We start from the raw sequence: 72,089 nt of genomic DNA on the forward strand, positions 1-72,089 counted from the left end.
GAAGCTATGATCCCCCCACAAGTCCTTTATGGTGCAGAAGTGTTCTATCTGAGTGGCAAAAGATAGTGGGACCGGGAAGAAGGAAAGATACTTAAAATGCTGCTGTCTTTACCTAACGGTTCCATGGTTCAAGCAATTAGATTAGAGGTAGGACTAACGGCATGGGATGTAAAGTCACAAATGTCCTTGCAAAGATTCTGGAACCGTCAGACGCCTGGTGGGGAACAGAAGGTCTCAATTTGGTGCAGAGAGGAAATTCAAGTAAGCAGCACGGTATGTGAGGAAAACCCTCCAGTCAGTAGCTGTGCACTTAAAATTGAGTCTCGAACAACCTTCGCTGGACTTAGCCTTTACTAAGAAAATGCTTAGAGACCTAGAGCTCCAATACTCTAGATCACAAGATCTGGATTACCTGACGTTAAAAAAAACGGTTAACTGGGTAAGGGACGAATGGAAAAAGGAGGCCCGGTTTCCATATTTGGATTTGTTGCCCAATAAATGGCTAAGATATAAAATCATGAAGGTTCGGGTGGGCTTAAATCCATGGAAGATTGATGGTAAAATAAAAGCGGCCCTAATCCAACCAGATGGTATTTTTTAATGTGGCCTAGGAGTAAGAAATTATATTTTACATATATTGCTTGACTGTACATGGATTTTAGCTGTCCGAAAAGTGTTTTTACGTCCAATATTTTTAAAGTACAAGGTGAATACACGTGCGGATGCTGTTGATCTTCTTACAGAAATGTCTTTCTAGGATATTACAATTGCGTTGGGGACGTTTTTGAAAGCAACAAGAGAATCGGTAATGGAGGCAATGAAGGAGGATGGGAGAGATTAAGATTTAAAAAAAAAAAAATACTGAGAATCCCAATATATTGTTTCTATGGTTTTAAATTTGTATAGAATGTCTAAAATGAATTGTGGTTTAATTATCTTATCGCTATGTGGATCCATTGTTTTATGTATGGTTTATAGACTATTGTCTAAATAAAATTTGTTTATCAATCAAAATCAGTAGTGAAATATTAAGCACATTGCAATGAACAACAAACAAATAAAAACAGTCCCTTCCCACCTACCACTAACTCCAACTCCCCATTCAGGTTGAGATTCGAAACTAACCACCCTTTAGAGTTTAATAACCCAATAATTCTGAGAAATATGGAATCATCCCAGAGGGGGGGATGGGGGGGGGGGTGAGGTTGCCTTTAGGTTTGGGGATGGTAGAGTGTGATATCCCAAACTCCTTCCATATGGACTTCACATATGCCGACATGAAGTGAATACTGAGGTCAGATACTACCTCCTTGTGGAACCCTACACAGCTATGATCCCCATCTGTGCCCTGGCCAATGCTGGCGCAGTTACTTTCCTCAGAGGCAAAACCTAAGGTTACTATGTGGCATGGTCCACCAAGACCAGGAGGAACTTGTTGCTCAGGGCTGTCTTGGGGTCCAGGGGCTAACAATGTTGATGGGCACCCTTTCAAAGGCAGTGGTAATGAATAAAAGGGGAACTAGGAGAGCCTTGCGCTTGCCTCTTGACCTCCCACTGGCCTAGCTGGTGGGACATGACCTGAAGAACACATCTTAGGCTGTCTTCATCGGGTGCCAATAAACATGAGTGACAAGTCTGACAAAGGTCTTTTCCCGCCCTAGATGACCTACCAGGGGTACACCAGGAGCCAGCTCCTATAGGATAGCCCTGTAGTACTGAGGGACCACCAACACACGGGTTGATCAAGACTTCGAAACCTTAGGCTCGCTGTATGAAATATCATTCTCTCAGAAGATTAGGTGATCGCCAGAGATATCGCCTGCTGCCTATGCCTCGGCCTACTCCCATAAGCCCTCCAGATTAGGACAGTCCTTCCTCACACTGCAGAATTCCTCCCTTATGGGACCTACTTCCTTCTGCCAATATCTCCGGTCAGGTAGGTTTCCCAGGGTGGTAATGGTCTCCCTTGTACATTCTGGGGCTTCTCCCTAAGGTTCTGCCTCCTCCTGGACTGCCGTAGTCTCAGAATTCGGTTTCTCGCACCCCTTGCCCTTCTTCTGTTGGCAGGTACCCTGGCAATTCTCCCAGGCTTCAGGGCCTCGGATATCACATGCGTTACAATGTGCTTCTGAAATTTCATGCTTATGTATTTTTTTCCGCAGTGAGCCTAACACCCTGTGATGCTCCAAGTACCTTAACCTCACTGCATATGTTGCAGCCAAGGAAGCCATTTTCACTGGTTAGCCATGGATACTTTTCTTTAAATTGAGCACACTTATTGTGGTCCCAACACCCTGGCAAGCTGGTAGCCCTTTCAAAACTGGTGCCCGCATCCAGGATCTTTGTTGAAGAGTCTTTCAGTGGAGAAGGTTGAATCGATCCTTGGCTTGACATCATACTCTCCGTATGTTGTGCAGGTACATCTTTCAAGCACGCACTGGACTGTACTAGGCTACTTTCAGAATTGAACTGTGATCTCTTGTTCGCATTTGCAAAGAAATCCATGATGCTGGATTTGCGTTTGCTTATTTCTGAAGAAAGCATTGGGTCAGCTATATTTTTTACATTGGTCACTCTCATATTCACTGATGGTTGGTGAGGAGAAAAAATTGCACAATTACTTGGTAAAAATATTTTTCGTATTTCTTTTGGCACTTAGGAAAATGTTTGTGGCCCAATGAGCCAGGAAATGTTTGCGGCCCAATGAGCCACCCTTTCTGGTTTGTGGTGGTATTAGAATTTTAAAGAGAAAGTCACACAATGCCCTTTTAAAAAAGAAAATTTCCTCAATTAGCAAATGAGGATCCACAATTTTACCAGTGTGATATTGCTCATTTCATTTCCCATAACAATTGTCAAAAAAACACATTTTCCTCACATTTCTGTGGTGGAAAGTTCTGGAAGCTGTATGAACATTAAATTAAAAAGATTTGTAGTCATAAAAGAACCAAACGTTTTCTGGCAAGGAGTACCAGCGTTTTTAACCTCTCTTGGCTACTACTGTTGCAGCCTCTGTGCTAGGGGTAGAAGGTAAAGTGTCCGGTCTGGTAGCAGCTTGCCGTGCTACTTCCTGGTGATCTGTGTTGTGTCCTGGGTGAGCATGGGACCCAACGTGGCCCTGCTGTGTTGCAGGATGGACCATTGCGGGTGTGAGCAGGACAAATGCAAGGCAGGGAGATCTGTTGAATAGGATGGCTCCAAAGATACTGTAAACTGTAGTGCAAATAAAATATTCCACATTAGGCAACTCTAAGCATTTTCATAGTTGAAGGAATGATCGCATCCTGCTGCCATGGTGATTCATTTCTTAGAAACGGTTCTGAGGCATTCCATCGATTTCAATCAGTCTTGAGCACCCAAATGTTATTATTTGAAGAGGTTAAAGCACTTTTGGATGTTGGCAGCACAGCAGGTTGCCTTTAATGACTGTATTGTGACCTTTCAAAGGAGATCATTTTTAACCCACAACTTAGAAACCTCCATGCTTCCTTGCCCTAACAACAATTTCACTAGGGATCTAAGAGGAAAGTCAATTGGAAAGGTCATGCATGTTGTGTGGAGGAGAATTGGTCAAGAGCAAAGAAAAAGATGCAGTTCCTCAAGCTATGTTACAGGCTTGTAAAGTGCAGCTGCACAAAATGGGTTGAAATGATTTCCATGCAAGGTAGGTATGGTGTACTTCAGTTACGATGGCCTTCCATGTCGCAAAGTGATGGGATAATAGTGCATAACTCAAATTAATACAAACAGCTGCAAGTTTTTAGGATGCTTATGTGTAAGGCTCCCTGTGTTCAGTTTAAGGATTTTTCACAGATAAATACAGACAGAAAACAATATGTTTTCTGCCTGCATTTATTATTAAAAGTGGATAAATACAGAAAATTGCCCTACTTTTAAGTGATTCTCCGTGCTGTCTTTCATGAATTATAAGCCAGCAGCTGGACAGCATGGAAACTAAAAAAAAGGATTACATTTCATTAAACAATGGCATACGTCAACATACTTTTATGGTCTAATGCTAGTATTTACAGTGGATTGATTGTTATATAATAATTGCCAGCTTAAAAAGCGAAAACTCGACAGACAGCAAAGTATGAGTGCGCGTCAGTCAGTGAAATAAATATGGAAATGTACGGTTTGACAAACTCATTTATATGCAAAGCACAAAATAATTATGGATAAATACAGTTAAAATGGCCAAAATATAAATATGAGTAAATACAGACGGAAATGATAAAACAAAAATACCATAAAACCGGGAGCCCTACTTATGTGTGACATTTCCATGGTTTCAGTGTGTTTGTGTGACACTTAGAATGACACTTTCCACTCAGTGAAAACCAAGCTACAAAGTGCAAAGTAATAGATATCCGTCATTGCACCCTATTAAGCAATGAGAAGCTCCACAATCCTTTTAACAAATAAAATGCCCTTTTCTGCAACCAGTGAAATCCGATACCCAGAAGTTCTGAATTCGCCATTTGCGATATACAGCACCAACCACGAGTTTGCCCGTAAACAAAATGGGGCATAGCATGCAAATTTTGCGCCAAAAACAGCATTCAAAAGACTTTCCTCCCCTACATTTCACCGTTTTTACATGCTAAAAATTTCAATAGGGAAAAATCCAGAGAATGCGGGGGGCGCAGTTTAAGGAGAATCACCGGGAAGAATTAAGTGATTTGCCCAGAACCTCACGATGCTTGAACCGACACCAGACTCCTACCTAGTTCCCTCAGCTTTAAAGTCGGCCACTCCAGCCTACAAATGTAAGCTTCCTCAGCCTCAAAGTAGGCTGCTCTAGCCTATAAAAGTAAGTTAGGCTTACTTTTGTAGGCTAGAGCGGCCGACTTTAAAGCTGAGGAACCAGGTTGGAGTTTGGTGTAAAATCACTTAATCTCTCCCCATGGGCCGTGCCTAAAAATGAATGCTTGAGTCTGCATGGTGCTCATAAAAATCGCTACGATCTTCAATACTCAATGGCGTGTTGTTGAACACTTACCTTAAAAGTTAAACTGTCGCCATCGTCGCCAAGCCGAAAATGGTTTCCTAGGTGATGGTGTAGGTCATAGATGCCACAGAAAAAGCATGGTAGATCAGGCAGCAGGCGAGGCCATGCAGGAAGGGAAGTCTCCAGCAGGTCAGGCAGCTGGCAAGGCCAGGAAGGGAGGGCGAGCTGCATAGATATCCGGATCCGGTCACATCCAAAAAGGAAAGGATCCAGAGCAAAACCACCCCGAAAAATAAAGGGCAAGGTGCACGAGGGCGGGACTGCTGAGTTGCAGATACACCCATCCAGTGACTTCTGCTATGACAACTGATTGGTCGCAGATCGTCTCTGTTCTACTGGTAGGTCCAACTCCCCGGCAAGGTTAAGAAGGGGTGGAGTCAGGTTCAAAGAGCAAGAGCTGCAATAGGCTGTTGTGCTAAATATAGGCAGGCAAGTTAACCTAACACAAGGTGCAGGGGAGTGGCGATCGGCAGTCCGAGGCAATCACCCAGAAATGCGTGGTTTGGTTGGTGCACGCTGTGCGTCCTTTATCGCATTTTGAATGAGCAGCGCAGGGTGGATGGCATGGTGGATGGCGTTTTGATAAGCAGGGGAGACGGGGTCCACCCTGGAAAATAAGTGGGGGGACGGCGTCCACATGCGTGGTACTCCGACTCGTGCCCTGGCTCCATGAGTGGAACTGCTAGATAACGTGGATGTGGTGTGTACCCAGCCAAAACTGGCCAAGTGGCCCCATCAGTAGATAAAGGGCCTAAACGGACCGGAGTCACGGGGTGGGGAGGGCACCATTAAACCAAATTCGGTATTGCCATGCTGTTAGCGGAATTCCAAGAGTCCTATAAGGCCGATATACATGAGGAGGTACCATGGGAGCGTAGACGTGGAACAAATTATTGGTTCCATCCATTGCCCGGAAAGATAACCCAAGAATAAAATACCTCAAAGCGGTAAGCTGGATCAGCTTCAGCCACAAAGTTAAGGTCGACACCCACGTCAGGCACTCCATAATCGGTCAAATGATGACTCAGCGCAGCTTTGTGCCTCAATATCCACATCAGCCATCAAGAGAAAGAAATAACAACAACCTAAATGCGTGGCAGTGCAATAAAGGGTTAACAATACAAGAAACAACCTTTACTAATATCAAGCTTGAAAACAACCTACAAAAACATCATTATAGGCAAGTTGTACCATCACAGCTGTTTCCGGAAACAGAAGCGAGAGGATTGTGGACAAGCACAAGCACTACTCAAGTGTCTTGCAAATAAGAACCAGACCAAACGTTGGGTGCGCAATGTTGCAGGGATTCTGCACATATACAGAACTATGCGCAGGAAACCAGGTCCTCGGTGTATAATGGTGTACCAACAACCCACCTCAGTGCCCGGAACCCCAATCCGACTAGCTATAGTGTCTAATTCGTTCTCCGCACTACAGCGAAGCTACCAATGATTAGACATCCTAGAACATGTCACTCCATTCCTCTCAGGAATCACGGGTACAAGATCACTCTTTCGCACACTCTCTCATACTTGTCTACAATGTGAGTAATCAGAGACACAGTATAGTTTAAAATATTTATTTTAACTAATGTGCTCTATAATGCAGTACACAAGCCAATACTATCAGCAAAATACATAAGCATCATATAGTGAGCATTGTTACAATTCCATAGAATACAAACGGGGATATCATGTTATAAAAATAGTGGAAGAAGGACTAATGTGCCTTACCACCCTCCTTGTGCTAGGAGCTAGTTGATTATAATTATAGAAGACCTCTGGGCTTTGTCATGGGGGACCCCCTACCTCCAAGTCTAGATGCAAGGGTCTACCTCTCCGGACAAGCACATCTCTTCTCTCCTGGAAAGGTTGTTCTCAAGTGCTCTAACATGCATGCAATGCAACATCAAAAGCACTCGATTTTTAGTAGTGCAGCTGTGCTCTCGTATTGTGTCTATGTGCGTGGGGCTGACCAAAGCAGATTAACAAGGGACGTTGTTTTTGACCTTGAACATTGTGTGCAGATGAAGACCACAGAGTACAGCAAAAGTGTGAAAGGCAGACAGTTCTCATGTGAAAACGCACAAGCAGAGTATTCTCGAAAACAAAGGCATATAGTAATGTGTGGAAAAGCGACAGCATGGCCGCCAAACTCATCCTAATTTATGCTAATTTAGCAATGTCCGCAGTTAAACCCATGTTCTCATCCAATAGCGGAGGGGTAAAATGTACTATTCCCACTCCAGTCAGTGCTACAGTAGGGAACGTGTTGGATAGCAAAGGGGTAGAAATTACTATTCCCACTCCAATGAGTGCAACTGTAGGGAAAGTGTTGGATAGCGGAGGGGTAAAATGTTCTATCCATACTCCAGTCAGTGCATTAATAGGGAAAGTGATGGATTGCAGAGGGGTAAAATGTACTATTTTCACTCCAGCGAGTGCAACAGTAGGGAAAGTGTTGGATAGCGGAGGGATACAATTTACAATTCCCACTACAGTGAGTGCAACAGTAGGGAAAGTTTTGGATAACAGAGGGATAACATTTACTATTCCCACTCCAGTCAGAGCATCAATAGGGAAAGTGTTGGATTATGGATGGGTAGGATGTACTATTCCCACTCCAGCAAGTGCAACAGTAAAGAAAGTGTTGTATAGCGGAGGGATAAAAATTATTATTCCTACTCCAAGTAGTGCAGCAGTAGGGAAAGTGATGGATTGGGGAGGGGTAAAGTTTACTATTCTCACTCCAGTCAGTTTAAAATGAAAAACAAACAAAATATCCTTAAAAAAAGAGAATATATATATATATATATATAAGAAGATGCAGAGAATAAAATACAGGAAACCATGGCAAAATTGAAAGCACGAGGATATAGTGAAAGAACTTTGAAAAAATGCAAGAAAAAGATTGACCAAGAACGGAAACATTAATTCCTAAAACCAAGGAAGATGAGGGCAATAAACAACTAGCACCAAGATTCATAAGAACATACAGTAAAGAAAGTGGGATAATACTGAATAAAATAAAAAAAATGCTGGCATCTCATCTCTGGAGATACAGACATTGGAAAAATCTTGCGACAAAACCTGCAGTAACCTACAGAAAGACAAAGTCTCTGAAGAACAAGTTGCTTACCTTCGGTAACGCTTTTTCTGGTAGATACAGTATCTGCCTGTGGAATCCTCACCTTGTGAATATCCCCTTGCGTCAGCAACATACGGAAATTCTTTTGTAGCTTCACGCCGACGTGGACGACGTCACAGAGGCACGGCATCGCGCACGACTCCGCTGACGTCACTGACACCATAATAGGCCCGCGCCGGCGTGATGACATCAGTTCCGCCCTTTTTTCCGTGCCTTCGAGGCACACGGACGGACCGACAACAGTAGATATATACACAGTATACAATAGTCAAGATAACACACACAGTGTAAAGACAATGCAGTAATTCAATAAGGATAACATATATACATTTAAACATTGTCATTATCTAAGGTATAAAAGAGTGGACAACGGGGAGGCGGGTGGGTATGTGAGGAATCTACAGGCAGATACTGTATCTACCAGAAAAGCATTACCGAAGGTAAGTAACTTGTTCTTCTGATAGATAGATCTGCCAGTGGATTCCTCACCTTGTGAATAGAGTCCCACAGCAGTCCCCACTCCCGGGGGAGGGTGTACACTCTCCAATACCAGAAAATCCGGGAGGACAGAATGCGCAAAGTGGCCGTCCCTCCTCACTTCGGAATCCAAGCACTAATGCTTCGCGAAAGTGTGGAGGGAAGCCCAAGTCGCCGCTCTACAAATGTCCTCTACAGGTACACCCCTTGACAAAGCAGATCTAGAAGACTTTGCTCTAGTAAAGTGAGCCCTTATACCCTCTGGAGGTTCCTTACCTGCCAGGGAGTACTAGATCTTGATGCATAGAATGATCCATCTTGAAAGTGTGCGCTTGTGTACAGCTTTTCCTTTCTTGCAGCCAGCAAATCCAACAAACAGCTGGTCATCCACCCTGAACTCTCTTGTTCTGTCCAGGTAGAAGCTCACATCCCTCTTAGGGTCCAAGCGGTGAAGTCTCTCCTCCTCCTTGGAAGTGTGAGGAGGAGGATAGAAGGTAGGAAGGGTAATAGACTGTCCTAGATGGAAGGGAGTTACCAACTTAGGCAGAAAAGCAGCCCTGGTCCTAAGAACCATTCGTCAGCATGAATGGTCAAGAATGGGGGCTTCAAACTAAGAGCTTGAAGCTCACTTACCGTCCTTGCCGAGGTAATAGCAACCAGGAAGACCGTCTTAAAAGACAAAGTTTTAAGGGACACTTGTGCAAAGGTTTGAAAGGAGACCCCATCAGGAAAGTAAGCACCAGATTTAAGTCCCATTGAGGCACAATAAAGGGAGTAGGAGGTAATTTATTTGTAAGGCCCTTCAAAAATCTTAAAACCACAGGAGATTTAAACAATGACGGCTGATCCGGCAAACAGAGAAATGCCGACAAAGCCGAAAGATAACCCTTGACTGTGGCAACAGCAAACCCTTGCTTCGCCAAAGAAAGAGCAAATTGCAGTATATCAGACAAACGAGCCTTCAAAGGGTCAACAGATTTCTCTCCACACCAAGTGACAAATTTAGACCATCTGTATGAATAGATTGATTTGGCAGAGTCACGCCTGGCTTAAAGAATGACATCCACCACATCATGTGGGAGAGAAAAGGAATTCAGGTTGCCCCGTTCAATCTCCAGGCATGAAGGTGTAAGGTCTGGAGGTGGGGGTGTTGAACCTGCCCCTTCATCTGAGAGAGGAGATCTGCCCTTATAGGGAGACGGAGCGGCGGGCACGAGGAGAGAGGAGAGGTGGAGAAGATCTGTGTACCACACCCTTCTTGGCCAATCCGGGGGACCAATATGACTTGGGCCAGGTCTTGGCGAATCTTCCTCAGAACTCGAGGAATCAAGGGTATGGGAGAAAATGAGTAAAGGAGTCTTGAGTCCCAACTCAACAGGAAAAGCGTCCCCCAAAGCTCCCTGCATCGGATACTGGAGACTGCAGAACGACGGGCAGTGAGTATTCTCGCGAGTGGCGAACAGGTCCACCTGAGGAGTTCCCCACGTCCGAAAGACGTGAAGAACTACCTCCGGGTGGAGCCTTCACTCCTGATCAGCTGAGAACTGCCGACTGAGACTGTCTGCATGAACGTTCAGAACTCCGGCCAGATGATTTGCCATCAGACAAATCTGATGGTCCTGAACCCAGGACCAGAGACGCAGAGCCTCTCTGCAGAGACACTGCGACCCTACTCCTCCCTGTTTGTTGACATACCACATCGCGGTGGTGTTGTCCGTCAGGACAGGAACCGACCGACCGTGAAGGGAAGGGAGGAAGGCCTTGAGTGCCAAACGTATCCCCCGCAATTCCAGAAGTTTGATGTGAAGCAACCTTTCCTCTGGAGACCAAAGACCCTTGACCTTCAGATCCCCCAGATGAGCACCCCACCCTAGAGTGGATGCATCCGTTATCACTGTGGCCACAGCTGGAGGCAGTTAAAAGGGCTTCCCTTGAGACAGGTTGCCTTCCACTCCCCACCAAGTCAGATCCGCTGCAGTTTCTTTGGAGATCCTCACAGACTCCCTGAGATCTCCGTTGTGTTGATACCACTGCCTGCGGAGGCACCACTGGAGTGCCCTCATGTGCCAGCGTGCATTGTTGACCAACAGAATGCAGGAAGCCATCAGACCGAGCGGGCGAAGGACCTTCAGGACTGGAACGACCGCTCCATTGAAAAATAAAGGAATCAACTCCTGTATGTCGCGAATCCTTTGAGGAGGAGGGAATGCACGACACACAGTTGTATCCAGTACCACACCTATGAACAGTTTGCGCTGGGAGGCACAAGGTGAGATTTGGCACATTTATCGAAAAACCCAACCTGTACAACAACTGAGTTGTCACTTGCAGATGATGGAGCACCTTCCCTGGAGATTCTGCTTTGATTAGCCAATCGTCCAGATACGGGAATACCGGTATCCTCGATCTTCTGAGATGTGCTGCCGCCGCATCCATCACCTTGGTGAAGACTCGAGGCGCAGTAGTAGGACCAAACGGTAGAACCACAAACTGGTAATGTTGTGATCCTACCGTAAAACGGAGATACTTCCTGTGTGACTGCAGGATAGGGATGTGAAAATATGCATCCTGCAAGTCTATTGACACCATCCAGTCTTCTCCCATCAGCGCCTGAAGAACCTGTTCAAGGGTGAGCATCTTGAACTTCTCCTGTTTTAGGTAAAGGTTCAAGATCCTAAGATCCAGGATTGGACGAAGTCTGCCATCCTTCTTGGGTATCAGGAAATACCGGGAGTAGCATCCCTGACCCCTTTCATGCTCTGGAACCATCTCTATCGCACCCTTTCTTAACAGTGACTAGCCTTCCTCCTGTTGGAGTACCAGGTGTTTCTCTGTGCAAAAACCTTGGCAAGGAGGGTAATTCGGAGGGAATTCCCGAAAGGGAAGAGCATACCCATTTCCTATGAGATTGAGAACCCAAAGATCTGATGTAACCGATTCCCAATCCCGTAGAAAATTGTTAAGCCGACCCCCTACAGGACCTGCATGATCCGGAATGGCAGATCATGGGCTGCTTTTTTGTGGCTGGGGGGGTTGGAAGAGGTGAAGGAGGAGGAGGCTTGACGTCCTCGAGAACGAGCTCTTTGCTTACCCCTGTATGACTTATACAGCGGCTTTTGCTGTTGCTGCTGCTGCTGCTGTTGACCTTGACGGTAGGGTCGAAAACAAGAACGTCCAAAACCTCTATACCTTTTGGTAGATGAACCTCTAGTCTGTAGCCCTAAAGATTTGGCAGTAGCCCTACTGTCCTTAAATCTTTCCGAAGCTGCATCAGCTTTTTTACCAAAAAGACCAACACCGTCAAAGGGCAAAACCAATAACGCAGCCTGAACGTCCGCCGAAAAGTCTGATGACTTAAGCCAGGCAGCCCTTCTAGAGGCAACAGCAGTTCCACTGATGCGAGCAACTAAATCAGTGGTGTCTAACCCAGTCTGGATCACTTGACGTGCAGCCGCCTGTGCATCAGCCAATACCTCATCAAAATCCTTCCTGTTGTCATCAGGAATTTTAGGAGCCAACAGTTGCAATGAATCCATCAGGGCATGTATGTATCTACCCATATGGCAAGTGGCATTAGTCGATTTTAAAGCCATAGTTGCTGAAGAGAAAGACTTCTTCGCAGTCTGATCCTGTTTCTTGGATTCCTTATCCCCAGGCACTTGAGGGAATGCACCCACAGTCTTTTTTTAACAGGATGCCTGAATAACCAGACTTTAAGGCAAAGGATTCGAGGATAAAAACTCAGGATCCCCAGGTGCAACTCTATACCTCCTTGCAACACTTTTAGCCACTGCAGGAGCTGTAAGAGGCTTGCTCCAAACCTCCAAAATAGGTTCAGTTAATGCTTTGTTAAAGGGAAGCAACGGATCAATAACAGAACTTGGGGAATGGAGAACCTCAGTCAAGAGATTAGATTTATATATTTATATTCCACTGTAGGCAAGGTTCCATTTAAAAGTTCTGCAGCCTTCCTCATGACCATGTGTATGGCTTAACATCCTTTGAAGGGGCATCAGACACAGATTTCAGCTCCCATTCAGGAGAAAGTTCCAAACCACTAGCTTCTCCTAGATATTCAAAACAGTCCTCCTGAAGCTCACCTTCTTCCATCTCAGCCTCAGCTTCTCTATATCTTTGCTCCTCTATGAGGTGCTGAGCATCCCTTCTGGATCTCTCTTTCAACAGCCGCGCCGTTGGATCTGTGAACGACTCCGACGGAGTTGGTATCGACGTCGAGATCAAATCCGTAGGTCCAGGGCGCTGTTCTCGACGATGACTCGGAGCCGGCGAAGTCGGTATCGGCGTCGATGACCTCGGTGGCGTGAGTAATTCCAAGGCGGCGTCGGAGCCGGCATAAATGGCATAAAGGGAGCTGGAGCATAGGAGTGGGGAACTCCAAAATTATACGCCAGAGGACCCATAGAACCCGAAGGTGCACCTGAAGGGTCTCGACCTGGAGCTGGGAAAGGTGGGTAAGAACCAACAGACTGACCCTTCAGAGGTTCCGGATTCGCCTCCTCTTCCACAGGTGGTTGTGTCATCAAACCCTCATTCAAAGGGACTTCTTCATCCTCTCGAGCCGGAGACGGCGCCTGAGACGGATTCAAAACTGGAGCCGGCGATTGAACCTGCTACTCCGAAGGCGAAGCCTCACCTTCTAGATCCAAGACCTCTGGTGATGGAGACACTACATCCTTCCCATGCTTCTTCTTAGGCGACTTCGGTCTCGAGTCCGAATCCTTACCGGAGTGATGCCGAGATTCATGCCTTCGCTTCTTATGCTTCTTTTTCGACTTCGAAGCATGACCGGATGACGACTTCGAAAGCGACGCCGAGCGGGATCTTGACCTCGACCTCGATCTCGACTTCGACCTCGCCATTCTCGAACAGGATCTTGAAGTCTTCTTTTCTTTACTTCCTCTTAACTTCGCCATTAAAAGCTTAGTCTCCCTCTCTCGAAGTGCCTCCGGATTCATCTTCTTACACGAAGAACAGCTATCGACATCATGGTCCAAACTCAGGCACCAAATACAGTCCTCGTGCGGGTCCGTGATCGACATCATTTTGCCGCACTCTATACATGGCTTGAATCCGGTCTTCTTAGTCGACATCTTCAGTGAGACAAAGAAGCAAGAAAACAGAGAAAACAGTAACAAAGTTACCAACAGCTACAGAGATTCCCGAAACCGTTAGCGTCGACGATGCGGAAAAAAAGGGAACTGATGTCATCATGCCGGTGTGGGCCTATTATGGTGTCGGTGACGTCAGCGGAGTCGCGCGTGATACCGTGCCTCTGTGACGTCGTCCACGTCGGCGCAAAGCTGCAAAAATTATTTCCGAATGTTGCTGACGCAAGGGGATATTCACAAGGTGAGGAATCCACTGGCAGATGTATCTATCAGAAGGATATGCTTGTTTCAAGTCACTTTCAAGAAAAACCTAAAACAAATTGGTTACTGGATCAACAAAAGGGTTTTAAAAAATATGAAAGCAATCATGGAAGTAAATGGAAAATTGACAAACATTGACCAAAACATCTCCTGCACGTCCCGCTTTGTAATCTACATAATTGAGTGCAACTGTGGAATGAAATACATCGGGAGCACAACGTGTATGCTCAAAAAACAGATTTTGGAGCACGTACGTGCGGTAAAGAATAAAGACATGACATATGCCACAGCGAAACACCTGCAACAATGTCAGAATGGTGACTGGAAAAAGATGTGTTAATATGGAATCCTCATGATACCAACTGGAGAGCGTGGTGGTGATCGAATCAAACAACTGAGAGAAACAGAATCAAGGTTTATCATCAGGCTCAGAACTAAGGCCCCGAGGGGCATCAATAACGATGAGGAACTGTTTATAAATCTGGAATTAATACATTCAATTAAAAATAAAGAGTCTTACAGGAAACTGGAATGATAAAATAAATGTCTCATGGTACTATACTAAAAATGAAAACTGTCCGCACAATGGGATTAAAAGTAAAAAATTAAATATTTGGTTGATAATATATTAAATGAATTAATTGAAAAGGTTCATATTAACTATTCCTAGTTAATGTCAATATGCAAAATGACTGTCATTAATAATGTGGCACTATGCCAAGAAATGTTACAACACATGAATAATTCAAGCTCTCGACATAAGTAAGTAATTTAAATGTAAAATTAATGAGCAAGGTTAAGCCTGACATAGATGCAAAGTCCTTTAATTTATTTTCTTTTTATTGTTAATAAAGTTTTGTAATTAATACACTACAGATCCCACAATGTTCCATCAAGGCATGACGTGGGTATAAATAAGTGTAATAGACCTAGGACTCACTAACCGTGAGAAAAGCCGCGGGAAGGCTGAAAGGGGTTAGTTTGAGAAATTGCTTTGAATAAATGTGTAAAAGCCAGTTGCAGAGTGCTGCGTCTTTTGTTGTTAAAAAAATAATATATATGATCAAGGCTTTTGGTAGCCGAAACGCGTCATGGCAGACTGGTGTTGGGCGAAATAAATCTTTAAACACCACGAATTTGGGTCTCGTATCGTCTCTACCATGATTTGGCTGTATGCTGTACTGCTGATTTGAGGACGTTACATACCGCATATATATATTACCTACTGGTAGATATAGTTAGGACCTATCTGGAATAACTTTGGCGCCGGTTGATGAATCTTCGCGAAATTTTCAAACTTAGTAGGGCGCTCCGGTCTGCACCTATTCTGAAAGTTTTGGGGTGATTTGTGAAGCGGGGGCTGAGTAAAAGGGGGTCCCAAAGCGTGTTTTCCCCATGAAATTTCCCATAGGACCTTTAGCCAAAGCTACAGCCCAACTGCTGAACAGAATTACACCAAATTTGGCAGAGATGTAGTCCTCAGTTCAGACTCGTGCCTTTTTCTTAAATGGTGTAAATCCGTTTAGTAGTTCCTGAGAAAATGACAGTTAAAAGTATATATATATATATCTATGGGCGCAGTGGATCCGCAGACCCTGCCGTGCACAAGCTCTATTCTAATTGGCTGTCAACACTTCAAGTCAGGAAGTGTTGGCAGCCATCTTGTGCCTCGGGAGAACTGAGGCACAAGAAACCTAATAAACAAACACAAAAAATGCGAAAAGAGGGCAGGGTAGAAACACCCTGACCCCCTAGGCCTGCTCAGGAGGTCCCACAAGGACCCCCAAGGCCCACAAATGTTTTTTTTTATAAAATCGTCAAAAGCACCGCAGGGTGCGTGGATCTTGGTGATAAAAAAAATGAAGTGCGGGATCCTGCACTTGGATGATAATTAGCCCCCAGGGGGCCAGATCCCGGGGGCATGCTTACAAAAAGAAAGTGTGGGGGCCAGTCCCCCCACACTGCCCCGGGGACCGCCACACCCCCGGGACAAATTATACATTTTCCGGGGGCACATGGCCCCCCCACAGCCCCGGGGACCGCCACCCCCTGGGCTTAATAGTTTAATGTGGGGGGGGGGCTTCAAAGGCCATCCCGAGCCCTGGGAACCACCACCCCTCGGGGCTCCACTCCAATGACATTGCGGGGGGCACCCCCCCACAGCCCTGGGGACTGCCAACCCCGGGGCTTTTAAAAAAATAATAAAATACTCTGTGTGGGGGGCTAAAGCCCCCCACATGCCCCTGGGACTGCCACCTGCCGGGGCACTAAAGATGCAAATTGGTGGGTCCGTGACGGACCCCGCAGCCCCGGGGACCACCACCGCCCGGGGCTTTGAAACAGGTGGAAGGGGGTCTGCGCGGCTCCCCTCCTGAAGCCCTCGAGGGCCCTGGGGACCGCCAACCCCCAGGGCCGGCTCCTGCAGTGTCCCGGGGTGCCCATCCCTGGGACACTGCTGTTTGCAATGACAGGGCGGGGAAACCTGCTCTCTCTTCCAAATAGCAAAGCAAATTGCTTTTCCACATGGGGAGCAGCATGTAAGCTGCTCCCCATGTGGAAAAGCAATGCCGTCTCCTGCAAGATGCAGGGAGCCGGCTGGGACCGTGGGGGAATTGGGGACCCCCCCATGGTCCCCAACGAGTGGGCCAACCCGGGGGATGGGGTCCCCGCGGCTATTAGTGGCCCGGGAGGGGGGCAAGCGCCCCCCCTCCCCAAAATAGAAAAAAAATTAAATTAAATAAAAAATAGAAAAAAGGCCGCCCCGGGGGATGGGGTCCCTGGGGCCCATTATGGCCTTTTGAAAAAAAATGTATTACGGGGCAGGGCCTGGGGGGCTACACAGCCTACCTTCTTTAAAAAAAAAAGACCGGCATAACGCCGGAGCCCACGCTCCCTCATTGCACCTCTCTGCAAATGCGCCCCTGGCACGTTTGCAGAGGGGGAAAGAAATCTCCTTGAATACTGGGGCTCCATGGGGGCCAAACTAGCCCACCAGGAACCTCCAGTATTCAAAGGGAGTTAATACCCCAACTTAAAACGCGCCACAGGCAGAGTGTTGAAGGGAGTGGGCAGGGCCTGAGTTCACATGTGTGCAAACACACCCTGTGGCGCGTTTTAAGTTGGGGGATTACCTGCCCTTGAATACTGAGGGTCCCTGGGGACCAACTAGCCCACCAGGTACCTCAAGTAAGTGCCACAGAGCTGTGTTGCAGAGTGTTGTAAAAAGGGGCGTGGCCTCTGAACACCTCTCTGCAATGCAACCTCCTGGCGCATACTGGAGGTACCTGGTGGCCTAGTTGGCCCCAGGGATCCACAGGATTAAGGAGGAATTAATTCTCTAACTTAAAACGCGCCACAGGACGTGTTTGCAGACATATCACCTCAGGCCACGCCCCCTTCCTTCACCACTGTGCAAACGCACCCCGTGGCGCATTTTAAGTTGGGGAATTAATTCTCTTTCAATACTGAGGGTCCCTGAGGGTCAAATAGCCCAACAGGTATCTCCAGTATGTGCCAGGGAGCCCCGTTGCAGACAGGTGTTCAGAGGCCACCCCCTTTTTTACACCTCTAGGCAACGCAGCTCTGTGGCACTTACTGAAGGCACCTAATGGGCTAGTTTGATCTAGGGACCCTTAGGACTGAAGGGGACTTAATCTCTCAACTTATAACGGTGACAGGGCATGTTTACACAGTGGTGAAGGGAGGGGACGTTTTAAGTTGGGGAAAAAATTCTACATCAAACCTGAGGGACCATGGGGACCAAGTAGCCCACCAGGTGCTTCCAGGAAGCGCCACTGCGCTGCGTTGGAGAAAGGTGGGGCAGGCCGTGCCCTTTTTTACATCTCTCTGCTACGCAGCTCTGTGGCGCTTACTGGATGTACTACGAATTCCGATTTACTCACCTGTTATCAGGAGAGACCTCAGTGCTGCATCTTTGAACCCTGTACTGATTCTGAAAAGTAATTCTAACCATTCTTACCGTAACTTGAATTTCCTTCCATAGGCTAACATTGACTGGTTTCACTTGGAAATTCTTTTAAGTGTGGAGTTTTGGAACTTTAAAATATTCACCTAAAATCATCCGAACAGAGAATTCCCATTTACTCACCTGTTATCAGGAGAGAACCCAGTGCTGCATCGTTTAGCCCAGCGCTGAACCTGAAAAGTAATTCTAACCGTACTTACCAGTAACTTGTATTTACTTCCATAGGAATCCATTGTCTGGTTTTCACCAGAAAAGCTTGTCTGTCTATTTTCACAAACTAAAAATATTCCTAAAAAATCGCCTGTATGACTTAACGCATTCTTTCAACTGTTTACAGGAGATGCAGCAGTGCTGTATCCAGGATCCACAAACTGAGTAAGAAAAGGTAACAATAACACTACTTACCTGCTAAATGAAGTTTCTTCCGTAGGGTAACATTGACTGGTTTCACTTGGAAATTCTTCTAAGTGTGGAGTTTTGGAACTTTAAAACATTCCTATAAAATCAATAGAGCTACGAATTCCGATTTACTCACCTGTTATCAGGAGAGACCTCAGTGCTGCATATTTGAGCCCAGTACTAATCATTAAAAGTAATTCTAACCATACTTACCAGTAACTTGAAATTCCTTCCATAGGCTAATATTGACTGGTTTCACTTGGAAATTCTTCAAAGTGTGGAGTTTTGGAACTTTAAAATATTCACCTAAAATCATCCGAACAACGAATTCCGATTTACTCACCTGTTATCAGGAGAGAACCCAGTGCTGCATCTTTTAGCCCAGCACTGACCCTGAAAAGTAATTCTAAGCATACTTACTAGTAACTTGTATTTTCTTCCATAGGAATCCATTGTCTGGTTTTCACCAGAAAAGTTTCAAAGTGTCTATTTTCACAAACTAAAAATATTCCAAAAAAACTGCCTGTATGACTTAAACGCATGCTTTCAACTGTTTACAGGAGATGCACCAGTGCTGGATCCAGGATCCATCACTGAGTAAGAAAAAGTGACTATAGCACTACTTATCTGCTATGTAAATTTCCTGCCATAGGAAAACATTGGTGATTCTATGTGGAAAGATTTTGGTGTCAACTTTTAAAATACAATAATTTTCCTTAAAAATCACTACTCTAACCAAAACGCTTTCACTCAACTGTTTACAGGAGATGTCCTAGAATGTAATTTAGGATCCAGTCCTGTGGTTATAAAAGTAATCCATAAAGTAACTAATTGCATTTAACTAGAAATTCACATTGAGGTCAATGTTGCATTGTGTTTGAAATTGTGTTGCCCATTGCAACAACTGTAACTACTGTCCTTAAAAGTCTGTTGCCTATTTGCAAAGTATTTAAACTAAAGTAATTCATTCTGAGAAAGTATATTTTGTAATGTAATGTATAATGTAATTTAAAAAATAAAATATCTAAAAATAAAGTTTACAAAATGTAGTAAATCAGTATCAAATAAATAAATATAACAATTAATAAATTAAAAAATTGTCATTTACAAAACCTTCGAAATTCACTGAAAACCATATGTTTCAGGCCTTATATAATTAGGAATTAGCATTTAAAAAACTTTGAAATTCACTGAAAAAAACATAGGTTTCAGGCCTGATATAGTTAGGAATTAGCATTTAAAAAACCTTAGAAATTCACTCGTACAAAACCTTTGAAATTCTTCTGATATAGTTGGTTGTACTCACTATATCTCGCGCACCCGCAATCCACTGCTGATGATGTCACATATTACATCATTCATGACATGGTCAGTGACATCACTGATGACATCTCAAATGACATCATTGATGACATCACTGATGACATCATCCACGTGACAATCAGTACACCTCATCATACACTAGTATAACCTTTCATCACTCACTGTAAAATACAGAGTACCATATGAATCCCTCATACATGCTATTATTGATCAATAGAACACTATCAAATATACTTACACACCTATATCGACATTACACACCAGCACACATCCTATTCACTTATGAAGTCATCCTACTCACTTATGCAGACAATGGATAATACTTACATTTACTTAGCTACACACTTATACAAATACCACTTTATTTATTCAAGTAGAAAGTAACTCATACTTCGTGTGTTATAAAATCTCTATTACAAGTATACAGTTATCCATACAGTCACTCATACAATCACTGAGTCTTATGTATACTTATTTATATATAACAACTGACACATACACTGCCTTTTATTTTTGTAGTTTGTTGGACATGTACCATTGAGAGATATATTTGCTCATCACCACACCCATAAAGATATTCACTCACCCAAACAACTGTTATAACATGTAGTTTTACCTTCATATACCTACTGAGTCAACTATTCACACATCTTTGGGCCGTCAAGTCAAGTCAAGTCAAGTCAAAGAATTTATATAGCGCACTACATACCCGGAGGGTTTCAAGGCGCTTAGGAAGGGGAGGAGGATTACTTGTCAAATATCCACGTTTTAAGTTGCTTTCTGAATGCTAGGTGGTTCTGGGTAAGGCGAAGGTAAGCGGGGAGTGAGTTCCATGTTTTAGCAGCCAGGTATAAAAAGGATCTGCCTCCCATGGTGGTCTTGTTGATGCGAGGTACAGTGGCGAGGGCTTGGCTGGAAGAACGTAGTTGGCGGGAGGGGGTGTAGAAGGACATTCGTGAGTTGAGGCATTCTGGACCGATGTCGTAGAGTGATTTGTGTGCGTGGGTAAGCAGTCGGAAAGTGATCCTCTTGTTGACGGGTAGCCAGTGGAGGTCTTTAAGGTGACCAGAGATGTGATCGTTGCGTGGGATGTCTAATATGAGTCTGGCTGAGGCGTTTTGGATTCGTTGGAGTTTCTTCTGGAGTTTTGCGGTAGTACCTGCGTAGAGGGTGTTTCCGTAGTCCAGTCGGCTCGTGACCAGAGCGTGGGTGACTGTTTTCCTTGTTTCGGAGGGGATCCAGCGAAATGTTTTTCTGAGCATGCGAAGAATGTTGAAGCAGGAAGAGGATACGGCGCTGACTTGTCTGTTCATTGAGAGTGAAGAATCCAGGATGACGCCTAGGTTCCGTGCGTGGTCTGTCGGGATGGGTGCTTTTCCGAGGGCTTCCGGCCACCAGGAGTCGTCCCATGCAGAGGGGGATGTCCCTAAGATGAGGACTTCTGTTTTGTCTGAGTTCAGTTTCAGACGCCTTTGTTTCATCCATTCGGCAACTTCTTTCATTCCTTCGTGTAGGTTGGTTTTGGCGGTGCTGGGGTCATTGGTGAGGGAAAGGATCAGTTGAGTGTCATCCGCGTACGAGATGATGTTGAGGTTGTGTTGGCGTGCGATGGCCGCGAGGGGGCTCATGTATACGTTGAAGAGGGTGGGACTGAGTGAGGATCCTTGTGGTACGCCGCAGATGACTTCAGAGGCCTCAGACTTGAATGGTGGAAGGGGGACTCTCTGGGTTCTTCCGGTGAGGAACGAGGTGATCCATTCAAGTGCTTTTCCTTGGATTCCGATGTTATTGAGGCGTTGTAAAAGGGTGCTGTGGCAGACTGTGTCGAATGCTGCAGATAGGTCGAGGAGGATGAGGGCGACTGTGTCTCCATTGTCCAGTAGAGTTCGAATGTCGTCTGTTGCTGCGATGAGGGCGGTCTCAGTGCTGCGTTTTGCTCGGAAGCCAGATTGTGAGGGGTCGAGGGATTTGTTGGCTTCGAGGAAGGCGGCGAGCTGGTTGTTGACAGCTTTCTCGATGACTTTGGCCGGGAATGGAAGAAGCGAGATGGGGCGGTAATTTTTGAGTTCGCACACCCCCCACCGAACCACACACACATTCACTCTCCCATACAAATACTTAGTTATCTAATCAATACCTAATATAGACTTTCACATAGTTAGTAATCAACTGCAGAAGTAGTTTACACAACAGTTGACAAATCAATCAATCAATCATTTGTAAGTTGCACTACATGCCCGCAAGGGTCTCAAGGCACTGGGGGGCACTACTGATCGAACAGCCAGGTCTTGAGTATCCTGCTGAAGGTCAGCAGGTCTCAGGTCTGTCGTAGGCTCAGTGGGAGGGTGTTCCATGTCTTGGCGGCGAGGTGGGAGAAGGATCTCCCACCGGTGGTTGTTCTTCAGATGCGCGGGACGGTGGTGAGTGAGAGGTTGGCGGAGAATAGCTGGCAGTTCGGGATGTAGAAGGAGAGCCGTCTGTGGAGGTAGGCTGGGCAAGTCTTGTGGAGTGCCTTGTGTGCGTGGGTGAGGAGCTTGAAGGATATCCTCTTGTTGACGGGGAGCCAGTGCAGGTTTCTCAGGTGGGGGTGATGTGGCTGCGGTGTGGTACGTCGAGGATCAGTCATGCTGAGGCGTTTTGGATGCGTTGTAGTTGTTTGATGAGCTTCGTCGGGGCTCCCACGTAGAAGGCATTTCCGTAGTCGAGGCTGCTGCTGACGCAGGCCTGGGTGACTGTCTTTCTTGCATCTGTCGGGATCCATCTGTAGATCTTGTGGAGCATGCGGAGGGTGTTAAAGCAGGAGGAGGAGACACGTTGACTTGCTTGGTCACTGAGAGCGTTGAATCGAGGATGATTCCCAGGTTGGGTGCATGGTCGGTGGGTGTCGTGGCTGCCCCCAATGGCGTCAGCCACCAGGAGTCATCCCAGGCTGTAGGGTTGGAGCCGAGGATGAAGACCTCTGTCTTGTCCGAGTTCAGCTTCAGACGGCTGGTCTTCATCAAGTCGGCGACGGACTTCATTCCTTCGTGGAGGTTGGCTTTGGTGGTGATGGGGTCCTTGGTAAGGGCTACATGTGCAAGTGGGCCATGTAAATGTTGAACAGCGTCGGGCTGAGGGAGGATCCTTGGGGTGCGCCCCAGATGATCTGGGAGGCTTTGGAACGGAATGGGGGGAGGCGGACGCTCTGGCTTCTGCCGGAGAGGAAGGAGGTGGTCCAATCCAGAGCCTTGTCTCGGATCCCTGCGGTGTGGAGGCGTGCACGTAGTGTGCGGTGGCAGACGGTGTCGAAGGCGGCAGAGAGGTTTAGGAGGATGAGTGCTGCGGTCTCGCCGTTGTCCAGCAGGGTCCTGATGTCGTCGGTTGCGGTGATGAGGGCAGTCTCTGTGCTGTGGTTGCTTCGGAACCCTGACTGGGAAGGGTCCTGGATTCTGTTTTCTTCGAGGTATCGGGTTAGCTGTCTGTTGACGGTTTTCTCAATGACCTTGGCCGAGAAGGGGAGCAGAGAGATGGGCCGGAAGTTCTTGAGGTCTCGTGGGTCTGCCTTAGGTATTTTGAGTAGGGCGTTGATCTCAGCGTGTTTCCAGATCTCTGGGAAGGTCACGGTTTCTAGGGAGAGATTGATGGTGTTGCGCAAGTGGGGTGTGATGGAGCTGCTTGCTCTGTTGAAGACGTGGTGCGGGAATGGGTCTGACGGAGAGCCGGAGTGGATTGTGCGCATCGTCTTGATGTTGTCATCGATGCTCACACTGGCCCATGCTAGCAGGGGGTCGTGCTTGATGGTGTGCGGAGGGTCTGTTGTGTTGCTGTCTGTTGGGGCTGTCTGGGTGTTGAAGCAGTCGTGGAGTTCCTTTATGATGTTGAAGAGCTCCTTGCTATTGTGTGCGTTGTTGTCGAGGCGGTCTTTGAAGGAGGTCCTCTTGACCGCCCTTATGAGGTGGTGGTGGTTGCGGATGGCATCCTTGTGTGCTGCGTGGCTGTCCTGGGTTTGTTCACTGTGCCATTTCTTCTCTAGTTTCCAGCAGGCTTGCTTGGAGGCTAGGAGTTCTGGGGTGAACCAGCTGGCCCTCTTGCTGGTGTCTCTCTGGGGTGATTTCTTCAGCGAGGTGAGGGTGTTGGCGCAGTCCTTGATCTAACATCTGAGGTTGTGGGCAGCGTTGTCAGTGTTGGAGGGTTCGGTGGGTGGTCTGAGAGCGAGGTTTGCGGGTAGTTGGTCTTCGGTGATTTTGCTCCAGCAGCGGCTGGGGATCTGTTGGGTGCGGTGGTGTGTGTTGTGGGTTTCTGGAAGGCGAAGTGAATGCAGCGGTAGTCGGTCCAGAGGAGTTCGGTGGTGTGGCTGACGGAGACGTGCAGGCTTGAGGAGAAGATGGGGTGGAGCGTGTGGCCGGCGGAGTGGGTGGAGTTGTGACGCGTTGCTTCAGTACGAGGTTGGCGAGGTTGTCAATCAGGGTTGTGGAGTTGTTGTTGTTCTCAAGGTGAAAGGTCAGGTCTCCGAGGAGGATAGAGTCGGTGGAGGTCAGGACGTGCGTGCTGATCAAGTCCGCAATGGAGTCGCTGAACTGGGGACGGGGTCTGGGGAGTTGGTAGATGAGGGTGCCTCTGAGGGTGGATTTAGGGTCTGTGTGGATCTGGAAATGCATGTGTTCGGTGGTGCTGAGCGCGTCATCGGTGCTAGTCGAGACCCTGATGCTGTTCTTGTGGACCATGGAGATTCCTCCTCCGACTCCGTTGGTGTGGTCAATTAATTAATTATTAATAATTAACTACTAATTAATAATGAATTGAAAATAAATTACTTCCTACCCATTACCCCTATTACCCCACAGCCCACACTTAAAATTTACTAGAAGAAACTAAAAACACAATTAATATCATAAAATCTCAATGAAATAAATGTTAATAAATAAAAAATATTCATTCATTTATTATAATTGAATTACTTCCCTCCCTGTTCCCATATTAACCCACAACCTGCTAATGAACTAAAACATGCAAAATGTAATTAAAATAAAATTAATACCTACTAAAAATGTTACACATATATTAAAAAACATAAACACTAGTTATACAAAAAAACATCACATACATTTAAAATATAGGTGTTTAAAATATCGATGTTTTAATTAGTGTTATGTAAAATATATAACAGTGATGAAACAATCCATATTTTAAACACCAATATTTTAGCAAATTATATTAATGACTTTTATATTTTTAAAATCAATATTTCTTACCTTAAAGTCTATATTCTTCACTACAATATTCTTGCTGTTGATATTTCTGTGTCACAATATTTCAATCTTGATATTAGTGTCAGTTGACATTTCCAACTCGATATTTTGACTGAATACCCTCAGGGCCAGTGTAGGCAGGCAGGCCAGGGAAGAAACTATGGTTTCAGTCCCACTTTTTACCGGGCTGCCATCTTGTCAGCGACACGGGTCTCCGTCTGCCACGCTCTGACCGAAGTAATTCCTCGCCTCTCAGGATCGTGGGAGTGTGCCTCAGTGCAGCGAGGCACTTTCCCATCGGTTGGGGCTGACGATGTCCGCTGCAGCTGGCAGATATTACTGGATTCTCCGACCAGCCTGCAGAGCCTCACAGGGTGGCGGCAATCGTGCGACCTGGCTCTCTAGTGCCCCCATTTCTGTCTAGAAATCCTAATTCCCACATGTTAACAGGTAGTTACGTTTCACAACCTCCCATATCTTTATGCCTGTGTTGTAACTTTCTCCAGACAGAATACTCCCAAATCGATCCCACAATTCTGCTTGCACCTTGAGTCATTTAGAACACAAAGTGTGGCAAATGAGCCTAAAAGATCATGAATTACCCCATCTTAAAATACTGGTCTGGATTCTAAGATACCAAAACATTGCACTGCTATTTCTAATATCTCTTTTGCTTTGAAGTTTTGAAGAAGGCCCACCTGGGAGAACATCATAAGTTCGAGAGTGACATTCAGGGTTTAGGCTAAATCAAGGCACAGAGATGGTGTGACTTGATGTGCAGAATACAATACTTAAAATAATGGACAAAGGTGAGTTGGCATGTGTGATGCTACTAAATCTATCAGCAGACCTTGGTACCCCAGACTACAGCATCTTTGGGGGCCAGAAAGATATGTAGTGCCTGCATGTCTGATTTACAACACCATGTCACCCCAGTTTGGACCCACCCATATGAAAATCAACCTTGACCCTGCAACCCATGGGAACAGTCATACCGAACTGCTAAGCAAGGTACTCTTCGGATCGCAAACAAGCATCCTAGGACCGGTTTCGGCATATTAACCACTCATCAGCCAGGTTACCTTGAATAGAGTGGCTTAGCGAGAACAGGATCCACTTCTGGGCATACCCTTCCCACTTAGGTGACAAAAGCAAAAATAACTATTGATGGATGAAATGCTAAAACAATGAAACACTCACCACAGTCATAGATCTGGGCTTAATCCATCGTTATTTTGCTTGTCACGTCACCCCAGTTTTGGACCCAGCCATATGCAAATCAGCCTTGACCCTGCTCCTCATGGGAGCAGTCCAGCCGAACTGCCAGGCCAGGTCCTCCCTGGACCAGAAACAAGCATCCCAGGGCCGGTTTTGGGGTTTTCCTCCTCATCTGCCTGACTAGCTTGAACCAGGTGGTGCAGCGAGCAAGTGACCAATGTCTGGGCACACAGCAACATCACAAAATAAAATAAATTATATAAACCCAGGTCTCTGACTGGGGTGAGTGTTTGAGAAGTTTCAACTCTCCGTCCATCATTTTATTTTGTGGCATCGCTATGTGCGCCCTAAGTGGCTTAGGGTGTGCCCAGATATGGGGAGCAGAGTCAAGACTGATTTTCATATGACTGGGTCCAAACTGGGGTGATGTGGCGAGCAAAATAATGATGGATTAAACCCAGATCTGTGAGTGAGGGTGAGTGTTTGAAAAGTTTAAACACTCAGTCCATCATTTTATTTTGTGATGTTGCATGTCTGAGTTGCCTGGAAAGTGGATTTCTCCTTCATGTTGGACCTGAATACCCAGATGAAACAAACATGTGTTTTAAGACATGTTGCACAGAGATATTTTGATCCAAGCTCCAGGGAACAGCTGAGGAAAAAGGAAGTGGAATCTAATGACATCACCCTGATGCTGCTGACCAGTGCAAAGCAAGAATCTGAAAGTGACTGCGGGCCTACGGATGGTAAGTAATAGGTGGTCTGTAAGCCCCTTTTAAGATTATTTATTTTTTAATTACAAGAGAATTTTTCAAGCACAGCTGGCTCTTCAATGTGTGTTGATGGTGTGCTCTGAACAGTCTCCTTTTTAGGTCTCGGCTAGCGTAGGCTACGCACATGCGCAGTCTCGCTGGCGAGATTTAATGACTCTGAGTGGCGAGGTTAAGCCCCGCCCCTCCTCTCCATTGGCTGGCCTCCTAAACATTGGCCAGCCATTGGAGAAGAGGTCTCAGTGACGTCATTCTTTCGATCTAAGCCCCATCTTTTTTGGATTTGGGGCGTGTTTTTGACATTTTTTCTACCTAGTGACGTTCTCTGTCAAGAACACTACCCCCCGTCTGAAAAGGACGGGACTTAGATAGAAAGAAGAACCATTTGTATGTAAGACTCGTCCTTTTCAGACTGGGGGGCGTGTTTTTGATTGTTGTTTACATCCTAACAAACACGCCCCCAATACAGACCAATGGCGAGCGCTTGATGTGCCCAGGACGGTCTCCACGCGTGCAGCTCTGCACGTCCACAGTGTTTACTGCATCAGGCTTAGCGCAGCATGCCCGCCTCCTTCCCAAGCACCTGCCTGCTTCATGAGCGTGTACCCAAGGGCCTGATGTGTATTACGTCAATTAGAACAACAATTAAATAAAGAAGAGAGTGAGTGACGTATTCAGAAGTAGGGAAAGATGGAACCAAACTAATTGATGCGGGTGAAAAAACTTCAAAGAAATTCAGGATAAACAAAGACTACACAAATGTAAGAATAACCGGGTTAAGAGACTGCGACTGCCGAGGGCTGCTTCAGTTGAGAATGGTGAAAGCGCCGAGATCGCATTGCGCAAAGGAAGCGCCTTTCGCCTACCACCACCACAAACCGTGCAGTGTGAATCAAGCACTTCGAGAATCAACACGTGAACTTCAATTCTTACCTCCTTTTTTGTCACTCGTGTTTCAAAAATCCCATCCAGTCTGCAGTCGTTGCACATTTTCAGAAATTAGATGTGGCCTTACCTATTTTTTGAAACTCCCAGGCCACCGTTTGCATTTTGAACACCCTGACCCTATGGCAACGGGATCTGGGTCTGACACGTAGGATAGATGTACGCAAATGTCCACAGCCGGGCTCCAGTCTTTCCGCAAATGGGCTATTATCAAGCGGCCACTCAGCACAGCACAGCACGCCGCCGCACTACTGGCGAGCTCACCCTGTTCAGACACCCAAATGTCACAGGGTCCCCCAGGGACCAGTTCTGGACGTGTTGCACACGCCAAGAGAAAGTGGAAGACAATATCAGTTGATGTTTACGCCATATGCTTCGTCCCGTCTGTGGCTGCCACGGTGGAGGGGCAGTGCAAGCTACGAGGTATGCGTCAAAGGCATGTGGGTGTCAATCAGGGAGGCCTTAAAGAGGTGCTGGAGGTCAGTGGCAAATAAGGAAGCACAGTGCCTTTTCAATACAACCAGCTATGCTTTTATTTAAGTCTTTTGGAACATAGTAGTGTCAGGGCCTCCCAGCTACACCGACTGGGCTCTGATTTTACAGTTGCTTCGAAAGGGTTCTATTTTAAGTTTGATGCAGTGTTCTTGATAGAAGAATGTTGCGTTCAGGGTATATTACATCAAAAAAAGTTACCTTCCATCCTCTGCATGCCTTGCTCTGTCTCAGTGAAGCTTGCTCTACAGAGCACACCCGCCTTACTCCGTATTATTGTAACTTTGCATATTGCCCACACCTCATTTCATGGATCACAACCTCTCCTCCTATGAACCCAAATCCCTGCAACCTACAAGTACCACATTTTCTTTAGATCATCTATTCAGTCCAACAACCATATGCATTTACTCAGGTAGCCTTGATAACTCCCATTAATTTAATGTACGACAAGAAAACTGGAGTAGGTGCATGGAATGGGTTCCCTGAGAGCACAATGCTGATAGCATAACCAAAAATAACTATAGTTTTAACCATCAACCTTGGGTTCCAGAGTAGTGTGCTACTTGGTATAATTCGCTGCAACATCCTGTCGGAGTAGTAAGTGCTTGAAAATGCCATTACCATGCTACACAGTACAGTAACAAGATTAGTTCTTCATCAGTAAATATTTCCACAGTCACATTTTCCTGTGCCTTGAGTTGGGTAAAATTGTTTCACTGATGTTGGTGCTTCAAGATTTTTTTCCAATATCCAGGTCTTAAGTGGTCTGGGTCGCACCTGGTCTGAGCACCAGCAGTTTTTTTCAGGGGGCGTTGTAACGGGTCTATTTCGGGCTCTGTTTTGTGCCCTGGCACAGGCGTCCATTTTTTTTCCGGACAGCAGTGACATCCATGTGTGTGTGGTGAGCGTTGTAGGGGAAGGGAAATCCTTTTTATCCTCTGTGTGTGTGGCTCTGTGTATGTGGTTGTGTGTGTGTGGCTGTGTGTGGCTGTGTTTGTGGCTCCGTGTGTGTCTCTGTGTGTGTGTGGCTCGGTGTGTGTGTGTGGCTCTGTGTGTGTGTGTGTGGCTCTGTGTGTGTGGGGGGGGTGCAAATGCAGCGGCTTTCCTTGTGAGGGAACAGGTGATGTATCCCCTCCAGCGATGGATCTCCCACAGCCTTGCCTCACAAGGGAGCAGTGCTTGTGCCAGTGTTTACTGGGGATGTGACAGCAGCTGATGCACATGGTCAGGATGTGTGCATCTGACACTGGGGGAGGGGGAAGATCCCCCATTTGTAGCAGCACTACAAATCAACAAGTCAGAGGGGGTTGGGGTGGGTGCACGAGGGAGCCAGAGTAGGGCAGGGAGAGTGCAATAAAGGAGGTCTCCACAGGCTTTTCAGATAAGTGGGCCCATTGAAGAGAACTTACGGTCTGGCGGAAGACAAGGAGAGGTGGGGCTTGGGGGGTATTTAGGGATAGGTCAAGGTTACAGGGCCTGTGTTTCTTCAGGTGTTGAGGATAAGCTGGACCTGAGTGGTAGGTGCAGGAAATTGACCCACTCGCTCATCCATTGTTATCAAGGTGTGGGAAGTGCAGTTACTTGAGTGTTCTTGTGACATGGACAGTGTAGTCATAGTGGACATGGACAAGTGTGCTCATGGCAGATGATAAGAATACAGGTTGGGGGTGGTTTAGTGATTGGTCTCATTACTGGTCGGGAAGATCAGCTTGAGGGAAAGAGTGGGTGTGGAAGTCTGTGGGAACTTGTAAAATAGTTATGGTCAGTTAAGATCTTGTTTGGTTAAAACGGCGCTGCTCTTCAGAGACTGTGGCAAGGAAGATGTTGAAAAGGAATTTGTGGAAGGAAGGGGCATTTAAGGGTGGGGGTCGTTTGATCATGTTTGCTTTAGTATCAATAGTAAGGCAATGATTTTAGCCATTACGATGTGTGTCTGGGATGAATGATATTGTGATGCCCACCTCTATCATTAAAGTGCCTTTTTAGGCCTGGCCTGGAGACAGTTTGGCTGTCTAGCTAGCCTAAAGTTTAAAAAAATATATATATACATACATAAATGCATACATACAGGGACATTCTGTCAGCCCTCTTCATCCATTGGTCTGTTCAGCTGTCATTTACATTTTGCCTCCGCTCACCACAGCATACAAAATGGAGCAATGGGTCAGCACTTTTTATTCATACACTGTGAGTGAGTGCATTTTTTCCTGTTCACATGAGAGTAGCTGTCTGAAAAGTAATGTACTCCAGTGCCAAGGCTGGTATGCATGCGCTCGTGGGTAACTCCTTTTTTTCACAAGTTTATTCTTGTTGTTGTTGTTTCAACTTTATTTCGGCTTTACTTAGCCCTAAAAGCAAGACAAAATAAATAAAACATTTTACAAGGAGATATCCTCAGTACCTTTTACACATAATATCTACATAGACAGGGAACGATAAGGTGGAAGGAGAGAAATTTACAATTTTCCATATTTACAGTTTTCCAATTATTTCCAATTATTTACAATTACCATCCTAAAACCAGCAATCTCATTGCATAAATAAGCTATAATAATAGTTTTTTAAAATCCAGGCTATAAAACATTTAAATATATTACTTAAAAAAATACAATATACAAAATTAAGCAAAGTGGAGGAAACTAGAGTCTGGTTAGATACATTATAGCTTAAGACCAAGTTTCTTCCGAATCAGATAAACATTAAATAGGAACCTACTTGTACAGAACACTACCAGTTGTGAAGTGTTGGACTTAATTATTCGTTCAGCTCCTTTGTATGTCCTAACGCCCATATTCTGGGGGACTTATAGACCGGGCAAAAGAAGAGTAGATGAACATCATCCTCTTTCGCCTTTTGCGAACAAAGGTTGCAGAGGTCAGTCTCTTTATTGCCCCAACAACCTACATGTATTTGCATTCATCCGAAGGACCCCGTATCTAAATTGCAGATATAGGGATTTTGCTAAAGGTGGTCCTATCTCATTCATAAAGGGTTTAAAGGAAGCACTATCCTTTACAATCAAAAACTTCTGAGTTAAGGTACCAGTTGTTGAGCTATGTAATATTTCGTTTTTAATGTATGACCAAAAGGTGGACTTTAAAAACTTTTTGTAGATAGATGTCATGCTCTGGGGCTCTTCCCAAAAATGGGAAAGCCCTAGCCTAATACACCAAAATGAAATATGTTTTATCCATGCTATATTCTTATACTCATCAATCTGCATGATTTCTATTAGACAACTTCTGTAGTTAAGAAACTCCGGATTAGTCCATAACCTTACCCAGTAAAGTAACGGCCTTAAAATAGCTTGATAGTCAGTGCGTTTTATATCAATATCCAGAAACACTGGGACTAGGGGAGTTCTAATCGGTATTTTGAGTAACCTACGTATGAAGTTATTTTCATCCCGTTCAAAGTTCCTTTTGCAGGATGGCCCCCAAACCTCAGCACCGTAAAGTGATTGGGCCTTTGCTTTAAATACTTCCAATGCTAGTGTGATAGGCTTAGAGTGACTCCCACCATGTACTTTTAAGATAGGCAACAAATTTTGTTTAAGGGATAGTCTACTTTTCTCTAATTGCCCCTTCCATGAGAGGTTACTATCCAGCGTAATACCTAAATAATCAAAACTCCCCACATATTCCAATTTTTGCTTATTTAAGGTCAAATTTTTCTTGAATGAATTTTGCGGGTTTATGGACATATATTTAGTTTTGGATGAGTTAATTTCTAGTCCCTTTCCCACACAATAACTATAAAATGCGTTCACCAAATTATGGAGTCCCTTTGGGGTCTGTGAGATGGGGATAGTGTTATCAGCAAAAAGTAATGCAGTGATCGCTTCATCGCACAATTTCGGGGAGTCATGGCTACAATCCCCCAAATATGTGGGTATGTCATTCACATACAGTGAGAAGAGCGTAGGTGCCAGCACGCATCCTTGACGCACGCCCCTTCTCACTGGTATGGCCTTTGTAACTTCTCCTCCCTTCCCCATCTCACTTTGGCGTAATTCCCTGTATGGAGTCTGATTAGTTCTTCAAGAAGTTCGCCTAGGACCCCCAATTTCCTTAATGTATCCCACAGAAGGGAGCGAGGGACGAGGTCAAAAGCGGCCCTCAAATCCATAAAAGCAACGTACAAACTACCCTTCCTTATGTTAATGTATTTCCAGCAAATACATGTGAACCTGAATACTTGGTCTACAGTGCTGATTTTTGATCTAAACCCTGCCTGAAATTTAGTCAGTATCTGTGACTCATCCATCCATCCTAAAAGTCTATTTAAAATACGTCTGGCAAAAACTTTCTGTAAAAGGTCAATTAAACTAATTGTGTGGTAATTTTAAAAAATTGTAACAATTTCTGCCCCTTTTCAAGTCTCAGGTATTGGCGTGCCTGCCACTATAGAATTGCATGAAAAGTTGATATAAGGCCCCCAAACTTCCGTATCATGTGTTAGAAGATCCCCAGGGATCTTATCAGGTCCTGGGGCTTTACCTGGTTTAATGGCGTGTAGTGCCTGGGTAGTCTCCTCTAAACTAAAATATAAGGAAACTGTGCTAGGGGCTAGATCGACCTCTTGTTCTTCTATACACGAACCCACTTCATTTTGAGAGTATCATTTAGAGAAGTGGTCGCACCAGGTTTTTTCGTCTAAGTAAAGATCCTTAGATGATCTGCCGGTCTTATTCCCCTTTGATATTAAGCACGAGAAAGTGCCCTGATCTCTCATTTTGGCAGCAGTTAAGAGATCCTCCCAGATTGTCTCATCCCATGCTTTTTTCGTCTGTATTAGAATCTTATTATACGCATGTCTGCTGTCTCTTAAACCCTGTGGGTTCTTAGTTTTAACTGCCTGAATCAGGTGAGACTTAGCTAGACGGCATTCTTTGTTGTACCAAGGGTTACCTGAGACTGAATGACTGCAATTTGAGTTCTTGTCCTTATCATAACTTTTACTAAGAAGAGGTGTTAAAGCCTCAATCAATTGGTAGTTCATGTCTAGTACACCGTGGGTGCCTAATGAGAGATTCTGACAGGATTCGGCAATATCGGAAAAGGTATTATAAATATTTACCAGCGTGGTTTCTTTAGCCAAAATGTAAGGCCATTTCAAGGCACGCCTGTTATTTGTTATCTGGAGTTCACCATCAGTACTATTTACTACAGTGTCTACAGCTGTTTTAGATGTAAAAGGCTGAGAATCTAAATTTAGTTGAAACGGCAGGTGGTCGCTCTCTGTCCTAAAGTCTACTTTAAATTCAATGATTAAATACCATAGACTTATGGAAACCAATATAAAATCTATATGCGACTTGGAGTTGCCTTTGCAAAATGTTGGAGCTGAGGGGTTATCTGCTTGAAAACGGCCATTACAGGCCCTTAAGTCATGTCCCACAGTTAACTGTAAGATCTGAATTGCTGCCACCGTGCTTTTAACTGCCCTATTACTATCTAGAGCAGGGATATCATTAGCTCTATCCTGTTCATCAAATAGATTATCAAGGCCCAGTACTGGCTCAAATTTACAATTAAAATCCCCACCTACAATCACTTGTGCGTTGGGACCTAGTGTGTCAAGATAAGAGTCCAAATACTCTATCACCTTAGATTCCTTGGTCTATTATATACATTTATTAAGTATATAGTTTCTTTATCTTGTGTCACCATCTTTACACCTAGTAGGTCTTGGCATAGAATAGAGAGAGGGGTAACTTCAATTTCCAGAGTGATTTTTATCCAGATCACTAGGCCTCCAGACGCTCTTCCTCTAACTGAAGGGGTAGCTTGTGGTGGAAGGTTTTAAACCAAGCCTATGTGGAATATCTAAGGCCCAGGTCTCCTGCAGGAGAATTACATCATAATCATCAGTGTAAATACACCAAACAGTATCCCTGAGATTCTTAGATAGGCCAGCTATATTCCATGACATAAATTTAACAACCGGGTTATCATGGGAAGTTATTAGTAGTGGGTCCACATGGCTAGTTTGGACAACTGTTCCTCCTACTGCAGGGGGTTTATCATCGGTTCCTCCTTTTAGGGTTTTACTAGAGCTAATTGTTTCCATCTCGGTGTTATTATTGCTAGGTAAGGCTAATAAACCATCACCGAAGTCCATAATGCTCTCTCCCAGTGTATTTGGTGCTTGCTTAGTAGTAAAAGTCTCTATCACCTTACCCCTTTCTAGCTCTACAATGTTTTCTTCCTGGGGGATTGTAATGGCACTAAAATTAAGTAGTCAGTCTACTTCTTCAAGATTATTGAAATGTCCCGGCTGACATCTTCCTAAATAACAGAGAACTCTGGGGGAAGGATATACTATTACTGGCAAATATGATAGCCAGTGGTTCCTCAATACCCGAATCCTGGAAAGGGGTTGAAATAATCCCCGTTTTCAAAAAGGGCGACAAATCGCTCCCAGGCAATTATCGCCCGATCAGTCTCATAGACACCAGACGATCTATGGCAGACTGGTATTAAACAAAGTCCATGAGTGGGAGCGTGAGATGAACATCTTGTCCCACCTCCAATAACTGGTAATACGGCGGGCTTACACCTAACCCACGACTATTGGCCTATCATTCACGGAACCAGTCTCATTGTATAGCGCTTCATGATAGCTAATCCATTCAGGAACTACATATTCTCGTTCCCTGGAGTTTAATTAATTTCTCACTACCGCCGAAGAGCTTTCCCAAGAACCCCTCAGGACCACTACCAACAGTATCCAGTGTGAACGGAAGTAGAAAGTAATCTCCTCCGTATGTAGGACATCTGGTCTCGAGTATCTGTGTCTTTATGACTAGAATTCTAATATAGATTTTACTCTTTCCCCTCCCAGTTAACAACTCCCAGCCCTGACGAAGGTGTGGCCCTTCTGGCCTGTCACCGAAACGCGCGTCGGCTTGTGTTTCCAGCAATACGGCACATTGTCCTATATTCATCAGGACCCGTATTAATGTCATCTGCCTGGAATAACATCCTGATTTATGCAACAAATTTAGCATCTTTGTGTTGCACACGCCAGGACTATAGGAATGAATGGAAGAATGAAAGTTGAATGGTAGAATATTAGGTAGATTAATTTTGAAATCAGTGAGTATGAGAGTATGATTGAAGTGTGGTTTGTTACTGGGTAGGTCCCAAAGTAGGATGAATTTCCTTTCCTTTTTATCCCTTCCTTCACCAATGTATGTCTTTTGATGTTCTAAAAAATATTATGTGGATCTAAAATGCAATCTATTTTTGTACGTTTTTTCTACCTCAATTCAAAGAGTATAAAAAAATAAAAATATATATTCTAAATATTTTCTCTTGAGTATATTTGGATTGACCCTATTTTTGTTATGTGCTATGCTAACTCCTAGACCAATCACCCCATATATATTGTTTGGATCCTATTGCTAGGACCATTGTATCACTAGGCAGGGTTGCTTTCCTTGTTCTATTTTCAGTTTTCTCCCCCCTACGGCCTGCCTACATCCTTAAAAGCCCATCGGGGAACCCCCTTCTTTTACTAGTGTTGTGGTACAGACTATGTGATACACACACTAAGGCGTTTTTCTATATGTGAGAGGGGGATTCTCTTCTCATGCATACGCTTTGGGTTATTAGCCAAGGCTTCCTGGAGGGAAGCGGTAAGAGGATGACCAGTCTTTCTGGTCAGTGCCTGCCTTGTACCTATTGTCCCGCCGTCGTCCTCTGGTAGCTACCTAGTCCTCTCTCTCCCTCTTGTTATACGCGCGGAAGTACCTCTTGCCCATCGTGCCTAGATCCCAAAGAAACAGTTAGTCATCTACTCTTTGTGTGTCCGGCCTATTCTGCTCCGCGCAGAGTTTGGCTACGACCCATGGCTAAACTGCTGGGTACTCGGAGTGGAACTGTGGCTGCTAGAATCATCTGTACAAACCCAAGCCCTGTAATATATATAGCTGTGGCAAAATTTTTAGGATGGGCCTGGATTATTAGAAACAAAAATACAAAGGCATAGGCTCTTGATAATGCACTCTTTACCTGAATACTTGATGTATTTTAACATGATGAATTCTAATTTATATTGTAATGAACTTTGAATTTTAAAATACATTGTTTTAAATTTTTGTGTAAATTCTAATTCTATTCTTATATAACACATTTTTATTTCTAATGCTTTTATGACTATGTCGAATAAAGCTTGTTTGACTGACTGACTGACTGATTATTGAAACCATCAAATCTGTTCACTAGAGGGATGGTTAATGCTGCTGTCTTGGATGCCCATCATACTTTGGCTTATAGAAGTAACCCAAGGGGAGTGCACTTATAAGCGTATTACTACCCTGCAGTTCTTCCATACATTGCAAGACCCTTTTAGCTTGTTGGGGGCGCCTATATTTGATGACCACACAGTCTCCTCTTATGTCTTTTAGTGAGTGTCCCAGCCACCCTACCCTGCGGACCATCAATATGTTATGGGTTTCGGCCAGATGGAACCGCTTAAATTTAACCAACCAATCCACAACCTTGTTACGGAGATTTTGCCAAGATTCTTGTTGATCCCTTTTTAAAGACGGTACCCCTGAAAGGACTATTACATATGGTGAAGATTCCGGGGGTAATTGTAAAACGTCAGTATTTGGCATCAAATCTGTTCCCTTAGGACTATATACTTTGGTCATACCTGGTGTTTTACTCGGGCTTCCCTGAGTTGTCAGTCTATCTGCCCTTCTAGTATTAGGACAAGCTAGAGTATGTGTATGATCCTTTCTACCCTCAATCGGGCAGGGGGCCTTCTGTGGGGGATTTGTAAATGTCGCCGGGCTTTCTACTTCTCTTCCTATTGAGGTGGTAAGAGATACGGGGTTGCTCCCTTTCCAGCTGGTAGTTTGTTCCTCGTTCCCTAATTTCTCACACAAATGTTCTATTCTCGCCGTAAATTGTGTTAGACTAGCTATCAAGTTTTTCTCGAGTCCCTCCACTTTCTCTTTTATCATAGCTTCAAGGGAATTCTTCAGTGTTGTTTCTAATTTCCCAAGTCGTCTCTCCAACCCTATATCCGAAATAGTGCTACCACTGTCTGTTTGCATGCTAATGGTCTTTGTTGAGACCATTTGCCTACCCCCTGCTCGGGTGTTTCCAGTTTTTGGTCTAGCTCCCCCGATTTCTTAACTATTTCTTTTATTTTTTACTATTGGGATTGCCATATTTTTCTTCAGGCTCTGGTCTTGTCCCTTATGTACTGTGCCTTGTCTATGTGAGCGAAGTCTCGCTCTTAATATGGGACTAGATTTAGATGTATCTTCAGAGGTATAATAATATAGAACACCAAAAACTAATTTCAGTTGTCGTACTTATCAGGGGGGTGGCCCAGCCCGGCCTCTACCGGCCTCGGATGGCCGCAGTTGGCCCCGCCCTTGTCCCGGGCTTCTCCCGGGACGCTCCCGCGCAGAGGTAACCCCGGAAGTATTATATAGGGCTCGCTCTGACCAGGGGGCGGGGCTGTCCAGTCAACACGGACCAGGTGGGAGAAGTGAAGCAGGGGCTCCTGGTAAATGGAGTCCCTGCAATGTTAGTCGCTGCCCCTCTGAGTCCCAAGGCAACAAGGGAAACAGTGACAGCTCCCAGTTGACCAGCGCCTCCCCTGAGACCAAGTTCGAAGCGGCACCCACGCAGCGGGTGCTGCGAGTCGTGGGTCCTTTCTCCTCCTCCTCCTCCACAGGCAGGGACAAAAACGAAGCTCCAGTCCAGGCACTCGAAAAGACAATGCTCCCACCAGTTACACGAGTGAGCGGTAGTTAAATCATCGCTCTGACCATGGGGCGGGCTGTCCAGTCAACACGGACCAGGTGGGAGAAGTGAAGCAGGGGCTCCTGGTAAACGGAGTCCCTGCAATGTTAGTCGCTGCCCCTCTGAGTCCCAAGGCAACGAGGGAAACAGTGACAGCTCCCAGTTGACCAGCGCCTCCCCTGAGACCAAGTTCGAAGCGGCACCCGCGCAGCGGGTGCTGCGAGTCGTGGGTCCTTTCTCCTCCTCCTCCTCCTCCACAGGCAGGGACAAAAACGAAGCTCGAAAAGACAATGCTCCCACCATTTACACGAGTGAGCGGTAGTTAACACCTTAGAAGCGGTGCAAATATCCCTCCCCAGTGCTGCGATGTCCATTGGAACTAGTGCTGAATGGACGTCCAATGGACGTGCGCAGCACTGGGGAGGTAGTGCTGCCGTCGGCCAACGCCCCGACGCAGCACTTAAGAGGTTAAATCCTCGCTCTGACCAGGGGGCGGGGCTGTCCAGTCAACAAGGACCAGGTAGGAGAAGTGAAGCAGGGGCTCCTGGTAAACGGAGTCCCTGCAATGTTAGTCGCTGCCCCTCTGAGTCCCAAGGCATTGAGGGAAACAGTGACAGCACCCAGTTGACCAGCGCCTCCCCTGAGACCAAGTTCGAAGCGGCACCAGCGCAGCTAGTCGTGGGTCCTTTCTCCTCCTCCTCCTCCTCCACAGGCAGGGACAAAAACGAAGCTCCAGTCCAGGCACTTTTCATACTTTTGCGTGTGTTTGCAAAAAAAAGAACATATTATTGCATGCTTACTTTTTCGGTTTATTTTTGTGCACACAGTAAGATTTTCTTCTGCACCGTGAACCCGTGGAATGAAACTACCTCTTCCTTCTCTGACAAGCAACACTTATCGTCGTTCTACTTTCACTATAAACACGTGAAAATGCCTGCTCATGTTTCTCCACCATTTTTTTTGCTTTAGTCTGTGCACTACCCGGGCAAACAGCAATGTTTGCAACCCTTTAAGAACTGCACCCACTCAGTCATAATCACTTCCTGTTGGTCCCTGAATGCTTTTTGCCACCTCGTGCTCCAGTCCAAAATGCTGCCAACATGCAGTACCAGGGATGCAAACCATCTGCTTGAAGAGCCATTCTTATTGGATGCCGGCCTGCTAGCCATTAGGCTACTAAAGTGTATGTTTATATTTGGCTCTAATTGATTTTTAAATTGATAGGAAAAGCTTTAAAGGTGTGAAAGGAAAACATTAAACATTTTTTGATACATTTAAATCTTGTTTTAAATGTATATTTTTCATAAGTTTGTGAAAGTATTGAATGTCAGCAGAATTTGTTACCTTTGGGCTTGGATAATTAACATAGCAAATTGTTGTAAATAAAGATAGATCCTCAGAGTTATGTGTTATTGGTTTGTTTGGCTTAGTTACAGGCTACAAGTAACGCCCCACCAGAAGCAACATCCTTGCTGCTCAGCCCACTCTCATCAACTGACTCTCCAAGCACAAACACTCATGAACATTCCTATGACCTCACAGGCTGGCTGGGCAGCAGGGAACATAGAACTATGGAGCATGCATAGTAACCAAGACAAGTCACAACACATCCACCCCTTCAAAGAAACAGATGAAAATACAAATAAACAATCAACGAGTTCCATAAATATTCCTTCTCATTAAATTATATCAAAAGGACAAAAGATGGAAGAAAACAGTCCCATGGACATTAGACTCAAAAAAACATCAACAGCCAAAACCAATTTACCCCTACCGCACACAGTGCGTCCTCAAACTCTTAGGAAGCACACACAACAGTGCCCATATAAACGCATGGCAGGACAAGGGACGTCTCATACCCTCTACAGCAAGCATGGCAGAACCAGGGACCGCTCATCCCCTCTACTGCATTTACATAAATTGCATGGCAAGACCAGGGACTCAATCACACCCTCTACCAATCATACATGGGGGAACCAACTGCACATTCCCTTCAAGCACATTCTTTTACAATACCCACACCCTCAACTGCAACATATGCAATGTATTGCAGGACCACAGAAATAATGCAAACTTCATAGCAGGACCAGGGACTTCACAAATCTCTACTGCGTCCACTTAGAAACTCATGCCAGGAACAGGGACTTAATCACACCCTTTACAGCTAACACATTGGGGAAACAAACCACATGAACCCCTCACATCAGGACCACATGTTCGGTCTAATATCAGGACCAGAGATACTCAAAATAGGGTCTCACCACAGGACCATGGATTCTCTTCACTGAAGCAAGGTCTCACTTAAGGACCAACAATTCCCCTCCCTATTGTACCCAGCAATAGGACATGGGGTAAGTACTCTGGCCAGCTTGTGTTGAGGTTGCTCCATGCTTTTCTCCTGCAATAAACCTCCTGTGGTACACCTGTGGTCTCCAGCTATTTACTACATACTCAAAACACAGTCACACAGAAAGGACCAGAATAGAATTTCACAAATACTTAAACACCCCATACAGCATTGAAGCATGCTAAGGACTATAGCCAGCACAGCCTTACAAACAGACTCTGCATGGCATTAAAAACATCACATGTAAATTCCCCACATCGTATTGAACATATAATAAAAATTTGCATACGCAAGAAAGCAGCACCACAACTTGAAAGTATATCTAAATAAATAAGCATTAAAACCAATTGTCTTTAGGCCGGTAACTCAAGGCCACTCACTGGTGTGTGACCTCTCACCCGAACACAAGGTCAAATCTTCACAGCACCTGCATGCTAGTTTACCTCTGTCCTGGGTGAGAGTCTTGGTACCAATCACACATAGAACATCAAGCCTTCGATCGCAGCTGACAGGAAAGTGCCAGCATACCCTTCCTCTAAAATCCAGATGAGGTTGGTGTACCACTGACCAGAAATGTGCAGAAACTTTTCCCAATACCTTGTGAATATTCAAGTTAAGCCATGTTATGTCTCCCAATGCGGCTCCAATCATGGCCTGGATGTCCCCATATGTGTTGTTTTGTCTCTGCTTGAATTTCCAAAATATGTGCACACTTGCTCAAACCATCAGAGTGTCGGACGCACAGCATCGGAGAGGTTAACTCGCCTAATACTCAAAGGATATGCGTGCAGTGCCATGAGTTTACTCAATACATCACGTTTTACAATGGCCTGCTAATTAGTATTCTAGCCTGTCAATCTTCAAATCATCCTTTCCGTCATGCACACTCCACAGAGCATGACGTGAGACAACAAAGATTGAAACGTTAAAGATGCTGCTTGGAAAACTGGTAGCGCACACCACTACGGCAGGTAGTATTTTTAAAGGTAACGCCCAGCCTCTGAAAGCTCACAGTGCGCTCATGGTATGGGGAACCCTATTTTGCCCAAAAAGCACAGGGTGCGATGCTAGGCAGAGCGCTAGACTTTCATAAATAGTTTCCCTAAGCACTAGGGTGACCAGATTCTCAACACAACAAGCACTGGCGTTGCCAATTAAAATGAAAACAAAAAAAAAGGCATTGTTATTTGCAATTGTAAGAGCTCCAACTTTCCTTATGTAACTAACAACAAATGACAAAGCCAATAGTCCTGAATTGTTGTAGGTATGATGTGACTTGTTGTATCATATATATGGATGCAATGACAAACAGCAAAATACACGTTGGGCGGCACACTATGCTAAGCACAGATTATTTACCTTAAGTGTTTTAAGCCACGCCCTTAATTCTATTGGCCACGCCTTTTTGACAGACCCACCAGTTTTGTCATCCCACTTAAAGCCCTGGGGGGTGGAGAGCAGAGTGTGGGGTGGAGGAGCCGGGGAAATACACAACATAGAAAGTGAAAGCAGTGAAGCTGATAAAGCTGCTTGTATTTTTCGTCAGAGGGCATATTTATTTTACAGCACATAATAGTGCAGGGACTCTGTGCTTCATTTTAATGGGTTATTACCAACATAGAAAAGACAGTACATTAAAGACTTCTGAGGTTGTTACCCGCTTGCGACCGAAGTCAGCTTCACTTTCATATCATATTCCCAATCCATGTCTGCAGGGGTTGGGGACCTCCTCGCTCTACCTAGGGACTCCTCTGTTGTACCAGAATGAAACTTCAGGAGATACTCAGGGGGCGGGGGAGGAGGGTCTGCACTGTGCCTGGCTCAGCCCGCAGCATACAAATATATAGCTGGTAAATTGGGGTGCACCACTGACGTCAAGCGCTTGCTTTACTTGTATGTTTCTAAGGCATTATCAGCTCGGTTTCTAAAACCTTCAGTGTCAGAGCGAATCCAACAGGCAGAAAACAGATCGACGTTAGAGACGTCCAAACACAACAAACATGCAGGCCTGCATGTTACAATGCACCCTATGAATGAATGTTTGGTTCATTTTCAGATGCAGTATACTGGAGGTGAGCAAGCACCTTCCCGAAATTGCATGTTAGTTTAGCGACGTCCTAAACGGGTGATATTATCAATTTACTGCCAATAAGGACAACGTAATTTTGATGTAAATAATAGGACAAACAGCTGCACTAAAAACATTGAGGTAGGTGACGTGTCTTTTTTTTTTGTTTGGCACGGCGCGGCCGCCATACTTGAAAATACAGTTCTACATGCCTCTCTGCAACCATTATAACAAGGTCAAACAAAACGAATGCAGCATACAACGGAGGAGGGCGTGACCAAAGCAGGTAACCCTGGGGGCAATGACAGCCACTCAGATGAAAGAAGCGTGGACCGCTTCTAATCAGCAACGCCGATTGTTTGAGGAGAGCGCCGCCGTTTTGCTTTTAAAAAAAATCTTAATTACATAAGGTATTTTAGCAGTCAAGTTCTCCAACGATAGTCGGTTTGATTTAAACAAGATCCCCTGGATCACCTCCCGTGCAAAAAACATCGTGCAAAAGTACGCTAACAAGCAGATTTATAAATTGCGGTACCTACCAACCTGAAATATGCACAAGTTATGTCTGTGAGGTTTAGAAATGCTCGGACACAAGAATGTTTTAATAATTTGCAAGGGTGTAGATTTTACGAAAATGTTACACAAGCACATCAATCAAACTAAGAAATAAACGCATCTTCATCTTTTACTAGCTTGGTTACAAAATACACACTATCTGAAACAAGGGGGAATGCAGAGCGGCCGGGAAACTGAAAGGCCGGCCATGAATATTTAGGGGAGGAGAAGCCCTTTGATGTGCTGTGCGGCCGTGAATGCGCGTGCTTGTTTGGTCACATGATTCACGTGAACTTAAACAAAACTGCACGAACGAAACCCTTGGTTTCACGAGCGTTTTGAGGACATGAAATTGATAGGTCGCGAGACTTAAAAACGGGGACAGGTCATAGACATAGAAGTAGGACTACGGTTTGCAGTAATCATCGACATAAAAGTAGGACTATTTGACAGCTGTCATAGACATGGAAAAGGGACTACAATGACAGCTCCCTCCACAGACCGAGATGAAGCATTACAACAACAAATCCAAGGTCTTTTATTGGCATCCCTCTCCTTTACATAGCAGCATTAGTACTTTTTAATACATTTACACCTTTTGAATTCTATAGCATATAATTGCCAAAAATCAATGAAACATCACTGGCTAGCAAACGCCAGATTTACTAGCTTTATCAATGATCGTTTCTATAGCTGCACGTCAGCACCACGTAAAGTACAACTCACTAATGTTGCTTAGTTGCTCATGACAGAAAAGCATGGGAGGTAAACTGCGGAATGCTAAATTGCCAAAGGGCATCAAATTGACCAATTTAAGAAAAGCACTTCTCTCCAGGTATTACTGCCTTAGGGCCTTAAGGGTTGCAAAGGCTGGCCGACCACACAGTCCTCTCACATTTGCGTGGTCACTGCTGGGATGTCATGGTACCTTACTGGGGTATGTATAGTGCACTCTAGCATTGGTATCATCTCATAGCACAATAGTGTGAAGACCTGAGCAAATAGCTCGTGCAGCGCTGCTCGCCCCTGCCACAGGCGTTAATACTGCTCCTTTAAGTCCTTTCCAGCTAAACAGTTTGTCGTGATCTGAAAGGTCAGTCAAAAGGTCAAGTCATAGCTTTGATACGGAGAACACAGAGCATGCTCAACCGAAACAATGAACAAGCATTTGCAATGCAATAGGTCTCGCATAAGTTTGAGCTATTGGTATTGTAAATGACATTTTTTTTATTTATGTGTTGGTTTTGAAAATAGCAAAATTAATAGCTTTGTCATTTACAATGCCAATAGGTATAACTTTCGCAAATGTGACACCTATAGCATTTGTAATGCAATATGTGTTGTATTTACGTGACTTAGATGTATTGATATTACAAATAACAATGGCTTTTCATTTTTTTAAATAATTAATACTTAAATAAAAGTTATTGTAATGAATAATGGCAATAGCTTAAACTTTTGTAAATAACTTTTGGGAAGATTATGATCAGTGTATTTTATTGTGACAGGTGTGGGGGGTGTGTGTGTGGGCGTATCACCTATAAAATGAACTCTTTTAAAAAAAAAAATTATGTTTGTTGCAAAATACAAATAGTATCACCATCATCATCACTCACATAGAAACGTACATTCGTAGGGTCTATTCATTACACAAAGTAAATGTGAGATGGTAAGAATTGTGATAGTTCCCAACAGTTGCGTTACGAATTCGTTAAGCAGCATAAAGAAAGGGAGAAAACCTCGAACTAAGAAAAAGAACTTGGAAGAGAAACTAAGCTTGGAAGAAATTTGGAAAATCAAAGAAAGCAGCTCAGAGGAAAGAGCAGTAAGTCATATGGCGGAGGGGGGCACAGACCTCTCTGCGGCAGCAGCAAAAACAGCTACAAACGTAACTGAGGAGGTTGAAGATAAGGAGGATGACGACTCAAGGTCGGCAGAGCTTAACAAGGATACAACAAAAACCCACACAGATGAACTTCTTGAAAAAATATGGGTAGAAATGAAAGAGAAATTCTCTATCTCCGAATCGAAACAAAATAAAATACAGGAGGTTTGTGAAAAATTGGACAGCAAGCTGAACGCACTAGGTGATAGAGTAACAGCAGTAGAAAATGAAGTCTCCAGTTTGGATAAAAGGGTGGAGAAAAACAGAAAGGAATTAAACTCTCTGAGATTGGAAAATAAAACCGTGAATGAAAAACTGGAATCCTTAGAAAACCAAGCGAGGAAAAATAACATAAGGATCCTAAATGTGCCTTAGAATCAAGAGGGTAAGGATGTAAAAACATTTGTAGTGGCACCTTTGATGGAACATTTCCCATGGGCAGACAAAGGGACTCTAGATGAGGACATACAGAGAGTACATAGAGATCCTTATGGAAAAAGCAAAGAAAGGAAAACCCCTAGAAAGATCCTAGTTAATTTCAAAACATATATGCTGAAGGATAGGATCTAGGGAGAGGCATTGAAAAAAGGGACGTACACCAAAGACAGCTGGAATTTCAAAATAATATCAGATATGTCAAAAGCCTCTCAGACCAGACAATGGGAATTGGGAAATCTAATGTCTGAACTGCAACAACTAGGTGCCACGGTGCAAATGAAATTTCCACCCTCATTACGGATTATGTGGAGAAATAAAATGCGCAATTTAAGAGAACCTGAAGAGGTGAAAAATCTGATAGAGCTAATCAGAGATCAAATGCGTGCAGAAGAGCCTCTGAGTTAAAAGTCCACAGACAAGTCATATAGATTACTAGATAATCTGTAACTCATATAATCTTGTATAAATTCTGAAATACCCAAAATAAATATATATATATATATAACACGACTATAAAGAGAAACAGTTCTAAACTATACTCAAGTACAAAAATATAGAATAAATATGAAGGTGCTATAAACCAACCAACTAATTTCACTTTTTTTTTAACTGTACATAGATAAAAATCACGGGGATCGGGAAGCCAAAAGGGTTAGGAAGATAACCGAAGGAGAAGAAGATGGAGGCTTTCCCGGGGAGGGTAACTTTAAAGCACGATTCAAAAAGTATAAAACTACACGAAAAAGGGTGGGGAGCAAAATAGGGAAAAAAATCAAAAAATTCCTCATCTGCGAATATTCAGAAAATTAAAACAACTAGGAGTGATACATAACTATCAAAAATTAGACAGAATAAATGGGGAGTGCATGTAGGGATGTAAAAATCTTATCCTGGAATGTGAATGGTCTAAGAACAAAAAGCAGAAGGAATAAAATCTTAGAATATATCAGAACTGGGAAAAGCGAGATAATAGTATTACAAGAAACTCATCTGATAAAAGAAGAATGGGATCAAATAATTAAAACCCTATGGTGGGTAGACACCTTAATATGCACAACACAACAATGTAATATTAAGGGAATAGCGATAATCTTTAAAAAATCCTTAAAAGCTACCATAACTAGTTCACAAGTAGATAGTAAAGGAAGATGGGCCACAGCTAATGTCAGAATAGGGAGTTCCCCCATAACTATCGCAGGGTACTATGGTCCAAATTTGGACGACCCTGATCCACTGCGAAAATTGTACTCACAACTATTACTGGCTTCCTCTCCCATAATATTGGGAGGTGATTTTAATCTAGTAATGGACCTAAAACTAGACAGATCACCACCGGGCAGATACTCTAACTTAAAGAAAATGAGACAATGGATTATGACGTATAAAAGGGATCTTAATCTGGTAGACATTTGGAAAAACAAAGGAGAAAAATCATACCCATTTACCCTACACAACAAAAAACTGGGACACAAATCAAGGATTGACTTCTTTCTGGTTAGTAATGAAATATCAAAGAAAGTAAAAAGAGTATCTCACATACCAGCCCACCTTTCAGATCACTCAGCAGTACAACTAGAACTACAAATCTTGGAAAACATAACTGAAAGGAGATTTACAGTCGAAAGAGCTTTGCTGGAAGACGAAGAAATCATAAAGGAGCTGGAAATCGAGACAAATATCTTTTTTGAGTTAAATGCGTCAGGTACCACAGAACAAATAACCTGGGATACTTATAAAGCTGTCATAAGGGGTAAACTCTTGAGCTTAGGGGCTCATAAAAACAAACAAGTAAAACAAGAGATCTTAGACTTGGAATCAGAGATCAGCTCTCTAGACATTGCTATACTCTCAGAACAATAGGAGGAAAAGAAACAAGATCTTCTAAGTAAAAGACAGACACAAAAGAACAAAATTGATCAAATTTTGGAAGAGAGGCTACAGAAAAAATGGGATTCAAGCAAACTGGCGAAACATGAGTTTGGTGAAGGTTGCGGAAAATGGCTGGCATGGAAGCTTAAAACAGACCTAGCTAGAAACAAAGTGGAAAGTATTATCCAGGAGGATCAAACAAGTCCTACCTCTGATGAGAATATTATCAAACATGAATTCTGGAAATTTTTCAAAGATTTATATACGGAAGATATAAATCCCTCGGATCAAATGATTAATTCTTACTTGCAAGATGCAGCACTTCTAAAACTTGAAGAGAATGAAAGAGAAGCTCTCGATAAAGAAGTTCAAGAAGAAGAAGTGGCAGCTGCTATTAAAAGTCTGAAAAAGGGGAAAGCCGCAGGGCCGGATGCCTTACCAAATGAACTATACATGAAATTGAAAAACTCTTTACTTCCTCACATAACCAAACTAATTAACCGAATTTTAACACAACAGAAATCCATACCAGACTCTTGGAATGATGCCATAATCACAATCATTTTGAAACCCGGCAAGAACCCCCTTAAATGTGAGTCCTACCGTCCAATATCACTATTAAACACGGACTATAAAATATTCACTAAAATAATGGCAGCTAGACTAGGGACAGTATTATCAAAATTACTACATCAAGATCAAAAAGGTTTCATTAAAGGAAGATATCTACATGAAGTAACGCAAGAGCTCCTAACTGCAATAGATATCGCAACAATTGAGAAAATCACACTCACCATACTTGCTGTTGACGCCGCTAAGGCTTTTGACAGGGTTAACTGGGCCTTTCTCGAAAAGGTTATGGTCAAGAACAATTTCGGACCTCACTTTATCAGTATAGTAAATCAGATCTATAAAGATCCAAGATCAAAGGTCCTAATTAATGGTAGCTTAACAGAAAACATAAAGATAACCAGAGGAACGAGACAGGGGTGTCCACTCTCCCCTTTACTATTCAATTTATATATCGAACCATTGGCAAATAAGCTAAGAAACAACAATAAAATCACTCCATTCAAATATAACATATGGGAGAAAAAAATCGCTCTTTATGCGGATGACTTAATGATCTTTACTGAGGATTATCCAAAAGCCATGGCAAGTATCGAGAAAACTCTAAAGGCATTCGGAAAAATTTCAGGATACCTTGTAAATCAAAGGAAGACGGAGGTCATGACATGGAATACGACCTTTCAAAGCAATTTTATAAAAAACGAAATAAGGTACTTAGGAATTCTAATAAATCATGATATAGCAAAGATTGCAAACAGAAACCTAAACAAAGTCGCCGGAGAGGTAAGAAAATTGCTTGAAACATGGACCTCTCTACCGTTGAGCTTGATTGGAAGGTCGAATATAATCAAGATGACCGTCTTGCCAAAGTTTACCTTCTTATTTAACACGATACCAATGGAATTTGGAAAGGCGGAATTAGCACGAGCACAGAGAAACATAACAAGCTTCATATGGGCAGCAAAAGGATCGAGGATTGCATGGAAAAAGATCAGGAGGAGCAAGAAAGATGGTGGGATGGCCAGCCCAGACTTGGTGGAGTATTGCAGAGCCTTTCAATTTAAGAATATTAAAGTACTACTAAAAAACCAAGAACATTACCCTGCCTACTTTAAAGTAATCACAAAATCAGAAGATCATGCGTTGTTTAAGTTCGGACACCCCAAATACTTCAAAAAAATAAAGCTCAAGATATTAAGGGATGCAGCAAAATTGTGGACACAAATTAGAGGCATTCTAAAAATATCGTACTATAGCAAATGGGCTCCAATCTGGGAATCTCCGGGAACCCCAGAATGCTTAAAAGACACTCTCGCACTAGCATTAAAAAGAGCCAATATCAAATATTGGGGACAAATACTAAATGTCCCAAACTTAAAAACATGGTTAGAACTGCAGGAAATGACAAACAATACTTTATCTAAATTTAAATACTATCAAATGTTAACTTGGTCTAGAACCTTGCCCAATATAAACGGTAGTGAAAAATTGGAAGATGATATGATCAAAACAACGCGACTACCAAAAGAAATAGCAAAGTGGTACTGGGCTCTGATAATGGCTAATGATATCAACGTCAACATGGAAACCCAAATATGGGGAAAAGACATTGTAATCACGGACTTGGAGCTAATTTGGGAAAAATCAGTAGATAAATGCTGGTCCAACCTGAAATCCGCAGCTCTGAAGAGAAACCATTTGTATACAATCCATAGGGCATACTGAACACCAAAAAAACTCTCCAAATTTAAAAACGCTGGAATAAAGAAATGTCCTAAATGTGGAGAGGAAAAGTCAGATGATATCCACATGTTTATAAACTGCCCTCTACTGAAAGAGTTTTGGGACCAAGTCGGTAAGACCTTGAGCACTATCCTGTCCAAACAACTAACTGTGAGTATTACTCTTATTCTTTTTGGGATACTAGACTCAGGTAATGAAGGGGGGCTTACCAAAGAACAGGAGAATCTCCTCTTTGTGTTAATAGTTCTTGCAAGGAGAGAGATCTGTATCAAATGGATAGGATCCTCTTGCCCAACTCATGCAGAATGGCTGAACTCAGCAATAAGAATCCATAAACTTGATAAGCTAAAAAATGTAAGCAAGAGATTTAAGTTTTGGGATAGTTTTGAAACCTTTTTAAACCCTAAATAAGTATCAAACTTAAGTCCTATGATTAATGCGATACATCTTTTGGCAAGCGAGTATGATACTTGCTGAGTAGCCAAGTTGGCTAGCTCCCCTCGATCCAAGCCAGAAGCATTGATATGCAACGAGTAAAGGAAACTCCTCAAACTAACAAGAGGTCAGAACTCCCCAGCCAAGAGAGATCAAGGGGCAGTGTCGGTAAAGAACAAGAGGCAGACACCTGATACTCCGTAAACATACAGTACTCGCAAGATGAGGACAAAAAAAAAAAAAAAAAAAAAGCAGGGTGATCTGATGAAAGGGAAAATGGGTATATCGTGAAAATTACAATTTGCGTTTTATGTTTTTTTTTAAATAACAGCGAACATAAACCAGAAAAACTGCACACCTACATCGGCATGTCATTGAGGTAGCTTCGACAGTATCTAGCATCACAGTCGTCATAAAAGGGCCAATCAGATATTCCTATGCCCCAAGCCCCACTCCGTCCCCCCCCTAGCAAACTCCCAGCGCAAATCCATCCTGCCCCCATGTGCGTCACCCATCAACCAACCCCATACCCAATCAGTGTTCTTCTTCACTCTCAGAACCCTCAAGGTCTTCCTCATCCAGTGGCTCACATATGTCCCCCCTATAGGAGTTCCAAGGCTGCCAGACCCCATTCGATTTACGCGGATTATCCCGTATTTTATACACCGCCCTTTCGGTCAGCATGAGCATGTCCATGTTCCGGATCCATTGAGCCAGTGTGGGGAGATCAGCCGACCCCACTTCTGTGCTATATCTCGTTTGGCCGTTACCAGCTTCACTGTGGTCCACGCTCTTGCATAGAAGGTAAGGTCAGTAGGCCCCCAGACATTCAGCAGGCACGTCCGCGGGTCCAAAGTGAGTGAGGTGTTTAGTGCCTGGGCTATGGTACGCAGAACCCGTTGCCAATAGCTGACTATCAACGGACATTCCCACAATGTGTGTATAAGCGTGCCCTCTGCCCCGCAACCCCTGAGACAATAGGGATGATCCGCCCTGTGCAGTCTATGTAGTGTCGTGTGTGTGTAGTAAATCCTATGCAGAATCTTAAGCTGTACCAGGCGGAATTTGGAAGATATGCCTGCCTCACGGGGGGACGCCATGGCTGCGTTCCAGTCGGTTTCGTCTAAATCTCCTACATCCGTCGTCCATTTGCCTTTCAGTTTCTCTAGTGGGTCAGGCATATTGTTAATTAACTTACGATATGTCATCGATGTCGCCCCCTCTTGTAGGTAGTCTGTGAGTAGGCGGTCCTCTAGGGAGGAAGATTCTGGAGGGGATGTGTCTGGTGGAATTGCCACTTGTAAGGCGTGTCTAACCTGTATGTACCTGTACAGCTCATTAACCCCCAGCTCATACTGCTCCTGTAGAGTCGCAAAGGGAATCACCCCCTCCCTCGTCCATAAATCCCCCACAGTGGAGATCCCGATGCTATCCCACTGCGTGAAGCCCTTAGAGCGTCGTTAATGGCCCAATGCTTTCGTGTCCCATAGAGGCGTAAGTTTGGTGATGATCCCATCCCATTTCAGTTTTGCTTGCACCTTATACCATAGACGAACAGTGTGTTTCGTGGGCCCAATGAGTTTTGCCGCAATACCGCGGTGGTACAGCGGGGCCAACAAACTGTTCGTACCCAGCTGTGCCCTATCTGCTTTAAACGCTGGATCCGCTTGCGGGCGTGTATCCACTGATTAAGGATTTTAAGCTGGGCCGCCCAGTAGTACAGCCGTATGTTGGGCAACGCGATGCCTCCGTCGTACCAACCCCTATTCAATTTTATGTGCGAGATCCGGGCTGGCCTGTTTCCCCAGAGCAGGCCCGTGATCTGTGCCGTTATCTTTTGGAGGAAGCTATCCGGTACCAAATGTGGAGCATTTTCAAGAATATACAGGAAGCGCAGCAGGGCCATCATTTTAAAGAGCGCTGCCCTTCCCAGTAGTGTCAATGGGAGTTCTTTCCAATGTTGCACATCATTACGGAGGCGGAGCAAGGGAGGCTGCAAATTAAGCCGTGCGAACTCTGCCTCGTCTCGAGTAATTTGGATCCCCAAATATTTAAAAGAAGTGAGCGCTAGCTCTAGCGGACAGGAGTCCGGGAGTGGCGGGAGTGGCCCGCGTAGCTCGAAAATTATCGATTTTGCCCAGTTAATGGTATAGCCCGAGACTCGCCCATGTGCAGTACAGAGAGCCAGGAGGTTAGGAAGGCTGTCCTCTAAGTCAGTAAGGTATATCAACATGTCGTCCGCGTATAGGGACACTCTATCCTCCCATTGCGGGGTCCATTGGATCCCTTTCAGGAGCTGCGTGGTGCGAATAGTAACCGCCAACGGTTCCAGAACCAGGGCAAAAAGGAGGGGTGAAAGTGGACACCCTTGTCGCGTGCCATGACCTAGATGTATGGTTCTAGAAATGTGACCATTAGCTACCACTCTGGCTACGGGGTCTTTGTAAAGCATGCGTATCCAGGAGATAAACCCCGGACCAAAGCCCATGCGTGCGACCACTGCAAAAAGATAGTTCCACTCCACCATGTCGAACGCCATCTTGGCGTTTAGTGAAAGGATCGCAGCTGGCTCTCGTAGTAGCGAGAGTCTCGCCACAACCCCATGCACCCTGCGGAGGTTCAAGGCCGTACTTCGATGTGGCATGAAGCCGGATTGGTCTGGGTGAATCAATTGAGTTAAGCACGGCAAGAGCCTATTCGCCAACACTTTAGCTATAATTTTTGCCTCCGGGTTCAGTAGGGAGATGGGTCTATACGACGAGCATTCACTGGGAGGATTACCCGGTTTCGGAATGGCTACAATAGTCGCCATCCGCTGGTCCGGCGGCAACATCCCCTTCACCCTACATTCCTCGTACATGTGAATAAGGGGTCTACCCAAGGACTCTGCTATGGTTTTAAACCACTCGATGGGAATACCATTGGGGCCCAGGGCCTTACCCGAATGAAGGGAGCCGATGGCTAGTTGAATCTCATCCACCGTCAAGGGCGCGTCGATGTCCCTCGACGCTTCCTCCGTCAATTTCGGCAGGGGCACATGCTCGAGGGCAACACAGGCCTCACCCTCCGTCACCACTGTCGTATGGGTGTATACTTCACTAAAATAATCAGCAAGGACCTCCACTATCTCACCAGGGCGGGTGTGAACGACGCCACACGAGTCAGTGAGCTGCAGGATATTTCTCCCTCCCCCCTGCTTCTTGTCTAGCCACGCCAAGAGTTTGCTAGCTTTGTCCCCGATGTCGTAGACCCTGTGTTGTGTCGCAGCAATATCCGACACCGTGACCCTCCTTAAGTGGTCGGTGAGGCGACGTTGGTGGAACTGTAGGTCATGGAGTGTGTCGTCCGAGGGATTTGCCATATGGGCGGTGTTGGCCCTCTCGAGGCCCAATTCCAATTCTAATGCCTCCCTCCTGTGTGCTTTTTTATGGTTCGCAACAATGGCAATGGCTTGGCCCCTAAACACGGTCTTGTATGCTTCCCATAACGTAGAGGGGGAGTCTACCGAGGACCGATTCTCCTCGAAGTAAAGCCGGGTAGCTTTCTTCAGGTCTTTACTTATCTGTGGGACTTTAAGATATCCAGGGAAAACCGGGAACAGCCGTTGTCGTTTAGTGTCTGTGGAAGTGATTGTCAGTGTGAGCGGAGAGTGGTCCGATATGCCCCTCGGCTGTATACTCGTCTCGGCCACAGTAAGATGCCCGTTGCCCAATATGAGAAAATAGTCTATCCTAGAGAGACTATTATGAGTGGCCGAATAATATGAGTATTGCTGCTGGCCGGGGTGTAGTGTGCGCCATATGTCCACCAGTCCCTGTGCGTCTAGAAAGGTCTGGAGCCTGCTGGGTGCTTCTGCGTGCGCGCGGGAGGGAAACCTGTCGAGGGTGTCCGTGAGTGTCATGTTGAAGTCCCCACCTATGAGTAGGTCCCCATCAGGGAGGTCCAACAAGAATCTGCCAAGGTCCGGCGGGGCCACAGAGTGTAGCGCTGGCGGTATATATACGGAAACTACATTTAACAATTTCCCCTCCCACTGGCCATGGACTGCCGCAAAGCGGCCATGGGCATCGACTGCTGTTGACTTCACAATAAATTGGGAGGATTTCTTCTGTAAAATACTCGTACCACGGGACCCTGAAGTGAATTCCGCATGCACTATCATTTGATAGCCTCTCCTGTCTAGGGCCTTCGTGGCCGCCCCCGTCAAGTGTGTTTCTTGTAGGAGAACAAGAGTAGGCCCCTGTCTTCTAATTCCTTGTAGCACCAGTCCCCTCTTGATTTTATCCCCCAGACCCCTAACGTTCCAGGACATGACGAGCAATGGGTTCGGTGTGGTGTGATTATTTGTTCCAGCCATGAGAAAGATGGTGAACCATTATGATGTCCCCTCGCCGTAGGCGAGGTGGCATGTGGAGACAGGTGTAGGGCAAGTGTGACTCCTTCCAACCTTCCATTCCCTCATCGCCCCAAATAGACCAGATGCTCTTAGTTGAATGAAACATACCAATAAACATATGTGTGCATAGAACAAAAACTCGCAGGACCAAGGGGTCCCGTAGTGCAAACTCACCCAAACCCCTCTCCCCCCCCTCCCTGCCCCCCTGCTGCACGGACTCAAAACTGCCCGCCCCCCCAACTGAGCAGAGTGCATACCCCATCCCCAGAATAATGTACTTGCACATTGGGGTGAGGGACTCTCCGCTGCCGGCAGTCTCTCATTCACACCCCCGGAGGCCCGTCACCCAGTGTCCAATGGCGGGAAGCGCTTACGCAGCATTGATTGTCCGTAACAAAATAGAGTCTGATGCTCATTGTTCCTCAAACTCCTCTTGGCCGCCTTCTGCTCCCAAAGAGTCGCTGTTTTCTGGTCCCCCTCCCGAGGCCTGGGAGTCCTGGCGGTGACCTCCATTTCGGTCCTTCTGGGGTCGATTCGTCCGTCTCTGATTCTGGCCCGGCCTCCAGCCTTCCAACCATTCTTGCACATTTTCAGGGTTGTCGAAGAACCATGTTTTGTTCTCTGCTACCACCCTCAACCTCGCAGGAAAGAGCATGGAGTACGGTAGTTCTCTGGACCGCAGTTCTTTTTTCACCTCAAAGAACGTTCGTCGCCGACGGGCGACCTCCGCTGTGTAATCGGGGAAAATGGCGATGGTAGCGTTCTGGATCTTAAGAGGAGGAGAGGTTCTGGCCGCCTGCAAAATGGCGTCCCGGTCACGGAAATTAAACAGACGGGCTACTATGGGCCGCGGAGCTGCCCCAGGCTTCGGTTGGCCTCCTGGTACCCGATGGGCCCTTTCAACTGAAAAAAAGTTGGACAGCCCTTTTGGCTTCAGTTCATCCGTGATCAGGCTCTCCACAAAGAGGTCCATGGCTTTAATTCCTTCCGACTCCGGTACTCCAATAATACGGATGTTGTTCCGCCTCGAACGTCCTTCCTGTTCATCCAGTTTCTCCCGGAGCATTTTATTGTCCTGCGCCATCTTCCCCATCTCCCGTTGGAGTTCGGAGACGTCCTCTACTAGAGATTTCGTGACCACCTCCATGTTCTTAACTTCTCCGACATTTTGTGGAGGTCCGCTCTGAGCAAAGTGACATCTGTGGAAATTGTACCCATGGTCGTTTGTAGCTGGGCCAGAGCATGCATGGGGTTTCGGTCATCTTGCCTCCCTGATCTTTCCCCGCCGGGGAGGCGGTTGGCTTGTCGGAGGTGTACCGTTCGATGCGGGTCTGTGTGGAGCCGCCCTTAGGACCTTTCCCCGCCATACCGCTGAGTGTCGTGCTCCTCGTGGCCCTACGCTCCAGGATGTGCGAAGTGGCGTGGACGCACTGCCCAGACCTATTATACAGTGTTCAAGCCTTTGTAGGGTGAGCCGGAGGGCGAGAAGCGCCGATAATTGCCAAGTGCGCAGCACCTTCCTCGGTCTAGAAAATGGTGGACGTCCCCTTCTTCACCGGTTCCATGACATTCAGAGCCGCTCGTGTCGACCTCTGGGGCGGTCGGAACGCCAGCGACAGTGCTGCTGTCCTCCACACCCCCATGGTCTGTGTGTTTCGCTGCGTCTGACTGTCCGGGAAGCACTCGTTCTGCCGTCTCCCGCACCCCGCGGGCACTTCCGGTCTGGATTCCCAGGTTCGCCTGTACTTCCTGCCGGGCCACTCAACCAGGGGAGGCCCCAGCGTAGGAGGTCCGGGTAGGCCAATTCTCAGCTTCGATGTAACTCGGTCACCAGACGTCGGATCTTGTCGCCGCTTGTCGCTGCTTACTCCACCCGGTCCTGGGCTCTGGTACCCTCCTGTAGGGCTTAGAAAATGTGTCGGATTATATATCGGATTGACGAAGAGGCCGCTTCAGCTGCGGAGCTTGTCCCTTATGCTGCCGCCATGATCGGCTGCTAGCCACGCCCCGAGATAAAAATAAAATGAACTCTTGACGCAAAGTAGCGCATAGTGAAACTTTGTGCTGCTTTCAGGAACTTTCCAACGGAAACCCAGTGAATCCCACACCGTCATTTAGTACAAACGGGTTTAGATATCTTTTGTAATGTCAATGTTTAGTAAATTTTCCGGGCCTAGCAATGAAACCAGCAACTCTGTACTACCAAGCGAAGACAGACAGCAAGCACCCTAACAGACAGTACATCTTGAGGGATAGGCACGGGTCACAGAAGCGGGCATCTTAAGGTCAGGCAAAACCTGTTTCAAGTCCAGACCTGGCTAAGCCAGTGGCTGTTAAGGTACAAGGGGGAGTAGTTTACCCAGTGCAGGCACTAGGGAGAGTAGTTTACCCAATACAGGGAAGAGACAGGAGTAGAGACTGATGCAGCTAGCGATTGATATCAAGAATCAAGTGCATGCGTGTTTGCAGCATGATAATGATTGATTGATTGTATGTCGACGGCGAATGGTGATCAGTGTTGTGTGAATTTCGTGCACGAAAGAAAGCTTGATACTGGCGCACGTTCCCAGAGAACGTCATTAGTGCGAAGAGCTGAATGTAAAACGTGGTGGCCACCAGGAGAGGTACTGTGATCGAGCCATCGGTAGAATCGGAGGACTTGGGGGCCCAGGTAATAACTGACTGAGCCCTGTGGGCACGTGTTTACCCTTTATAGCTGCTCAGTTGGAGGGGCGAGTTTTGAATGATGATACTAAGCATTTGGCACGTTGAACAGGTAACTCCGTGTAGTTCTCTATACGTGGATCATTTGCTTTTGAAAGTTTTCTAATTGTTGCACACATGTTCTGGCAAAGAAGGTGTGGGTTGCGGATCATATTGTGCCTAATGGTAGACTGTGAGATTCACAAGGTCCAAAGTAGTCACACAGTGTGTGGGACCTTTTACAGCTAATTCGGACACAGGCAACTACAAATAGTTTGCTTAGTTTTTGGGCCCACATTACATTTTCTAAAATGAAAATGGAGTTTTTTGTTTTGGCTGTTTTTCAGTGTTAAAACAAGCTCTCGGCATTGCAGTGGCGGGGGCGGAGGAGTGCATTCCTTTCAAGTCTGATGCGGGGGCGGCAGGCGGGGGAGATCAAAGGAAAGGCGGGAGAGCGAGCATATGGAGAGTGAGGGGGGTGTGCAGCCTGGTGAGCTGAAGTGGCGGCGGAGTGCGGTGCACGCGCACGAGCGTGTGGTTGTGGTCACATGAACTGTACGCAATCCGCAGTTTGGGGAGACTTTTTGAAAGCCTTACTATAATCTCGCCAACCATCCCTATGGGATGGATTAGGCTCGACCTAAAAACAGGGACATTTCTGTGTTTAACCCAGACACTGTTTGAAACCGGGACATTTGAGTCACTTGGAGAAAAGTGTCGGGACATGGGGACACTTCTCCAAAAACGGGGACCGTCCTGGGAAAACAGGGATGTCTGGTCACCCTACCAAGCACACTCACCACCCGCTAATTCTTAATGGAAGTGTCACAGTCATTTCAGGTTCACCCCTCCATGCACACCTGCAGCATCTCCTCATTGAGGTTGGACAGTTTTCCAAATGGCTCTCTCGTACCGATAATGGCAAAAGTCTCAATCGAGTGTCCATTGTGTGCCCCCACACGTTTAAATCTGTCTCAGCACAGCAGCATTAGACAGCTCGTTCAGGGCTACACGCGTCTGTCCATTTATCAATGTGAAATACACTGCTCTCTCAGTCTGCTGTACACCTAATGATGAGTTGTTCAAACGCCCAAGCCTGCAGGCTGTCTGTTGTAAAAGACACTGGTGGGGCTTCCAGGGCATATTTCTTCCTTCAAGGCTTCAATTTCTTATTCTCTTAATCTTCCTCTTGGTTTTTTCTACGCCTATATTTTTTTACCAGTTGTCTCCAGTGTTGTAAATAAAGATAGATCCTCTGAGTTATACAGTATAGGTTTATTTACCTTAGTTACAGGTTACAAGTAATGCCCCACCAGGTGCAGCATCTTTGCTGCTCAGCTCACTCTCATCAACGGACTCTTTCCAAGCATGAACACTCATCAACATTCCAATGACCTCACAAGCTGACTGAGCAGCAGGGAACATAGAACTATGGAGGATGCGTAGAAACAAGACAAGTCACAACACAAAGACTTTTTTTTCGTACTGTTTGCACGGAAAGCTAGCAGAGAGCCAGGAACGGTAGTCAGACAAAATATCGAAATTTCAATATCGATATACAATAATATCGATGTTTTAATATCGATGGTATAGTATATCGATGTGACATAATATCGATGGACAGAATATCGATATTAAGGTATGTATGTTAGTAATATCGAAATTTTGTTGTTTAGTGTTATGTATTTTATTATGTTTTTTATATGTTTGCTAAATATGTTTAGAAATGTATGTTTGAAAATTAGTAAATTTGTTTACATTTTGCATTTTAGTATTAGAGAGGGTTGTGGGTTTATAGGGGAATAGGGTGGGAAGTAATTTAATAATAATTAATTAATTATTATATATTTGTAAATATTTTTAATTAATAATTAATTGGTAATTAATTAAGAATAATTAGTCAATTACATTAATTAGATTTAATGTGCTAATATATTTAATTTAGTGTTAGTGTTAATTAATAATTAATTGGTAATTAACTAATATTAATTAGTTATTTAAATTCATTAGATTTAATGTGCTAAGATATTTAATTTATTGTTATTGTTAATTAATAATTAATTGGTAATTATTTAATAGTATTTAGGTAATTAAATTAATTAGATTTATTGTGCTAAAATATTTAATTTAGTGTTATTGTTAATTAATAATTAATTTGTAATTAAATAATATTAAGTAGTAAATTACATTAATTAGAGTTAATGTGTTAATATTTTTAATGTATAATTGTTTGTTATTGTTAATTAATAATACATTGGTCATTAATAATTATTAAGTGATTAAATGATGTGATTTATTTATGTGTAGTGGGTTGTGTGTTTGTAGGGCAATAGGGTGTTATCTAATTAGATGGAATTCATTAAAGAGATTGTATTTATTTATTGGTATTTATTGTTAATTAATTGGTAATTAATAAGTGTTAATTAGTTCATTTATACTTACATCAATTTAATAATATTTATTGTTATTAATTGATTAATTGAAACTTTTATTAATTGTGTTTTTTTTAAATATTTAGTGTGTTGTGTGTTACAGGGGGAGTAGTGTGGGAAGTAATTTAAACCGTACGCAATCCAACGCTTTCCCTACTGTTGCACCCTCTGGAGTGGGAATAGAAATTTTTACCCCTACGCTATCCAACGCTTTCCCTACTGTTGCACCCTCTAGAGTGGGAATAGTAAAACTTACCCCTACGCTATCCAATGCTTTCCCTACTGTTGCACCCTCTGGAGTGGGAATAGTAATTTTTACCCCTACGCTATCCAACGCTTTCCCTAATGTTGCACCCTCTGGAGTGGGAATAGTCATTTAAACCCCTACTCTATCCAACGTTTTCCCTACTGTTGCACCGTCTGGAGTGGGAATAGTAATTTAAACCCCTACGCTATCCAACGCTTTCCCTACTGTTGCACCCTCTGGAGTGGGAATAGTAATTTAAACCCCTACGCTATCCAACGCTTTCCCTATTGTTGCACCCTCTGGAGTGGGAATAGTAATTTAAACCCCTACGCTATCCAACGCTTTCCCTACTGTTGCACTCTCTGGAGTGGGAATAGGAATTCAAACCCCTACGCTATCTAACGCTTTCTCTACTGTTGCACCCTCTGGAGTGGGAATAGTAATTTTTACCCCTATGCTATCCAACGCTTTCCCTACTGTTGCACTGTCTGGAGTGGGAATAGTAATTTAAATCCCTACGCTATCCAACGCTTTCCCTACTGTTTCACTCTCTGGAGTGGGAATAGTAATTTAAACCCCTACGCTATCCAACGCTTTTTCTACTGTTGTAATATGTGGAGTAAGTATATTTATAAATGTATATGTAGAATTTTAAATTTATTTTAAATGTATATGTATTAGTTATAATTTTTTTAATATGTTTTAATGTTTTTATTTAATATTTGTACAATTATATGTATTTTTAAATACATTTTAAATTATTATTAATACATTTAAAAAAAACGATATTTTTTATTTAGATATTTTTGTACTACGATATTATTTTTTCGATATTTTTGTACTTACCATTATGTAGATATAACTTCGATATTTTTGATTTCGATATTTTTGTGTCGATATTTTTGTATGGAGATATTCTGTCTGTCGATATTATGTCATAGATTTGCCAGGAACAGTGGCCTGCTATGCCTTGATGCCCATCCTTGGGCGTTTCTGTTTATAACCTCCCCTAAGTTAGTCGGATAGTTACAGTAGCTTCTCAATGACAGCGCTATTTTTAAAAGATGCTTTATGTGAAAGTGCCAGTTGAAAATGAATGCTCCGATGTGTGACATTTCAAAATACCATTTACTTGATAAACGTGCATCTCAAATGCAAAATCCTGTATCAGAGCCCACCTTCGGTGCTAAAGCAAAATTGTGAGGACCTACTGCATGTCTGTAGCACACAAGACGGACACTCAAGATCATGATCCTACAACTACAGCATCATTTGTGTTGTTTCCGTATCCTGCTTTGGTGATGACTTCGGAAGCAGGTGATTTCCTGAGTGATGTTATAGGAAATCATAATCCAGCTAGGTTTTAATTGTTCAGGAAATTATAAAAATTCCATGGGGGATTTGTAAAGCTAAATAGTCAAATGTAAATCCTTGTCACACAGAGGTTGATCTTGCAATGCGACTGATTTCCCTACTGCAGTTGCATGAAAACTGTTGGTTTATGAAAAATATGGTTATTTCTTCGTTTTTCATTTCTTTAAAATGAAAATCTGTATAGTAAGTTCCATTGCTTTATGAAGTTTTTTCTCCCCATAGTCCGCATTTGGCCTCCAAAACGTTGCTTCCGTGTCCAATGTTAAAGTGGGACCTAAAGTGTTTAAATCCAATTAAACGCCAAAATCTGAGTCCATTCATTTACATTTGTGCTGAAGAAGTCCTTTGTGTTTCTTTTAAATGTGTCCAGAGCTTTGTAAAGTCAAAACATCTTATTATCTGGGTCTCTCCATGACATAGGAGGCCTTAAATAAACAATGTCCGCATTAAAAAAATATTGCTCTACGATCATTAAAACTCAGTTACAGCAATAATAAGTCCATAAATATGACTTGGATTACTTCATAAAGTCATTGTGTTATTATTCTTGGGTTGTCATGTAGAAATAAACATATGCTTATATTTAGACAAGTTCTGAGAATAGCTCTTGGCAGTGAATCATTTATTTTCTTACTATGGTCAGTAACAATGTTCTTTGAGTTTTTTTGCTTGCATGTAATAAATGATTTTATACTCTTCATTTGCATGTAATAAAAGCAGCAGGAATACTAAGGAACTTTCCTTTCATCTCTCACATGTCATCCTGAAAGCCCATTCTTCTGCTCTCCTTTGAGCAAACCATTCTCCTTTTAGACTTGACAGTAGAAGTAACAGCACAGGCAAATCAGGGACTCATACAACTTCTTAAACTTTTGTTTCCTATTAACGAGGACTCTGCATTATAGTATTCGTTTACCAAGTTTATCCCAGTGATTGATTCAGAGTCGAGTTATTTTCTATTTGTTGACATTTTTCTTTCCAATAGACTCTCTGGCGCTCTTTCTTTTGACTCCAACTACTTTACATGATGTTGGTGTTCTGAATGGCTAACGTCATCTCCTATAATAAGAAAATATGTAATTTCTTCAAATATGTGACAAAAGGTCATGATATAAGTGATGGCAGCAGGTCTTGGGAGTACACCTCTCTTCATTGAACAGCAAACCTTTGGTTCCCATTTTCATAAGCTAACACCAGCATTCCAGACAGCGAATCCCTGCACCACCTGTTTACCCACCAACACACAATTGCCTATTATGCTCTCCAGTGGAGTTCACCTGTGCAGTGGAGTTGCATAATTATGTATATTTAGCCAGGCCATATATATATATATATAATAACCCTTAGCCTTATGTACTTGTGCGGTGCAATAATGTTAATGATATGGTGCACTAATGGCATAGAAGGTGCGTTTGTTGTGTGTTTTTGACATACTTGTGTGCATATTCTAATTTTTTCCTTTTCAGAGACATCTAGATTCCTGATATGAATCTTCAATATGTTTAGATTCTTAGGTGGATCGCTAAAATGCATTTAATGCAGTGCATTTGCCACGGATTAGTGAGAAAAAATTATATATGTGTTCATCATTTTCTTCATAAACTGTGACCAGTTGTCGTTTTTAGTTAATAATATAAGTTATTGTGCCCCATAATAAAGTACAGAATCATTTGCTGGATTGTGTGTAGGTTGTAGAATTATTATACACATAAAGAGACCTGTTAAGTTAGTGTGATTGCTGGCCTTAGGCTTACAATTGAGACATTTATTACTAAAGTGAAAGCTATTTTTCTACATGTTTTTCTCCTCTGCAGGTACAGACAAAAGGCATCCATTAGCTAGTATAAAGTGCATTGTATTCCGGAAATAGTGAGGCGAGGAAGAACTGGCAAGGTGAAATAATTTTTATGAAAAGCAGAGGTAGTGTTACCAGTTGGTACTATGAGATGAAAGGAGGGATCCAAGGACACCTTAGAAGCAGGTGCCAAGTTCTATCTTGGGAACTGGAAAAGTACTATGATGTGTATGAGGTCATACGTCTCGAATGTTCCTTGTGAATTTTAATTAGTGAACCCTTCTTGAGTTTGGTCAGATTCCCAATTAGACTTGGAGAGGTACAGAACCTTCTTGTCATCTCCGATTGTGTGGCTTTATGCTATATGTGACTCCTTACCTATAGAACTTCTACAGGGGTTCTGATGCTGACACCTTTCTTGTTTTCTGGATGCAATAGGGTTTCCCCTATCCTTTGTTTATGTAGGGGTTAGTAGGTATTGCAAATCATTTCCATGTATGTGGTGAAGGATCAAAATAATTTGTCTAGTCATCAAATACTTTTTCTTATTTTTTGCATATCTGCAGTAGAGATCCTGATATGTTCTTTGCTGTTGAGGACAAATATTGTATGTCACTTTGGTCTTCCCTTGATAATTTTGTACTTTTATAGTATGTCCTTAAGACTGATTTATATTAGACTGGCTTTGAGTTTGTAATAAACCTTGAACTTCAAGTTCTGACTAGTACTTTGTGGCGGGCTGTAATGAATCGCGGGGACACAAAGGGAAGGTAAAGAAGGCTTTATTAGTTTTAGTAAACGCCTTCTGCGCGCTACGCTTCTGTAATAGAGGAGAGGGGTTTCAATGTCTTTCTTTGCGGGGGAAAGACGACCTTTCCAGAGTTCTAGCCTACTTCTTCTTCTCTCCAGGGTGCTTCTGGGGGATGTAGGCGCCGGTCCGGATGTCGTTGCCACCTTAAAAAAAAAAAATAGACTTCTTTCAGTCTGGTGCTATATATTTTACAGTGTCAGGGGAAAGGGGGGTGAGGATTCACACTGGTGCACAAATCATTAAGCCAAAAAAAGTGCTTTAACATAGTGCCGAATGTGCGAGGGAAAAGGGAGTGTCAGGGCTGATTGCATGAGGTCTCAGGGTGGTTTAAAACCCTTTCTACCTGCCCAGTCTATGATACAAGAACGTACCTGGGAAAGCCACGCTTCCCCTGAAGCGTGGCTGGGCGATGCACCTTGACGTTGGCCTCCTGGCTTCTCTGTTCAGCGGGTCGCACCCGCTGTCAACACTTCTCCGTGCCTTCTCCCCTCCACGCTGTCCCCCGCTCCTTCACCTCCGCTCACTTCTTCACTTCCTCCGGGTGTACAACACACCAGTGTATCGTCCCTTCTGGTATTTACCCCGTCGTCTGCGTCACACCTGGGGGCTAGGCTTTGCTCGAACTCGGCCCAGTTAAAGAAACAGTGTTCCCCTTCCCCTTCCAGGTGGGGCAAAAACACTGCTGGGTCGGAACGCCTCCAGTTCTCGGTTTGCTGTGTGGAAAGAGGGGAGATGGTACTGTTCATATGTCCTGGGGTCATATTCTGGTAAGTCTTGGTTTTGTCCGGCTCCCCCTTGTCACACACCACCCCCCCTGGAATCTCCCGATCGGGAAGTGGAAAACGCGAAAGAAAGTCGGCACTACCATCCATCTTAGGACCCGGATTGTGGGAGATGTTACGTCTCATCCATTGTAGTGGAGCATGATCGGTGTATAGGGTGAATGGGTGTCCTTCGAGATAATATCTTAACTTATCTACGGCCCATTTATTTGCCAGACATTCTTTCTCTATTGTCAGGTACTCCACCTCCCTGGGAAAGAGCTTTCTGCTAATGTATAGTATGGGATGTTCTACCCCCTCTGGGGACATCTGTGACAAAACGCCTCCCACCCCATAGTCAGATGATTCAGTGTGAAGGATAAATGGCCTTGTGAAGTCTGGGGAGGACAATACCGGACTGGTGGTATTGACTCTTTTCAGGGAGTTGAAGGCTTGCCACATCTCGGGGGTAGGACTCTGATAGGCTATGGGTTTGTACTCTTTATTGAGGGTGCAAGAGAGCACAATCCTAAAGTACATGTTCATATGAGACTAATAGGTTGTATAGTCATAACAGTATTAGATCTGAGTATAATTTGTAGCTTGTAGTGTAGGACAGAACAGATCAGTAGATAAAGTTCATGTTTGTATCATCTTTTTTTTTATTAGAAGATCCATAATTTTTTTTCTTTTTTCAGTTAATAAAAAGACAGCCGACACGTGTTTCGTCCGTACTCACAATAAGTACTCAGACTTTTTCAAGGCTAATAAGGATGGATTATACGGCGCATGTGTCATCAAGTCATACGATTGTGGCCATGTCCGTAAGGCTCCAAAGTGAATAACAGGAGTCCAAAGTATCCAAATGAGTCAAGCGCAGTAAAATGGCGAGGTGGGTGGCAAGGTAAGGTTACCGATTCAAACTCAGCACAAGCTAAACATTTCCCTCATTCGGATAAAGAATTAATAAAGAAAGAGCACAATTCATGTTCCCAGTAAGTAATGATCAATAAACTTCCACAATCGGTTATGTGTCAGGCACCACCTGATACTGGCACCCTCTCACAGGGTGCCAGTATCAGGTGGTGCCTGACACATCTTTTTCGCCTCACATATAACCAAGGTGATTTTATAGTACGCTTCTGCAACAGCTCACTCATTACACGCCATTCGACTCAGGATTGTGCCGCTATAACGATTGTGGAAGTTGTGGAAAGACGCTCCTTCCAGAGTTCCAGCCCACTTCTTCTTCTCTCCAGGGTGCTTCTGGGGGATGTAGGCGCCTGCCCGGACGTCGTTGACAGCATAAAAAGAAAAATAGACTTGCTTCAGTCTGGTGCTATATATTTTACAGTGATACAAAAGGGAATGATGGACGGACGTTTGAGCAAATCAAACACTCACCCCAGTCAACTGATCTGGGTTTAATCCATCACCATTCTTTAACTCACTCAGCCACCCCAGTTCAGACATGGCCATATGCAAATCAGTCTTACCCTGTGCCTCATGGGAACAGTCCAGCCCCAACTGCCAAGCCATGTCTTTCCTGGACCGGAAACAAGCATCCTGGGACCAGTTTCGGATTCATAATCCTCATCAGCCAGGCTATCTTGAATACAGTGGCCAAGTGAGCAAGGGACTCACGTCTGAGCATACCCTGCCAACTTAGGGCGAACAAAGCGATACAAAAGGGGATGATGGACGGAGCGTTTGAGCAAATCAAACAATCAATCAATCAATCAATCACTGCATTTGTAAAGCGCGCTACTCACCCGGGAGGGTCTCAAGACACTGGGGGAGAGGGGTATGTTACTGCTCGAACAGCCAGGTCTTGAGCTGCTTCCTGAAGGAGAGATGGTCTTGCGTTCGCCGAAGGTGGGTGGGGAGGGAGTTCCAAGTCTTGGCTGCCAGGTAGGAGAAGGATCTTCCTCCGGCGGAGGCTCTGCGGATGCGTGGAACGGTGGCGAGGGCGTGGCTGGTCAATCGTAGCTGGCGGGTGGGCGTGTAGAAGGTCATGCGGTCGTTGAGGTACTTGGGGCCCAGGTCATGGAGAGCCTTGTGTGCGTGGGTGAGGAGTCTGAGCGTGATTCTCTTGCTGACGGGGAGCCAGTGCAGGTCTCTCAGGTGTCCGGTGATGTGGTTGTGTCAGGGGATGTCCAGGATGAGTCGTGCGGAGGCGTTCTGGGTGCGTTGGAGTCTTTTTTGAAGTTTGGCTGTGGTTCCGGCGTAGAGGGTGTTCCCGTAGTCCAGTCGGCTGGTGACGAGTGCTTGGGTGACAGTCTTCCTAGTTTCAGTGGGGATCCATCTGAATATCTTGCGGAGCATGCGCAGGGTGTTGAAGCACGAAGATGAGACGGCGTTGACTTGTCTGGTCATCGACAGGGAGGAGTCCAGGATGAAGCCCAGGTTGCGTGCGTGGTCCGTTGGTTTGGGAGCGGTGCCCAGGGCCGGGGGCCACCAGGAGTCATCCCAGGCGGAGGGTGATGATCCCAGGATAAGGACTTCCGTCTTGTCTGAGTTCAGTTTAAGGCGGCTGTTCCTCATCCAGTCGGCGACGTCTTTCATCTCTTCGTGTAGGTTGGCTCTGGCGGTGGTGGGGTCATTGGTGAGGGAGAGGATCAGCTGGGTGTCGTTGGCGTAGGAGATGATGTAGAGGTTATGTTGGCGTGCGATGGCTGCGAGGGGGCTCATGTAGACGTTGAAGAGGGTTGGACTGAGTGAAGGTCCTTGTGGTACGCCGCAGATGACTTTGGTGGCCTCGGATCTAAACGGGGGGAGGCGGACTCTCTGGGTTCTTCCGGCGCGGAACGAGATGATCCACTCCAGTGCTTTCTCTCGGATTCCGAATGTCCGGATGTCGAACGCCGCAGAGAGGTCCAGGAGGATGAGGGCCGCTGTTTCCCCGTTGTCGATCAGGGTTCTGATGTCGTCGGTGGCTGCGATTAGGGCAGTCTCGGTGCTGTGGTTGGCCCGAAACCCGGACTGCGAGGGGTCGAGGGATCCGTTCGTCTCGAGGATGGCGGCAAGCTGTCTGTTGACGGTCTTCTCGATGACTTTGGCCGGAAAAGGAAGGAGCGAGATGGGACGGTATTTCTTGAGGTCGGTGGGGTCCGCCGTTGGTTTCTTCAGGAGGGCGGTCAGCTCGGCGTGCTTCCTGCTCTCCGGGAAGGTGGCGGTGTGGAAGGAGGAGTTGATAATGTCCCGGAGATGGGGTGCGATGATGGCGTCGGATTTTTTGAAGACGTGGTGTGGGCAGGGGTCGGTTGGAGATCCGGAGTGGATGGAGTTCATCGTGCGGGTGGTGTCTTCGGTGCTGATCGGGGTCCAGTTGCAGAGGGTGGTGGTGGCAGGCGTTGGTTCGGTGGTAGGGTGCGTTGTCTGTGCGTCGAAGCTGTTGTGTATGTCGGCGATCTTGCGGTGGAAGAACGAGGCGAGTGACTTGCAGAGGTCTTGCGAGGGAGTGATGTTGTTGTTTCCGGCGCTGGGGTTGGAGAACTCTTTGACGATGCTGAAGAGTTCCTTGCTTTCGTGGGCGTTGTTGTCCAGTCGTTCTTTGAGTGCCGACTTCTTGGTGGCGCGGATCAGCTGATGGTGTTTGCGGGTGGCGTGCTTGAGGGCGGTCCTGTTGTCTGTGGTCTGGTCGAGCCACCAGGCTTTCTCGAGGGTGCGGCAGTTCTTCTTGGATTCCTTGAGTTCGTCGGTGAACCAGGGGGTTTTCTTGCTGCCGGGTCTGCTGGAAGGGTTTTTTAGTGGTACGAGGTCATCGGCGCAGGCGGTCAGCCACTTGGTGAGGTTGCTGGCTGCTTCGTTGGGGCCCGTTGTGCTGGTGGGAGTGTTCTGGCTGAGGGAGGCGGTGAGCTGCTCGGCGGTGATCTTGCTCCAGCTCCGGCGGGGAGACTGTTGCGGGTGGTGGTGGGTCGTAGTTCTTCTGAAGCTGAAGTGGACGCAGCTGTGGACGGTCCAGTGGAGTCCGGTGGCGTGGCTGAAGGAGATGTGCTTGCTGGATGAGAAGACGGGGTCAAGCGTGTGGCCGGCGTAGTGGGTGGGGGTGTTCACTAGTTGCTTGAGTCCGAGGTTGTCCAGCAGGGCGGTGGTGTTTCTGTCGTTGTTGTTCTCCAGGTGGAAGTTGAGGTCCCCTAGGAGGATGTAGTCAGCGGAGGGAAGGGCGTGCGGGCTGATGAAGTCCCGGGGGTCTGTAGATGAGGGTGCCTCGGAGAGTGGTCTTGGGGTCAGTGTGTATCTGGAAGTGCAGATGTTCGGCGGCGGTGAAGGTTTCGTCGGAGATAGTCGAGATGCGGATGGTGTTCTTGTGTATGATGGCGATGCCTCCTCCCGTCTGGTTGACGCGGTCCTTCCGGGTGATCTTGTATCCGTCCGGGATGGCTATGGCGATGTCGGGCGCTGAGGAGGCGTTCATCCAGGTTTCGGTGAGGAAGGCGACTTCAGGTGCTGTCGCGTCGAGCAGGTCCCAGAGTTCCACGGCGTGCCTGTGGACGGAGCGGGTGTTGAGCAGGATGCACTTCAGGTGGTTGCTGCGGGTGCTCGACTTGTCGGTGCAGGTCCGGTAGCATGTGAATCGGCAGGCTTGGCAGGCGAAGGGTCCGTGGGTGCGTCTCGGGGTGGCTCGGTAGCAGGCAGGGGTCCGGCCGGCATTGAGTGCGTTGAGAGTGGCGGCGTCGTAGGTCCGTCGGGTAGTCTTGCATCTGCGGGGGCCAGGGGTCCAGGTGCTGGGCGCGGTCCAGGCGCGGACGGGCGCAGACGGGCTTTCCTTTGGCGCAAGGGCGAAGCAGCAAGCGGGGGGTACAGAAGGAAAAGGGGGAGGGAGGGGGCAACAATCACAGGGTCACCAGGGTAACAGAAGGCAAAGGGACACAATGGGAACTAGACAGAGGGTACAGACGGCGAAGGGGAGAGCACTCAGAGCAGGCACAGATGTACACAAGGCAAATGAGGGGGAAAAACAACGGAAAACGGCACAATTTACAATAATGGATACAGAAGGCAAATGCAGGGAAATAGAAAATAAGGCACAACGGCACAAGTTACCAGGAGGAGCAGTCGCGGTCAGAGCGAGTAGCGGACAGAGCGTCTCAACAGCGCAACATCGCACCGCACGGGGAGGACCGCGTGGTGGTTAGGAGGGCGACCTACCTGCAGGCAGGGTCAATGGTCGCTCCCTTTACCACCGGGCGGCCTCCATATGAGGGGCTGAGGGAGGGAGGAGCAGCTGGGAGGTGGGAGCGGGGAGCGAATGGGAACGGCAGGGTGGTGGGGCCGCAGGGAGCAGCGTCGGGAAGCAAGGGCGAAGCGGGAAGCGGGGGGTACAGAAGGAAAAGGGGGAGCGAGGGGGCAACAATCCCAGGGTCACCAGGGTAAAAGAAGGCAAAGGGACACAATGGGAACCAGACAGAGGGTACAGACGGCGAAGGGGAGAGCAGGCACAGATCTACACAAGGCAAATGAGGGGAAAAAACAACAGAAAACGGCACAAGTTACAATAATGGATACAGAAGGCAAATGCAGGGAAATAGACAATAAGGTTGAACGGCACAAGTTACCAGGAGGAGCAGTCGCGAGTAGCGGACAGAGCGTCTCAACAGCGCAACAGCGCACAGCACAGGGAGGACTGCGTGGTGGCTAGGGGGGCGACCTACCTGCAGTCCCCCAGTCAATTGATCTGGGTTTAATCCATCACCATTCTTTAGCTCACTCAGCCACCCCAGTTCAGACATGGCAATATGCAAATCAGTCTGACCCTGTGCCTCATGGGAACAGTCCAGCCCCAACTGCCAAGCCATGTCTTCCCTGGACCGGAAACAAGCATCCTGGGACCGGTTTCGGATTCATAATCCTCATCAGCCAGGCTATCTTGAATCCAGTCGCCAAGTGAACAAGGGACTCACGTCTGAGCATACCCTGCCAACTTAGGGTGAACAAAGCGATACAAAAGGGGATGATGGACGGAGCGTTTGAGCAAATCAAACACTCACCCCCAGTCAACTGATATGGGTTTAACCCATCACCATTCTTTAGCTCACTCAGCCACCCCATTTCAGACATGGCCATATGCAAATCAGTCTGACCATGTGCCTCATGGGAACAGTCCAGCCCGAACTGCCAAGCCATGTCTTCCCTGGACCGGAAACAAGCATCCTGGGACCGGTTTCGGATTCATAATCCTCATCAGCCAGGCTATCTTGAATCCAGTGGCCAAGTGAGCAAGTGACTCACGTCTGAGCATACCCTGCCAACTTAGGGCGAACAAAGCGAAGGCTTTATTGGTTTTAGTAAAACGCCTTCGGCGCGCTACGCTTCTGTAATAGAGGAGAGGGGTTTCAATGTCTTTCTTTGCAGGGGAAAGACGCCCCTTCGAGAGTTCCAGCCCACTTCTTATTCCCTCCAGGGTGCTTCTGGGGGATGTAGGCGCCGGTCCGGATGTCGTTGCCACCTTAAAAAAATAAATAGACTTCTTTCAGTCTGGTGCTATAAATTTTACAGTGTCAGGGAAAAGGCGGGTGAGGATTCACACTGGTGCACAAAACATGAAGCCAAAAAAAAGTACTTTAACGTAGTGCTGAATGTACGAGGGAAATTGGAGTGTCAGGGCCCATCGCGTGAGGTCTCAGGGCAGTTTAGAACCCTTTCTACCCGCCCAGTCTACGATATGAGAACGTACCTGGGAAAGCCAGGCTTCCCCTGAAGCGTGGCTGGGTAATGCGCCTTGACGTTGGCCTCCTGGCTTCTCTGCTCGGCGGGTCGCCTCCGCTGTCGAAACTTCTCCGCACCATCTCCTCTACAAGCTGTCCTCCGCCCCTTCACCTCCGCTCACTTCTTCACTTCCTCCGGGTGTACAACACACCAGTGTATTGTCCCTTCCGTTATATACCCCGTCGTCTGCGTCACACCTGGGGGCGGTGCTTTGCTCGAGCTTGGCCCAGTTAAAGAAACAGTGTTCCCCTTCCCCTTCCTGGTCGGGCAAAAACACAGCTGGGTCGGAACGCCTCCAGTTCTCGGTTTGCTGTGTGGAAATAGGGGAGATGGTACTGTTCATATGTCCTGGGCTCATATTCTGGTAAGTCTTGGTTTTGTCCGGCTCCCCCTGTCACATACTTTAATTGTGTGTTTCTAATGGTCACACTGTACCTTAAGATTCAAATTTGTTGCTAACCTCTTTTCTTCTCAGGCTACTATCAAGGTCTATTGACCAGCGTTAAATTGCAATAACTGGCCCAGAGCATTCTCAGATAGTAGCATACCAAGAATGGTGAGTGCATGAAGTAGAGGGGTTAGAAAACAGTTACTTTAGATTAGGCTAGATCCAATCTCAGTCCCTAGTGTCCATGTTTTGACTTAGAGAATCGGTGTCAGTGATGTTCTAGTGGGTCGAGAGTGAGTTGTAACAGTGCTGGAGTGAGTATCAATATGGTTGTGTGTAAATGGCTTAGGGTTTGTGGCAATGGTGAGGTGTCTTGCGGAGATTGAGGTTTATTTTCCATGCTCGT

The sequence above is a fragment of the Lissotriton vulgaris genome, chromosome 10 (assembly GCF_964263255.1).
Source record: "Lissotriton vulgaris chromosome 10, aLisVul1.2, whole genome shotgun sequence".
Taxonomy (NCBI): Eukaryota; Metazoa; Chordata; class Amphibia; order Caudata; family Salamandridae; genus Lissotriton; species Lissotriton vulgaris.